The 72,089-nt window shown below is 34.9% G+C and overlaps 3 protein-coding genes across 3 annotated transcripts; all 3 read right to left on the reverse strand.

Annotated features, from left to right (window-relative positions):
* Positions 1–39,945: 39,945 nt before the first annotated feature.
* On the reverse strand, positions 39,946–41,219 carry LOC132932947 (uncharacterized). Its single transcript, XM_060999290.1, has 2 exons — positions 40,114–41,219; positions 39,946–39,958 (listed from the first exon to the last, which is right to left on the reverse strand). The coding sequence occupies exons 1-2, from the start codon at positions 41,217–41,219 to the stop codon at positions 39,946–39,948; spliced, it is 1,119 nt and encodes a 372-aa protein (XP_060855273.1).
* A 315-nt stretch (positions 41,220–41,534) lies between these two features.
* LOC132932948 (uncharacterized) lies at positions 41,535–45,348 on the reverse strand. The gene is made up of 9 exons (XM_060999291.1): positions 45,238–45,348; positions 43,346–43,589; positions 43,121–43,249; positions 42,817–43,031; positions 42,541–42,741; positions 42,366–42,465; positions 42,026–42,294; positions 41,773–41,938; positions 41,535–41,647 (listed from the first exon to the last, which is right to left on the reverse strand). The coding sequence occupies exons 1-9, from the start codon at positions 45,271–45,273 to the stop codon at positions 41,535–41,537; spliced, it is 1,473 nt and encodes a 490-aa protein (XP_060855274.1). The 5' UTR covers positions 45,274–45,348.
* Positions 45,349–62,933: 17,585 nt separating this feature from the next.
* LOC132932949 (uncharacterized) lies at positions 62,934–68,068 on the reverse strand. Its single transcript, XM_060999292.1, has 13 exons — positions 67,870–68,068; positions 66,977–67,114; positions 66,728–66,784; positions 66,496–66,612; positions 66,249–66,362; positions 66,133–66,174; positions 65,980–66,069; positions 65,823–65,917; positions 65,652–65,769; positions 65,544–65,588; positions 63,920–64,167; positions 63,698–63,860; positions 62,934–63,080 (listed from the first exon to the last, which is right to left on the reverse strand). Exons 1-13 carry the CDS (start codon positions 68,066–68,068, stop codon positions 62,944–62,946), a joined length of 1,563 nt encoding a protein of 520 aa, XP_060855275.1. The 3' UTR covers positions 62,934–62,943.
* Positions 68,069–72,089: the final 4,021 nt, after the last annotated feature.

Here is a 72,089-nt window from a genome sequence, read left to right on the forward strand (position 1 = left end):
AATATCACGGAGACGGTGATCTCATTGTGCATTGTCAGTACAGCGATCAGCATACGCGTGCTGTATAACTATAAATTACGTACAATCGTGTTTTAAAAAATTCCAAAAATCTTATAAAATCAACCCTTTGACCTGTCGTTTTGAAACTTACACACATCGTAAAAAACACCTCGAGCTGACATGCCTGTGATTTTGGTGAACCTACTACAAATATCACGGAGACGGTGATCTCATTGTGCATTGTCGGTACAGCGATCAGCATACGCGTGCTGTATAACTATAAATTACGTACAATCGTGTTTTAAAAAATTCCAAAAATCTTATAAAATCAACCCTTTGACCTGTCGTTTTGAAACTTACACACATCGTAAAAAACACCTCGAGCTGACATGCCTGTGATTTTGGTGAACCTACTACAAAATCACGGAGACGGTGATCTCATTGTGCATTGTCGGTACAGCGATCAGCATACGCGTGCTGTATAACTATAAATTACGTACAATCGTGTTTTCAAAAATTTCCAAAAATCGTATAAAATCAACCCTTTGACTGATCATTTTAAAACTTACACACATCGTAGAAAGTAATACGGTCTACCATACCCGTGAATTTAGTTAGCCTTCTACAAATATCAAGGAGACGGTGACCACATTGTGCATTGTCGGTCTACCCCGGGACTCACCCGGCAAACCTAATACTTGCTTAAAAAAAATATATAAAATCAACCCTTTGACCGATCGTTTTGAAACGTACACACATCGTAGAAAGTAATACGGTCTACCATACCCGTGAATTTAGTTAGCCTACTACAAATATCAAGGAGACGGTGACCACATTGTGCATTGTCGGTCTACCCCGGGACTCACCCAGGAAACCCAATACTTGCTTAAAAAAAATATATAAAATCAACCCTTTGACCTGTCGTTTTGAAACTTACATACATCGTAGAAAGTACCTCGAGCTACTATGCCTGTGATTTTGGTGAACCTACTACAAATATCGCGGAGACGGTGATCTCATTGTGCATTCTCGGTCTACCCCGGGACTCACCCAGCAAACCCAATTTCTGCTTAAAAAAAATATATAAAATCAACCCTTTGACCTGTCGTTTTGAAACTTACACACATCGTAGAAAGTACCTTGATCTACCATGCCTGTGATTTTGGTGAACCTACTACAAATATCACGGAGACGGTGATCTCATTGTGCATTGTCGGTACAGCGATCAGCATACGCGTGCTGTATAACTATAAATTACGTACAATCGTGTTTTAAAAAATTCCAAAAATCTTATAAAATCAACCCTTTGACCTGTCGTTTTGAAACTTACACACATCGTAGAAAGTAATACGGTCTACCATACCCGTAAATTTAGTTAGCCTACTACAAATATCAAGGAGACGGTGACCACATTGTGCATTGTCGGTCTACCCCGGGACTCACCCGGCAAACCCAATACTTGCTTAAAAAAAATATATAAAATCAACCCTTTGACCTGTCGTTTTGAAACTCACATACATCGTAGAAAGTACCTTGATCTACCATGCCTGTGATTTTGGTGAACCTACTACAAATATCACGGAGACGGTGATCTCATTGTGCATTGTCGGTACAGCGATCAGCATACGCGTGCTGTATAACTATAAATTACGTACAATCGTGTTTTAAAAAATTCCAAAAATCTTATAAAATCAACCCTTTGACCTGTCGTTTTGAAACTTACACACATCGTAAAAAACACCTCGAGCTGACATGCCTGTGATTTTGGTGAACCTACTACAAATATCACGGAGACGGTGATCTCATTGTGCATTGTCGGTACAGCGATCAGCATACGCGTGCTGTATAACTATAAATTACGTACAATCGTGTTTTCAAAAATTTCCAAAAATCGTATAAAATCAACCCTTTGACTGATCATTTTAAAACTTACACACATCGTAGAAAGTAATACGGTCTACCATACCCGTGAATTTAGTTAGCCTACTACAAATATCAAGGAGACGGTGACCACATTGTGCATTGTCGGTCTACCCCGGGACTCACCCGGCAAACCTAATACTTGCTTAAAAAAAATATATAAAATCAACCCTTTGACCGATCGTTTTGAAACGTACACACATCGTAGAAAGTAATACGGTCTACCATACCCGTGAATTTAGTTAGCCTACTACAAATATCAAGGAGACGGTGACCACATTGTGCATTGTCGGTCTACCCCGGGACTCACCCAGGAAACCCAATACTTGCTTAAAAAAAATATATAAAATCAACCCTTTGACCTGTCGTTTTGAAACTTACATACATCGTAGAAAGTACCTCGAGCTACTATGCCTGTGATTTTGGTGAACCTACTACAAATATCGCGGAGACGGTGATCTCATTGTGCATTGGTGGTTCAATTCACCCGGCCACAGCTAATCGCCCTTTAGAAAATCGTATAAAATCAACCCTTTGACTTGTCGTTTTGAAACTTACACACATTGTAGAGAGTACCTCGAGCTACCATGCCTGTGATTTTGGTGAACCTACTACAAAATATATTACGGAGACGGTGACCACATTGTGCATTCTCGGTCTACCCCGGGACTCGCCCAGCAAACCCAATACTTGCTTAAAAAAAATATATAAAATCAACCCTTTGACCTGTCGTTTTGAAACTTACACACATCGTAGAAAGTACCTTGATCTACCATGCCTGTGATTTTGGTGAACCTACTACAAAATATATTACGGAGACGGTGACCACATTGTGCATTCTCGGTCTACCCCGGGACTCACCAAGCAAACCCAATACTTGCTTAAAAAAAATATATAAAATCAACCCTTTGACCTGTCGTTTTGAAACTTACACACATCGTAGAAAGTACCTTGATCTACCATGCCTGTGATTTTGGTGAACCTACTACAAAATATATTACGGAGACGGTGACCACATTGTGCATTCTCGGTCTACCCCGGGACTCACCCAGCAAACCCATTACTTGCTTAAAAAAAATATATAAAATCAACCCTTAGACCTGTCGTTTTGAAACTTACACACATCGTAGAAAGTACCTTGATCTACCATGCCTGTGATTTTGGTGAACCTACTACAAATATCACGGAGACGGTGATCTCATTGTAAATTGTCGGTACAGTGATCACCATACGCGTGTTGTATAACTATAAATTACGTACAATCGTGTTTTAAAAAATTCCAAAAATCTTATAAAATCAACCCTTTGACCTGTCGTTTTGAAACTTACACACATCGTAAAAAACACCTCGAGCTGACATGCCTGTGATTTTGGTGAACCTACTACAAATATCACGGAGACGGTGATCTCATTGTGCATTGTCAGTACAGCGATCAGCATACGCGTGCTGTATAACTATAAATTACGTACAATCGTGTTTTAAAAAATTCCAAAAATCTTATAAAATCAACCCTTTGACCTGTCGTTTTGAAACTTACACACATCGTAAAAAACACCTCGAGCTGACATGCCTGTGATTTTGGTGAACCTACTACAAATATCACGGAGACGGTGATCTCATTGTGCATTGTCGGTACAGCGATCAGCATACGCGTGCTGTATAACTATAAATTACGTACAATCGTGTTTTCAAAAATTTCCAAAAATCGTATAAAATCAACCCTTTGACTGATCATTTTAAAACTTACACACATCGTAGAAAGTAATACGGTCTACCATGCCCGTGAATTTAGTTAGCCTACTACAAATATCAAGGAGACGGTGACCACATTGTGCATTGTCGGTCTACCCCGGGACTCACCCGGCAAACCTAATACTTGCTTAAAAAAAATATATAAAATCAACCCTTTGACCGATCGTTTTAAAACTTACACACATCGTAGAAAGTAATACGGTCTACCATACCCGTGAATTTAGTTAGCCTACTACAAATATCAAGGAGACGGTGACCACATTGTGCATTGTCGGTCTACCCCGGGACTCACCCAGCAAACCCAATACTTGCTTAAAAAAAATATATAAAATCAACCCTTAGACCGATCGTTTTGAAACGTACACACATCGTAGAAAGTACCTCGAGCTACCAAGCCTGTGAGTTTGGTTAGCCAACTACAAATATCTCGGAGACAGCGATCTCATTGTGCATTGGTGGTTCAATTCACCCGGCCACAGCTATTCGCCCTTTAGAAAATCGTATAAAATCAACCCTTTGACTGATCATTTTAAAACTTACACACATCGTAGAAAGTAATACGGTCTACCATACCCGTGAATTTAGTTAGCCTACTACAAATATCAAGGAGACGGTGACCACATTGTGCATTGTCGGTCTACCCCGGGACTCACCCAGCAAACCCAATACTTGCTTAAAAAAAATATATAAAATCAACCCTTTGACCTGTCGTTTTGAAACTTACACACATCGTAGAAAGTACCTTGATCTACCATGCCTGTGATTTTGGTGAACCTACAACAAATATCACGGAGACGGTGATCTCATTGTGCATTGTCGGTACAGCGATCAGCATACGCGTGCTGTATAACTATAAATTACGTACAATCGTGTTTTAAAAAATTCCAAAAATCTTATAAAATCAACCCTTTGACCTTTCGTTTTGAAACTTACACACATCGTAAAAAACACCTCGAGCTGACATGCCTGTGATTTTGGTGAACCTACTACAAATATCACGGAGACGGTGATCTCATTGTGCATTGTCGGTACAGCGATCAGCATACGCGTGCTGTATAACTATAAATTACGTACAATCGTGTTTTCAAAAATTTCCAAAAATCGTATAAAATCAACCCTTTGACTGATCATTTTAAAACTTACACACATCGTAGAAAGTAATACGGTCTACCATGCCCGTGAATTTAGTTAGCCTACTACAAATATCAAGGAGACGGTGACCACATTGTGCATTGTCGGTCTACCCCGGGACTCACCCGGCAAACCTAATACTTGCTTAAAAAAAATATATAAAATCAACCCTTTGACCGATCGTTTTGAAACGTACACACATCGTAGAAAGTACCTCGAGCTACCATGCCTGTGAGTTTGGTTAGCCAACTACAAATATCTCGGAGACAGCGATCTCATTGTGCATTGGTGGTTCAATTCACCCGGCCACAGCTATTCGCCCTTTAGAAAATCGTATAAAATCAACCCTTTGACTTGTCGTTTTGAAACTTACACACATTGTAGAGAGTACCTCGAGCTACCATGCCTGTGATTTTGGTGAACCTACTACAAAATATATTACGGAGACGGTGACCACATTGTGCATTCTCGGTCTACCCCGGGACTCACCCAGCAAACCCAATACTTGCTTAAAAAAAATATATAAAATCAACCCTTTGACCTGTCGTTTTGAAACTTACACACATCGTAAAAAACACCTCGATCTGACATGCCTGTGATTTTGGTGAACCTACTACAAATATCACGGAGACGGTGATCTCATTGTGCATTGTCAGTACAGCGATCAGCATACGCGTGCTGTATAACTATAAATTACGTACAATCGTGTTTTCAAAAATTTCCAAAAATCGTATAAAATCAACCCTTTGACTGATCATTTTAAAACTTACACACATCGTAGAAAGTAATACGGTCTACCATACCCGTGAATTTAGTTAGCCTACTACAAATATCAAGGAGACGGTGACCACATTGTGGATTGTCGGTCTACCCCGGGACTCACCCAGCAAACCTAATACTTGCTTAAAAAAAATATATAATATCAACCCTTTGACCTGTCGTTTTGAAACTTACACACATTGTAGAGAGTACCTCGAGCTACCATGCCTGTGATTTTGGTGAACCTACTACAAAATATATTACGGAGACGGTGACCACATTGTGCATTCTCGGTCTACCCCGGGACTCACCCAGCAAACCCAATACTTGCTTAAAAAAAATATATAAAATCAACCCTTTGACCTGTCGTTTTGAAACTTACACACATCGTAGAAAGTACCTTGATCTACCATGCCTGTGATTTTGGTGAACCTACTACAAAATATATTACGGAGACGGTGACCACATTGTGCATTCCCGGTCTACCCCGGGACTCACCCAGCAAACCAAATACTTGCTTAAAAAAAATATATAAAATCAACCCTTTGACCTGTCGTTTTGAAACTTACACACATCGTAGAAAGTACCTTGATCTACCATGCCTGTGATTTTGGTGAACCTACTACAAAATATATTACGGAGACGGTGACCACATTGTGCATTCTCGGTCTACCCCGGGACTCACCCAGCAAACCCAATACTTGCTTAAAAAAAATATATAAAATCAACCCTTTGACCTGTCGTTTTGAAACTTACACACATCGTAGAAAGTACCTTGATCTACCATGCCTGTGATTTTGGTGAACCTACTACAAATATCACGGAGACGGTGATCTCATTGTAAATTGTCGGTACAGCGATCACCATACGCGTGTTGTATAACTATAAATTACGTACAATCGTGTTTTAAAAAATTCCAAAAATCTTATAAAATCAACCCTTTGACCTGTCGTTTTGAAACTTACACACATCGTAAAAAACACCTCGAGCTGACATGCCTGTGATTTTGGTGAACCTACTACAAATATCACGGAGACGGTGATCTCATTGTGCATTGTCAGTACAGCGATCAGCATACGCGTGCTGTATAACTATAAATTACGTACAATCGTGTTTTAAAAAATTCCAAAAATCTTATAAAATCAACCCTTTGACCTGTCGTTTTGAAACTTACACACATCGTAAAAAACACCTCGAGCTGACATGCCTGTGATTTTGGTGAACCTACTACAAATATCACGGAGACGGTGATCTCATTGTGCATTGTCAGTACAGCGATCAGCATACGCGTGCTGTATAACTATAAATTACGTACAATCGTGTTTTCAAAAATTTCCAAAAATCGTATAAAATCAACCCTTTGACTGATCATTTTAAAACTTACACACATCGTAGAAAGTAATACGGTCTACCATACCCGTGAATTTAGTTAGCCTACTACAAATATCAAGGAGACGGTGACCACATTGTGGATTGTCGGTCTACCCCGGGACTCACCCGGCAAACCTAATACTTGCTTAAAAAAAATATATAATATCAACCCTTTGACCTGTCGTTTTGAAACTTACACACATTGTAGAGAGTACCTCGAGCTACCATGCCTGTGATTTTGGTGAACCTACTACAAAATATATTACGGAGACGGTGACCACATTGTGCATTCTCGGTCTACCCCGGGACTCACCCAGCAAACCCAATACTTGCTTAAAAAAAATATATAAAATCAACCCTTTGACCTGTCGTTTTGAAACTTACACACATCGTAGAAAGTACCTTGATCTACCATGCCTGTGATTTTGGTGAACCTACTACAAAATATATTACGGAGACGGTGACCACATTGTGCATTCCCGGTCTACCCCGGGACTCACCCAGCAAACCAAATACTTGCTTAAAAAAAATATATAAAATCAACCCTTTGACCTGTCGTTTTGAAACTTACACACATCGTAGAAAGTACCTTGATCTACCATGCCTGTGATTTTGGTGAACCTACTACAAAATATATTACGGAGACGGTGACCACATTGTGCATTCTCGGTCTACCCCGGGACTCACCCAGCAAACCCAATACTTGCTTAAAAAAAATATATAAAATCAACCCTTTGACCTGTCGTTTTGAAACTTACACACATCGTAGAAAGTACCTTGATCTACCATGCCTGTGATTTTGGTGAACCTACTACAAATATCACGGAGACGGTGATCTCATTGTAAATTGTCGGTACAGCGATCACCATACGCGTGTTGTATAACTATAAATTACGTACAATCGTGTTTTAAAAAATTCCAAAAATCTTATAAAATCAACCCTTTGACCTGTCGTTTTGAAACTTACACACATCGTAAAAAACACCTCGAGCTGACATGCCTGTGATTTTGGTGAACCTACTACAAATATCACGGAGACGGTGATCTCATTGTAAATTGTCGGTACAGCGATCACCATACGCGTGTTGTATAACTATAAATTACGTACAATCGTGTTTTAAAAAATTCCAAAAATCTTATAAAATCAACCCTTTGACCTGTCGTTTTGAAACTTACACACATCGTAAAAAACACCTCGAGCTGACATGCCTGTGATTTTGGTGAACCTACTACAAATATCACGGAGACGGTGATCTCATTGTGCATTGTCAGTACAGCGATCAGCATACGCGTGCTGTATAACTATAAATTACGTACAATCGTGTTTTCAAAAATTTCCAAAAATCGTATAAAATCAACCCTTTGAGTGATCATTTTAAAACTTACACACATCGTAGAAAGTAATACGGTCTACCATACCCGTGAATTTAGTTAGCCTACTACAAATATCAAGGAGACGGTGACCACATTGTGCATTGTCGGTCTACCCCGGGACTCACCCAGCAAACCCAATACTTGCTTAAAAAAAATATATAAAATCAACCCTTTGACCTGTCGTTTTGAAACTTACATACATCGTAGAAAGTACCTCGAGCTACCATGCCTGTGATTTTGGTGAACCTACTACAAATATCGCGGAGTCGGTGATCTCATTGTGCATTGTCGGTACAGCGATCAGCATACGCGTGCTGTATAACTTTAAATGACGTACAATCGTGTTTTAAAAAATTCCAAAAATCGTATAAAATCAACCCTTTGACTGATCATTTTAAAACTTACACACATCGTAGAAAGTAATACGGTCTACCATACCCGTGAATTTAGTTAGCCTACTACAAATATCAAGGAGACGGTGACCACATTGTGCATTGTCGGTCTACCCCGGGACTCACCCGGCAAACCTAATACTTGCTTAAAAAAAATATATAATATCAACCCTTTGACCTGTCGTTTTGAAACTTACACACATTGTAGAGAGTACCTCGAGCTACCATGCCTGTGATTTTGGTGAACCTACTACAAAATATATTACGGAGACGGTGACCACATTGTGCATTCTCGGTCTACCCCGGGACTCACCCAGCAAACCCAATACTTGCTTAAAAAAAATATATAAAATCAACCCTTTGACCTGTCGTTTTGAAACTTACACACATCGTAGAAAGTACCTTGATCTACCATGCCTGTGATTTTGGTGAACCTACTACAAAATATATTACGGAGACGGTGACCACATTGTGCGTTCTCGGTCTACCCCGGGACTCACCAAGCAAACCCAATACTTGCTTAAAAAAAATATATAAAATCAACCCTTTGACCTGTCGTTTTGAAACTTACACACATCGTAGAAAGTACCTTGATCTACCATGCCTGTGATTTTGGTGAACCTACTACAAAATATATTACGGAGACGGTGACCACATTGTGCATTCTCGGTCTACCCCGGGACTCACCCAGCAAACCCAATACTTGCTTAAAAAAAATATATAAAATCAACCCTTTGACCTGTCGTTTTGAAACTTACACACATCGTAGAAAGTACCTTGATCTACCATGCCTGTGATTTTGGTGAACCTACTACAAATATCACGGAGACGGTGATCTCATTGTAAATTGTCGGTACAGCGATCACCATACGCGTGTTGTATAACTATAAATTACGTACAATCGTGTTTTAAAAAATTCCAAAAATCTTATAAAATCAACCCTTTGACCTGTCGTTTTGAAACTTACACACATCGTAAAAAACACCTCGAGCTGACATGCCTGTGATTTTGGTGAACCTACTACAAATATCACGGAGACGGTGATCTCATTGTGCATTGTCAGTACAGCGATCAGCATACGCGTGCTGTATAACTATAAATTACGTACAATCGTGTTTTCAAAAATTTCCAAAAATCGTATAAAATCAACCCTTTGAGTGATCATTTTAAAACTTACACACATCGTAGAAAGTAATACGGTCTACCATACCCGTGAATTTAGTTAGCCTACTACAAATATCAAGGAGACGGTGACCACATTGTGCATTGTCGGTCTACCCCGGGACTCACCCAGCAAACCCAATACTTGCTTAAAAAAAATATATAAAATCAACCCTTTGACCTGTCGTTTTGAAACTTACATACATCGTAGAAAGTACCTCGAGCTACCATGCCTGTGATTTTGGTGAACCTACTACAAATATCGCGGAGTCGGTGATCTCATTAAGCATTGTCGGTACAGCGATCAGCATACGCGTGCTGTATAACTTTAAATGACGTACAATCGTGTTTTAAAAAATTCCAAAAATCGTATAAAATCAACCCTTTGACTGATCATTTTAAAACTTACACACATCGTAGAAAGTAATACGGTCTACCATACCCGTGAATTTAGTTAGCCTACTACAAATATCAAGGAGACGGTGACCACATTGTGCATTGTCGGTCTACCCCGGGACTCACCCGGCAAACCTAATACTTGCTTAAAAAAAATATATAATATCAACCCTTTGACCTGTCGTTTTGAAACTTACACACATTGTAGAGAGTACCTCGAGCTACCATGCCTGTGATTTTGGTGAACCTACTACAAAATATATTACGGAGACGGTGACCACATTGTGCATTCTCGGTCTACCCCGGGACTCACCCAGCAAACCCAATACTTGCTTAAAAAAAATATATAAAATCAACCCTTTGACCTGTCGTTTTGAAACTTACACACATCGTAGAAAGTACCTTGATCTACCATGCCTGTGATTTTGGTGAACCTACTACAAAATATATTACGGAGACGGTGACCACATTGTGCATTCTCGGTCTACCCCGGGACTCACCCAGCAAACCAAATACTTGCTTAAAAAAATATATAAAATCAACCCTTTGACCTGTCGTTTTGAAACTTACACACATCGTAGAAAGTACCTTGATCTACCATGCCTGTGATTTTGGTGAACCTACTACAAAATATATTACGGAGACGGTGACCACATTGTGCATTCTCGGTCTACCCCGGGACTCACCCAGCAAACCCAATACTTGCTTAAAAAAAATATATAAAATCAACCCTTTGACCTGTCGTTTTGAAACTTACACACATCGTAGAAAGTACCTTGATCTACCATGCCTGTGATTTTGGTGAACCTACTACAAATATCACGGAGACGGTGATCTCATTGTGCATTGTCAGTACAGCGATCAGCATACGCGTGCTGTATAACTATAAATTACGTACAATCGTGATTTCAAAAATTTCCAAAAATCGTATAAAATCAACCCTTTGACTGATCATTTTAAAACTTACACACATCGTAGAAAGTAATACGGTCTACCATACCCGTGAATTTAGTTAGCCTACTACAAATATCAAGGAGACGGTGACCACATTGTGCATTGTCGGTCTACCCCGGGACTCACCCAGCAAACCCAATACTTGCTTAAAAAAAATATATAAAATCAACCCTTTGACCTGTCATTTTGAAACTTACATACATCGTACAAAGTACCTCGAGCTACCATGCCTGTGATTTTGGTGAACCTACTACAAATATCGCGGAGTTGGTGATCTCATTGTGCATTGTCGGTACAGCGATCAGCATACGCGTGCTGTATAACTTTAAATGACGTACAATCGTGTTTTAAAAAATTCCAAAAATCGTATAAAATCAACCCTTTGACTGATCATTTTAAAACTTACACACATCGTAGAAAGTCATACGGTCTACCATACCCGTGAATTTAGTTAGCCTACTACAAATATCAAGGAGACGGTGACCACATTGTGCATTGTCGGTCTACCCCGGGACTCACCCGGCAAACCTAATACTTGCTTAAAAAAAATATATAATATCAACCCTTTGACCTGTCGTTTTGAAACTTACACACATTGTAGAGAGTACCTCGAGCTACCATGCCTGTGATTTTGGTGAACCTACTACAAAATATATTACGGAGACGGTGACCACATTGTGCATTCTCGGTCTACCCCGGGACTCACCCAGCAAACCCAATACTTGCTTAAAAAAAATATATAAAATCAACCCTTTGACCGATCGTTTTGAAACGTACACACATCGTAGAAAGTACCTCGAGCTACCAAGCCTGTGAGTTTGGTTAGCCAACTACAAATATCTTGGAGACAGCGATCTCATTGTGCATTGGTGGTTCAAATCACCCGGCCACAGCTAATCGCCCTTTAGAAAATCGTATAAAATCAACCCTTTGACCGATCGTTTTGAAACTTACACACATCATGGAAAGTACCTCGAGCTACCATGCCTGTGAGTTTGGTTAATCAACTACAAATTTCTCGGAGACGGCGATCTCATTGTGCATTGTCGGTACAGCGATCAGCATACGCGTAATGTATTACTATAAATGACGTACAATCGTGTTTTAAAAAATTCCAAAAATCTTATAAAATCAACCCTTTGACTTGTCGTTTTGAAACTTACACACATCGTAGAAAAAACCTCGAGCTACCATGCCTGTGAGTTTGGTTAGCCAACTACAAATATCTCGGAGACGGCGATCTCATTGTGCATTGGTGGTTCAATTCACCCGGCCACAGCTATTCGCCCTTTAGAAAATCGTATAAAATCAACCCTTTGACTGATCATTTTAAAACTTACACACATCGTAGAAAGTAATACGGTGTACCATACCCGTGAATTTAGTTAGCCTACTACAAATATCAAGGAGACGGTGACCACATTGTGCATTGTCGGTCTACTCCGGGACTCACCCAGCAAACCCAATACTTGCTTAAAAAAAATATATAAAATCAACCCTTTGACCTGTCGTTTTGAAACTTACACACATCGTAGAAAGTACCTTGATCTACCATGCCTGTGATTTTGGTGAACCTACTACAAATATCACGGAGACGGTGATCTCATTGTGCATTGTCAGTACAGCGATCAGCATACGCGTGCTGTATAACTATAAATTACGTACAATCGTGATTTCAAAAATTTCCAAAAATCGTATAAAATCAACCCTTTGACTGATCATTTTAAAACTTACACACATCGTAGAAAGTAATACGGTCTACCATACCCGTGAATTTAGTTAGCCTACTACAAATATCAAGGAGACGGTGACCACATTGTGCATTGTCGGTCTACCCCGGGACTCACCCAGCAAACCCAATACTTGCTTAAAAAAAATATATAAAATCAACCCTTTGACCTGTCGTTTTGAAACTTACATACATCGTACAAAGTACCTCGAGCTACCATGCCTGTGATTTTGGTGAACCTACTACAAATATCGCGGAGTTGGTGATCTCATTGTGCATTGTCGGTACAGCGATCAGCATACGCGTGCTGTATAACTTTAAATGACGTACAATCGTGTTTTAAAAAATTCCAAAAATCGTATAAAATCAACCCTTTGACTGATCATTTTAAAACTTACACACATCGTAGAAAGTCATACGGTCTACCATACCCGTGAATTTAGTTAGCCTACTACAAATATCAAGGAGACGGTGACCACATTGTGCATTGTCGGTCTACCCCGGGACTCACCCGGCAAACCTAATACTTGCTTAAAAAAAATATATAATATCAACCCTTTGACCTGTCGTTTTGAAACTTACACACATTGTAGAGAGTACCTCGAGCTACCATGCCTGTGATTTTGGTGAACCTACTACAAAATATATTACGGAGACGGTGACCACATTGTGCATTCTCGGTCTACCCCGGGACTCACCCAGCAAACCCAATACTTGCTTAAAAAAAATATATAAAATCAACCCTTTGACCGATCGTTTTGAAACGTACACACATCGTAGAAAGTACCTCGAGCTACCAAGCCTGTGAGTTTGGTTAGCCAACTACAAATATCTTGGAGACAGCGATCTCATTGTGCATTGGTGGTTCAAATCACCCGGCCACAGCTAATCGCCCTTTAGAAAATCGTATAAAATCAACCCTTTGACCGATCGTTTTGAAACTTACACACATCATGGAAAGTACCTCGAGCTACCATGCCTGTGAGTTTGGTTAATCAACTACAAATTTCTCGGAGACGGCGATCTCATTGTGCATTGTCGGTACAGCGATCAGCATACGCGTAATGTATTACTATAAATGACGTACAATCGTGTTTTAAAAAATTCCAAAAATCTTATAAAATCAACCCTTTGACTTGTCGTTTTGAAACTTACACACATCGTAGAAAAAACCTCGAGCTACCATGCCTGTGAGTTTGGTTAGCCAACTACAAATATCTCGGAGACGGCGATCTCATTGTGCATTGGTGGTTCAATTCACCCGGCCACAGCTATTCGCCCTTTAGAAAATCGTATAAAATCAACCCTTTGACTGATCATTTTAAAACTTACACACATCGTAGAAAGTAATACGGTGTACCATACCCGTGAATTTAGTTAGCCTACTACAAATATCAAGGAGACGGTGACCACATTGTGCATTGTCGGTCTACTCCGGGACTCACCCAGCAAACCCAATACTTGCTTAAAAAAAATATATAAAATCAACCCTTTGACCTGTCGTTTTGAAACTTACACACATCGTAGAAAGTACCTTGATCTACCATGCCTGTGATTTTGGTGAACCTACTACAAATATCACGGAGACGGTGATCTCATTGTGCATTGTCGGTACAGCAATCAGCATACGCGTGCTGTATAACTATAAATTACGTACAATCGTGTTTTAAAAAATTCCAAAAATCTTATAAAATCAACCCTTTGACTGATCATTTTAAAACTTACACACATCGTAGAAAGTAATACGGTCTACCATACCCGTGAATTTAGTTAGCCTACTACAAATATCAAGGAGATGGTGACCACATTGTGCATTGTCGGTCTACCCCGGGACTCACCCAGCAAACCCAATACTTGCTTAAAAAAAATATATAAAATCAACCCTTTGACCTGTCGTTTTGAAACTTACATACATCGTAGAAAGTACCTCGAGCTACCATGCCTGTTATTTTGGTGAACCTACTACAAATATCGCGGAGTCGGTGATCTCATTGTGCATTGTCGGTACAGCGATCAGCATACGCGTAATGTATTACTATAAATGACGTACAATCGTGTTTTAAAAAATTCCAAAAATCTTATAAAATCAACCCTTTGACTTGTCGTTTTGAAACTTACACACATCGTAGAAAAAACCTCGAGTTACCATGCCTGTGAGTTTGGTTAGCCAACTACAAATATCTCGGAGACGGCGATCTCATTGTGCATTGGTGGTTCAATTCACCCGGCCACAGCTATTCGCCCTTTAGAAAATCGTATAAAATCAACCCTTTGACTGATCATTTTAAAACTTACACACATCGTAGAAAGTAATACGGTCTACCATACCCGTGAATTTAGTTAGCCTACTACAAATATCAAGGAGACGGTGACCACATTGTGCATTGTCGGTCTACCCCGGGACTCACCCAGCAAACCCAATACTTGCTTAAAAAAAATATATAAAATCAACCCTTTGACCTGTCGTTTTGAAACTTACACACATCGTAGAAAGTACCTTGATCTACCATGCCTGTGATTTTGGTGAACCTACTACAAATATCACGGAGACGGTGATCTCATTGTGCATTGTCGGTACAGCGATCAGCATACGCGTGCTGTATAACTATAAATTACGTACAATCGTGTTTTAAAAAATTCCAAAAATCTTATAAAATCAACCCTTTGACTGATCATTTTAAAACTTACACACATCGTAGAAAGTAATACGGTCTACCATACCCGTGAATTTAGTTAGCCTACTACAAATATCAAGGAGATGGTGACCACATTGTGCATTGTCGGTCTACCCCGGGACTCACCCAGCAAACCCAATACTTGCTTAAAAAAAATATATAAAATCAACCCTTTGACCTGTCGTTTTGAAACTTACACACATCGTAGAAAGTACCTCGAGCTACCATGCCTGTTATTTTGGTGAACCTACTACAAATATCGCGGAGTCGGTGATCTCATTGTGCATTGTCGGTACAGCGATCAGCATACGCGTAATGTATTACTATAAATGACGTACAATCGTGTTTTAAAAAATTCCAAAAATCTTATAAAATCAACCCTTTGACTTGTCGTTTTGAAACTTACACACATCGTAGAAAAAACCTCGAGCTACCATGCCTGTGAGTTTGGTTAGCCAACTACAAATATCTCGGAGACGGCGATCTCATTGTGCATTGGTGGTTCAATTCACCCGGCCACAGCTATTCGCCCTTTAGAAAATCGTATAAAATCAACCCTTTGACTGATCATTTTAAAACTTACACACATCGTAGAAAGTAATACGGTCTACCATACCCGTGAATTTAGTTAGCCTACTACAAATATCAAGGAGACGGTGACCACATTGTGCATTGTCGGTCTACCCCGGGACTCACCCAGCAAACCCAATACTTGCTTAAAAAAAATATATAAAATCAACCCTTTGACCTGTCGTTTTGAAACTTACACACATCGTAGAAAGTACCTTGATCTACCATGCCTGTGATTTTGGTGAACCTACTACAAATATCACGGAGACGGTGATCTCATTGTGCATTGTCGGTACAGCGATCAGCATACGCGTGCTGTATAACTATAAATTACGTACAATCGTGTTTTAAAAAATTCCAAAAATCTTATAAAATCAACCCTTTGACTGATCATTTTAAAACTTACACACATCGTAGAAAGTAATACGGTCTACCATACCCGTGAATTTAGTTAGCCTACTACAAATATCAAGGAGATGGTGACCACATTGTGCATTGTCGGTCTACCCCGGGACTCACCCAGCAAACCCAATACTTGCTTAAAAAAAATATATAAAATCAACCCTTTGACCTGTCGTTTTGAAACTTACATACATCGTAGAAAGTACCTCGAGCTACCATGCCTGTGATTTTGGTGAACCTACTATAAAATATATTACGGAGACGGTGACCACATTGTGCATTCTCGGTCTACCCCGGGACTCACCCAGCAAACCAAATACTTGCTTAAAAAAATATATAAAATCAACCCTTTGACCTGTCGTTTTGAAACTTACACACATCGTAGAAAGTACCTTGATCTACCATGCCTGTGATTTTGGTGAACCTACTACAAATATCACGGAGACGGTGATCTCATTGTAAATTGGTGGTTCAATTCACCTGGCCAGAGCTAATCGCCCTTTAGAAAATCGTATAAAATGAACCCTTTGATTGATCGTTTTAAAACTTACACACATCGTTGAAAGTAATACGGTATACCATACCCGTGAATTTAGTTAGCCTACTACAAATATCAAGCAGACGGTGACCACATTGTGCATTGTCGGTCTATCCCGGGACTCACCCGGCAAACCCAATACTTGCTTAAAAAAAATATATAAAATCAACCCTTTGACCGATCGTTTTGAAACGTACACACATCGTAGAAAGTACCTCGAGCTACCAAGCCTGTGAGTTTGGTTAGCCAACTACAAATATCTTGGAGACAGCGATCTCATTGTGCATTGGTGGTTCAAATCACCCGGCCACAGCTAATCGCCCTTTAGAAAATCGTATAAAATCAACCCTTTGACCGATCGTTTTGAAACTTACACACATCATGGAAAGTACCTCGAGCTACCATGCCTGTGAGTTTAGTTAATCAACTACAAATTTCTCGGAGACGGCGATCTCATTGTGCATTGGTGGTCTAATGATGTATTCACCCGGCAACAGCTAAACGCCCTTTAGAAAATCGTATAAAATCAACCCTTTGACTGATCGTTTTGAAACTTACACACAACGTAGAAAATACCTCGAGCTACCATGCCTGTAATTTTGGTGAATCTACTTCAAATATCTCGGAGACGGCGATCTCATTGTGCATTGGTGGTTCAATTCACCCGGCCACAGCTATTCGCCCTTTAGAAAATCGTATAAAATCAACCCTTTGACTGATCATTTTAAAACTTACACACATCGTAGAAAGTAATACGGTCTACCATACCCGTGAATTTAGTTAGCCTACTACAAATATCAAGGAGACGGTGACCACATTGTGCATTGTCGGTCTACCCCGGGACTCACCCAGCAAACCCAATACTTGCTTAAAAAAAATATATAAAATCAACCCTTTGACCTGTCGTTTTGAAACTTACACACATCGTAGAAAGTACCTTGATCTACCATGCCTGTGATTTTGGTGAACCTACTACAAATATCACGGAGACGGTGATCTCATTGTGCATTGTCGGTACAGCGATCAGCATACGCGTGCTGTATAACTATAAATTACGTACAATCGTGTTTTAAAAAATTCCAAAAATCTTATAAAATCAATCCTTTGACCTGTCGTTTTGAAACTTACACACATCGTAAAAAACACCTCGAGCTGACATGCCTGTGATTTTGGTGAACCTACTACAAATATCACGGAGACGGTGATCTCATTGTGCATTGTCGGTACAGCGATCAGCATACGCGTGCTGTATAACTATAAATTACGTACAATCATGTTTTCAAAAATTTCCAAAAATCGTATAAAATCAACCCTTTGACTGATCATTTTAAAACTTACACACATCGTAGAAAGTAATACGGTCTACCATGCCCGTGAATTTAGTTAGCCTACTACAAATATCAAGGAGACGGTGACCACATTGTGCATTGTCGGTCTACCCCGGGACTCACCCGGCAAACCTAATACTTGCTTAAAAAAAATATATAAAATCAACCCTTTGACCGATCGTTTTGAAACGTACACACATCGTAGAAAGTACCTCGAGCTACCATGCCTGTGAGTTTGGTTAGCCAACTACAAATATCTCGGAGACAGCGATCTCATTGTGCATTGGTGGTTCAATTCACCCGGATACAGCTATTCGCCCTTTAGAAAATCGTATAAAATCAACCCTTTGACTTGTCGTTTTTAAACTTACATACATCGTAGAAAGTACCTCGAGCTACCATGCCTGTGATTTTGGTGAACCTACTATAAATATCGCGGAGACGGCGATCCCATTGTAAATTGGTGGTTCATTTCACCTGGCCAGAGCTAATCGCCCTTTAGAAAATCGTATAAAATGAACCCTTTGATTGATCGTTTTAAAACTTACACACATCGTTGAAAGTAATACGGTATACCATACCCGTGAATTTAGTTAGCCTACTACAAATATCAAGCAGACAGTGACCACATTGTGCATTGTCGGTCTATCCCGGGACTCACCCGGCAAACCCAATACTTGCTTAAAAAAAATATATAAAATCAACCCTTTGACCGATCGTTTTGAAACGTACACACATCGTAGAAAGTACCTCGAGCTACCAAGCCTGTGAGTTTGGTTAGCCAACTACAAATATCTCGGAGACAGCGATCTCATTGTGCATTGGTGGTTCAATTCACCCGGCCACAGCTAATCGCCCTTTAGAAAATCGTATAAAATCAACCCTTTGACCGATCGTTTTGAAACTTACACACATCGTGGAAAGTACCTCGAGCTACCATGCCTGTGAGTTTGGTTAATCAACTACAAATTTCTCGGAGACGGCGATCTCATTGTGCATTGGTGGTCTAATGATGTATTCACCCGGCAACAGCTAAACGCCCTTTAGAAAATCGTATAAAATCAACCCTTTGACTGATCGTTTTGAAACTTACACACAACGTAGAAAATACCTCGAGCTACCATGCCTGTAATTTTGGTGAATCTACTTCAAATATCACGGAGACGGGGATCTCATTGTGCATTGTCGGTACAGCGATCAGCATACGCGTGATGTATTACTATAAATGACGTACAATCGTGTTTTAAAAAATTCCAAAAATCTTATAAAATCAACCCTTTGACTTGTCGTTTTGAAACTTACACACATCGTAGAAAAAACCTCGAGCTACCATGCCTGTGAGTTTGGTTAGCCAACTACAAATATCTCGGAGACGGCGATCTCATTGTGCATTGGTGGTTCAATTCACCCGGCCACAGCTATTCGCCCTTTAGAAAATCGTATAAAATCAACCCTTTGACTTGTCGTTTTGAAACTTACACACATTGTAAAGAGTACCTGGAGCTACCATGCCTGTGATTTTGGTGAACCTACTACAAAATTTATTACGGAGACGGTGACCACATTGTGCATTCTCGGTCTACCCCGGGACTCGCCCAGCAAACCCAATACTTGCTTAAAAAAAATATATAAAATCAACCCTTTGACCTGTCGTTTTGAAACTTACACACATCGTAGAAAGTACCTTGATCTAACATGCCTGTGATTTTGGTGAACCTACTACAAAATATATTACGGAGACGGTGACCACATTGTGCATTCTCGGTCTACCCCGGGACTCACCCAGCAAACCAAATACTTGCTTAAAAAAAATATATAAAATCAACCCTTTGACCTGTCGTTTTGAAACTTACACACATCGTAGAAAGTACCTTGATCTACCATGCCTGTGATTTTGGTGAACCTACTACAAAATATATTACGGAGACGGTGACCACATTGTGCATTCTCGGTCTACCCCGGGACTCACCCAGCAAACCCAATACTTGCTTAAAAAAAATATATAAAATCAACCCTTTGACCTGTCGTTTTGAAACTTACATACATCGTAGAAAGTACCTCGAGCTACCATGCCTGTGATTTTGGTGAACCTACTACAAATATCGCGGAGTCGGTGATCTCATTGTGCATTGTCGGTACAGCGATCAGCATACGCGTGCTGTATAACTTTAAATGACGTACAATCGTGTTTTAAAAAATTCCAAAAATCTTATAAAATCAACCCTTTGACCTGTCGTTTTGAAACTTACACACATCGTAAAAAACACCTCGAGCTGACATGCCTGTGATTTTGGTGAACCTACTACAAATATCACGGAGACGGTGATCTCATTGTGCATTGTCAGTACAGCGATCAGCATACGCGTGCTGTATAACTATAAATTACGTACAATCGTGTTTTCAAAAATTTCCAAAAATCGTATAAAATCAACCCTTTGACTGATCATTTTAAAACTTACACACATCGTAGAAAGTAATACGGTCTACCATACCCGTGAATTTAGTTAGCCTACTACAAATATCAAGGAGACGGTGACCACATTGTGCATTGTCGGTCTACCCCGGGACTCACCCAGCAAACCCAATACTTGCTTAAAAAAAATATATAAAATCAACCCTTTGACCTGTCATTTTGAAACTTACATACATCGTAGAAAGTACCTCGAGCTACCATGCCTGTGATTTTGGTGAACCTACTACAAATATCGCGGAGTCGGTGATCTCATTGTGCATTGTCAGTACAGCGATCAGCATACGCGTGCTGTATAACTTTAAATGACGTACAATCGTGTTTTAAAAAATTCCAAAAATCGTATAAAATCAACCCTTTGACTGATCATTTTAAAACTTACACACATCGTAGAAAGTAATACGGTCTACCATACCCGTGAATTTAGTTAGCCTACTACAAATATCAAGGAGACGGTGACCACATTGTGCATTGTCGGTCTACCCCGGGACTCACCCGGCAAACCCAATACTTGCTTAAAAAAAATATATAAAATCAACCCTTTGACCTGTCGTTTTGAAACTTACATACATCGTAGAAAGTACCTCGAGCTACCATGCCTGTGATTTTGGTGAACCTACTATAAATATCGCGGAGACGGCGATCTCATTGTAAATTGGTGGTTCAATTCACCTGGCCAGAGCTAATCGCCCTTTAGAAAATCGTATAAAATGAACCCTTTGATTGATCGTTTTAAAACTTACACACATCGTTGAAAGTAATACGGTATACCATACCCGTGAATTTAGTTAGCCTACTACAAATATCAAGCAGACGGTGACCACATTGTGCATTGTCGGTCTATCCCGGGACTCACCCGGCAAACCCAATACTTGCTTAAAAAAAATATATAAAATCAACCCTTTGACCGATCGTTTTGAAACGTACACACATCGTAGAAAGTACCTCGAGCTACCAAGCCTGTGAGTTTGGTTAGCCAACTACAAATATCTCGGAGACAGCGATCTCATTGTGCATTGGTGGTTCAATTCACCCGGCCACAGCTAATCGCCCTTTAGAAAATCGTATAAAATCAACCCTTTGACCGATCGTTTTGAAACTTACACACATCGTGGAAAGTACCTCGAGCTACCATGCCTGTGAGTTTGGTTAATCAACTACAAATTTCTCGGAGACGGCGATCTCATTGTGCATTGGTGGTCTAATGATGTATTCACCCGGCAACAGCTAAACGCCCTTTAGAAAATCGTATAAAATCAACCCTTTGACTGATCGTTTTGAAACTTACACACAACGTAGAAAATACCTTGAGCTACCATGCCTGTAATTTTGGTGAATCTACTTCAAATATCACGGAGACGGGGATCTCATTGTGCATTGTCGGTACAGCGATCAGCATACGCGTGATGTATTACTATAAATGACGTACAATCGTGTTTTAAAAAATTCCAAAAATCTTATAAAAGCAACCCTTTGACTTGTCGTTTTGAAACTTACACACATCGTAGAAAAAACCTCGAGCTACCATGCCTGTGAGTTTGGTTAGCCAACTACAAATATCTCGGAGACGGCGATCTCATTGTGCATTGGTGGTTCAATTCACCCGGCCACAGCTATTCGCCCTTTAGAAAATCGTATAAAATCAACCCTTTGACTGATCATTTTAAAACTTACTCACATCGTAGAAAGTAATACGGTCTACCATACCCGTGAATTTAGTTAGCCTACTACAAATATCAAGGAGACGGTGACCACATTGTGCATTGTCGGTCTACCCCGGGACTCACCCAGCAAACCCAATACTTGCTTAAAAAAAATATATAAAATCAACCCTTTGACCTGTCGTTTTGAAACTTACACACATCGTAGAAAGTACCTTGATCTACCATGCCTGTGATTTTGGTGAACCTACTACAAATATCACGGAGACGGTGATCTCATTGTGCATTGTCGGTACAGCGATCAGCATACGCGTGCTGTATAACTATAAATTACGTACAATCGTGTTTTAAAAAATTCCAAAAATCTTATAAAATCAACCCTTTGACCTGTCGTTTTGAAACTTACACACATCGTAAAAAACACCTCGAGCTGACATGCCTGTGATTTTGGTGAACCTACTACAAATATCACGGAGACGGTGATCTCATTGTGCATTGTCGGTACAGCGATCAGCATACGCGTGCTGTATAACTATAAATTACGTACAATCATGTTTTCAAAAATTTCCAAAAATCGTATGAAATCAACCCTTTGACTGATCATTTTAAAACTTACACACATCGTAGAAAGTAATACGGTCTACCATGCCCGTGAATTTAGTTAGCCTACTACAAATATCAAGGAGACGGTGACCACATTGTGCATTGTCGGTCTACCCCGGGACTCACCCGGCAAACCTAATACTTGCTTAAAAAAAATATATAAAATCAACCCTTTGACCGATCGTTTTGAAACGTACACACATCGTAGAAAGTACCTCGAGCTACCATGCCTGTGAGTTTGGTTAGCCAACTACAAATATCTCGGAGACAGCGATCTCATTGTGCATTGGTGGTTCAATTCACCCGGCCACAGCTATTCGCCCTTTAGAAAATCGTATAAAATCAACCCTTTGACTTGTCGTTTTGAAACTTACACACATTGTAGAGAGTACCTGGAGCTACCATGCCTGTGATTTTGGTGAACCTACTACAAAATTTATTACGGAGACGGTGACCACATTGTGCATTCTCGGTCTACCCCGGGACTCGCCCAGCAAACCCAATACTTGCTTAAAAAAAATATATAAAATCAACCCTTTGACCTGTCGTTTTGAAACTTACACACATCGTAGAAAGTACCTTGATCTAACATGCCTGTGATTTTGGTGAACCTACTACAAAATATATTACGGAGACGGTGACCACATTGTGCATTCTCGGTCTACCCCGGGACTCACCCAGCAAACCAAATACTTGCTTAAAAAAAATATATAAAATCAACCCTTTGACCTGTCGTTTTGAAACTTACACACATCGTAGAAAGTACCTTGATCTACCATGCCTGTGATTTTGGTGAACCTACTACAAAATATATTACGGAGACGGTGACCACATTGTGCATTCTCGGTCTACCCCGGGACTCACCCAGCAAACCCAATACTTGCTTAAAAAAAATATATAAAATCAACCCTTTGACCTGTCGTTTTGAAACTTACATACATCGTAGAAAGTACCTCGAGCTACCATGCCTGTGATTTTGGTGAACCTACTACAAATATCGCGGAGTCGGTGATCTCATTGTGCATTGTCGGTACAGCGATCAGCATACGCGTGCTGTATAACTTTAAATGACGTACAATCGTGTTTTAAAAAATTCCAAAAATCTTATAAAATCAACCCTTTGACCTGTCGTTTTGAAACTTACACACATCGTAAAAAACACCTCGAGCTGACATGCCTGTGATTTTGGTGAACCTACTACAAATATCACGGAGACGGTGATCTCATTGTGCATTGTCAGTACAGCGATCAGCATACGCGTGCTGTATAACTATAAATTACGTACAATCGTGTTTTCAAAAATTTCCAAAAATCGTATAAAATCAACCCTTTGACTGATCATTTTAAAACTTACACACATCGTAGAAAGTAATACGGTCTACCATACCCGTGAATTTAGTTAGCCTACTACAAATATCAAGGAGACGGTGACCACATTGTGCATTGTCGGTCTACCCCGGGACTCACCCAGCAAACCCAATACTTGCTTAAAAAAAATATATAAAATCAACCCTTTGACCTGTCGTTTTGAAACTTACATACATCGTAGAAAGTACCTCGAGCTACCATGCCTGTGATTTTGGTGAACCTACTACAAATATCGCGGAGTCGGTGATCTCATTGTGCATTGTCGGTACAGCGATCAGCATACGCGTGCTGTATAACTTTAAATGACGTACAATCGTGTTTTAAAAAATTCCAAAAATCGTATAAAATCAACCCTTTGACTGATCATTTTAAAACTTACACACATCGTAGAAAGTAATACGGTCTACCATACCCGTGAATTTAGTTAGCCTACTACAAATATCAAGGAGACGGTGACCACATTGTGCATTGTCGGTCTACCCCGGGACTCACCCGGCAAACCCAATACTTGCTTAAAAAAAATATATAAAATCAACCCTTTGACCTGTCGTTTTGAAACTTACATACATCGTAGAAAGTACCTCGAGCTACCATGCCTGTGATTTTGGTGAACCTACTATAAATATCGCGGAGACGGCGATCCCATTGTAAATTGGTGGTTCAATTCACCTGGCCAGAGCTAATCGCCCTTTAGAAAATCGTATAAAATGAACCCTTTGATTGATCGTTTTAAAACTTACACACATCGTTGAAAGTAATACGGTATACCATACCCGTGAATTTAGTTAGCCTACTACAAATATCAAGCAGACGGTGACCACATTGTGCATTGTCGGTCTATCCCGGGACTCACCCGGCAAACCCAATACTTGCTTAAAAAAAATATATAAAATCAACCCTTTGACCGATCGTTTTGAAACGTACACACATCGTAGAAAGTACCTCGAGCTACCAAGCCTGTGAGTTTGGTTAGCCAACTACAAATATCTCGGAGACAGCGATCTCATTGTGCATTGGTGGTTCAATTCACCCGGCCACAGCTAATCGCCCTTTAGAAAATCGTATAAAATCAACCCTTTGACCGATCATTTTAAAACTTACACACATCGTAGAAAGTAATACGGTCTACCATACCCGTGAATTTAGTTAGCCTACTACAAATATCAAGGAGACGGTGACCACATTGTGCATTGTCGGTCTACCCCGGGACTCACCCGGCAAACCTAATACTTGCTTAAAAAAAATATATAAAATCAACCCTTTGACCTGTCGTTTTGAAACGTACACACATCGTAGAAAGTACCTCGAGCTACCATGCCTGTGAGTTTGGTTAGCCAACTACAAATATCTCGGAGATAGCGATCTCATTGTGCATTGGTGGTTCAATTCACCCGGCCACAGCTATTCGCCCTTTAGAAAATCGTATAAAATCAACCCTTTGACTTGTCGTTTTGAAACTTACACACATTGTAGAGAGTACCTCGAGCTACCATGCCTGTGATTTTGGTGAACCTACTACAAAATATATTACGGAGACGGTGACCACATTGTGCATTCTCGGTCTACCCCGGGACTCGCCCAGCAAACCCAATACTTGCTTAAAAAAAATATATAAAATCAACCCTTTGACCTGTCGTTTTGAAACTTACACACATCGTAGAAAGTACCTTGATCTACCATGCCTGTGATTTTGGTGAACCTACTACAAAATATATTACGGAGACGGTGACCACATTGTGCATTCTCGGTCTACCCCGGGACTCACCAAGCAAACCCAATACTTGCTTAAAAAAAATATATAAAATCAACCCTTTGACCTGTCGTTTTGAAACTTACACACATCGTAGAAAGTACCTTGATCTACCATGCCTGTGATTTTGGTGAACCTACTACAAAATATATTACGGAGACGGTGACCACATTGTGCATTCTCGGTCTACCCCGGGACTCACCCAGCAAACCCAATACTTGCTTAAAAAAAATATATAAAATCAACCCTTTGACCTGTCGTTTTGAAACTTACACACATCGTAGAAAGTACCTTGATCTACCATGCCTGTGATTTTGGTGAACCTACTAAAAATATCACGGAGACGGTGATCTCATTGTAAATTGTCGGTACAGCGATCACCATACGCGTGTTGTATAACTATAAATTACGTACAATCGTGTTTTAAAAAATTCCAAAAATCTTATAAAATCAACCCTTTGACCTGTCGTTTTGAAACTTACACACATCGTAGAAAGTACCTTGATCTACCATGCCTGTGATTTTGGTGAACCTACTAAAAATATCACGGAGACGGTGATCTCATTGTAAATTGTCGGTACAGCGATCACCATACGCGTGTTGTATAACTATAAATTACGTACAATCGTGTTTTCAAAAATTTCCAAAAATCGTATAAAATCAACCCTTTGACTGATCATTTTAAAACTTACACACATCGTAGAAAGTAATACGGTCTACCATACCCGTGAATTTAGTTAGCCTACTACAAATATCAAGGAGACGGTGACCACATTGTGCATTGTCGGTCTACCCCGGGACTCACCCGGCAAACCTAATACTTGCTTAAAAAAAATATATAATATCAACCCTTTGACCTGTCGTTTTGAAACTTACACACATTGTAGAGAGTACCTCGAGCTACCATGCCTGTGATTTTGGTGAACCTACTACAAAATATATTACGGAGACGGTGACCACATTGTGCATTCTCGGTCTACCCCGGGACTCACCCAGCAAACCCAATACTTGCTTAAAAAAAATATATAAAATCAACCCTTTGACCTGTCGTTTTGAAACTTACACACATCGTAGAAAGTACCTTGATCTACCATGCCTGTGATTTTGGTGAACCTACTACAAAATATATTACGGAGACGGTGACCACATTGTGCATTCTCGGTCTACCCCGGGACTCACCCAGCAAACCAAATACTTGCTTAAAAAAAATATATAAAATCAACCCTTTGACCTGTCGTTTTGAAACTTACACACATCGTAGAAAGTACCTTGATCTACCATGCCTGTGATTTTGGTGAACCTACTAAAAATATCACGGAGACGGTGATCTCATTGTAAATTGTCGGTACAGCGATCACCATACGCGTGTTGTATAACTATAAATTACGTACAATCGTGTTTTAAAAAATTCCAAAAATCTTATAAAATCAACCCTTTGACCTGTCGTTTTGAAACTTACACACATCGTAAAAAACACCTCGAGCTGACATGCCTGTGATTTTGGTGAACCTACTACAAATATCACGGAGACGGTGATCTCATTGTGCATTGTCAGTACAGCGATCAGCATACGCGTGCTGTATAACTATAAATTACGTACAATCGTGTTTTCAAAAATTTCCAAAAATCGTATAAAATCAACCCTTTGACTGATCATTTTAAAACTTACACACATCGTAGAAAGTAATACGGTCTACCATACCCGTGAATTTAGTTAGCCTACTACAAATATCAAGGAGACGGTGACCACATTGTGCATTGTCGGTCTACCCCGGGACTCACCCAGCAAACCCAATACTTGCTTAAAAAAAATATATAAAATCAACCCTTTGACCTGTCGTTTTGAAACTTACATACATCGTAGAAAGTACCTCGAGCTACCATGCCTGTGATTTTGGTGAACCTACTACAAATATCGCGGAGTCGGTGATCTCATTGTGCATTGTCGGTACAGCGATCAGCATACGCGTGCTGTATAACTTTAAATGACGTACAATCGTGTTTTAAAAAATTCCAAAAATCGTATAAAATCAACCCTTTGACTGATCATTTTAAAACTTACACACATCGTAGAAAGTAATACGGTCTACCATACCCGTGAATTTAGTTAGCCTACTACAAATATCAAGGAGACGGTGACCACATTGTGCATTGTCGGTCTACCCCGGGACTCACCCGGCAAACCTAATACTTGCTTAAAAAAAATATATAATATCAACCCTTTGACCTGTCGTTTTGAAACTTACACACATTGTAGAGAGTACCTCGAGCTACCATGCCTGTGATTTTGGTGAACCTACTACAAAATATATTACGGAGACGGTGACCACATTGTGCATTCTCGGTCTACCCCGGGACTCACCAAGCAAACCCAATACTTGCTTAAAAAAAATATATAAAATCAACCCTTTGACCTGTCGTTTTGAAACTTACACACATCGTAGAAAGTACCTTGATCTACCATGCCTGTGATTTTGGTGAACCTACTACAAAATATATTACGGAGACGGTGACCACATTGTGCATTCTCGGTCTACCCCGGGGCTCACCCAGCAAACCCAATACTTGCTTAAAAAAAAATATATAAAATCAACACTTTGACCTGTCGTTTTGAAACTTACACACATCGTAGAAAGTACCTTGATCTACCATGCCTGTGATTTTGGTGAACCTACTAAAAATATCACGGAGACGGTGATCTCATTGTAAATTGTCGGTACAGCGATCACCATACGCGTGTTGTATAACTATAAATTACGTACAATCGTGTTTTAAAAAATTCCAAAAATCTTATAAAATCAACCCTTTGACCTGTCGTTTTGAAACTTACACACATCGTAAAAAACACCTCGAGCTGACATGCCTGTGATTTTGGTGAACCTACTACAAAATATATTACGGAGACGGTGACCACATTGTGCATTCTCGGTCTACCCCGGGACTCACCCAGCAAACCCAATACTTGCTTAAAAAAAATATATAAAATCAACCCTTTGACCTGTCGTTTTGAAACTTACACACATCGTAGAAAGTACCTTGATCTACCATGCCTGTGATTTTGGTGAACCTACTACAAAATATATTACGGAGACGGTGACCACATTGTGCATTCTCGGTCTACCCCGGGACTCACCCAGCAAACCCAATACTTGCTTAAAAAAAATATATAAAATCAACCCTTTGACCTGTCGTTTTGAAACTTACACACATCGTAGAAAGTACCTTGATCTACCATGCCTGTGATTTTGGTGAACCTACTACAAATATCACGGAGACGGTGATCTCATTGTAAATTGTCGGTACAGCGATCACCATACGCGTGTTGTATAACTATAAATTACGTACAATCGTGTTTTAAAAAATTCCAAAAATCTTATAAAATCAACTCTTTGACCTGTCGTTTTGAAACTTACACACATCGTAGAAAGTAATACAGTCTACCATACCCGTGAATTTAGTTAGCCTACTACAAATATCAAGGAGACGGTGACCACATTGTGCATTGTCGGTCTACCCCGGGACTCACCCGGCAAACCTAATACTTGCTTAAAAAAAATATATAATATCAACCCTTTGACCTGTCGTTTTGAAACTTACACACATTGTAGAGAGTACCTCGAGCTACCATGCCTGTGATTTTGGTGAACCTACTACAAAATATATTACGGAGACGGTGACCACATTGTGCATTGTCGGTCTACCCCGGGACTCACCCAGCAAACCCTATACTTGCTTAAAAAAAATATATAAAATCAACCCTTTGACCTGTCGTTTTGAAACTTACATACATCGTAGAAAGTACCTCGAGCTACCATGCCTGTGATTTTGGTGAACCTACTACAAATATCGCGGGGACGGTGATCTCATTGTGCATTGTCGGTACAGCGATCAGCATACGCGTGCTGTATAACTTTAAATGACGTACAATCGTGTTTTAAAAAATTCCAAAAATCTTATAAAATCACCCCTTTGACCTGTCGTTTTGAAACTTACACATATCATAGAAAGTACCTCGAGCTACAATGCCTGTGATTTTGGTGAACCTACTACAAATATCACGGAGACGGTGATCTCATTGTGCATTGTCGGTACAGCGATCAGCATACGCGTGCTGTATAACTATAAATTACGTACAATCGTGTTTTAAAAAATTCCAAAAATCTTATAAAATCAACCCTTTGACCTGTCGTTTTGAAACTTACACACATCGTAAAAAACACCTCGAGCTGACATGCCTGTGATTTTGGTGAACCTACTACAAATATCACGGGGACGGTGATCTCATTGTGCATTGTCGGTACAGCGATCAGCATACGCGTGCTGTATAACTATAAATTACGTACAATCATGTTTTCAAAAATTTCCAAAAATCGTATAAAATCAACCCTTTGACTGATCATTTTAAAACTTACACACATCGTAGAAAGTAATACGGTCTACCATGCCCGTGAATTTAGTTAGCCTACTACAAATATCAAGGAGACGGTGACCACATTGTGCATTGTCGGTCTACCCCGGGACTCACCCGGCAAACCTAATACTTGCTTAAAAAAAATATATAAAATCAACCCTTTGACCGATCGTTTTGAAACGTACACACATCGTAGAAAGTACCTCGAGCTACCATGCCTGTGAGTTTGGTTAGCCAACTACAAATATCTCGGAGACAGCGATCTCATTGTGCATTGGTGGTTCAATTCACCCGGCCACAGCTATTCGCCCTTTAGAAAATCGTATAAAATCAACCCTTTGACTTGTCGTTTTGAAACTTACACACATTGTAGAGAGTACCTCGAGCTACCATGCCTGTGATTTTGGTGAACCTACTACAAAATATATTACGGAGACGGTGACCACATTGTGCATTCTCGGTCTACCCCGGGACTCACCAAGCAAACCCAATACTTGCTTAAAAAAAATATATAAAATCAACCCTTTGACCTGTCGTTTTGAAACTTACACACATCGTAGAAAGTACCTTGATCTACCATGCCTGTGATTTTGGTGAACCTACTACAAAATATATTACGGAGACGGTGACCACATTGTGCATTCTCGGTCTACCCCGGGGCTCACCCAGCAAACCCAATACTTGCTTAAAAAAAATATATAAAATCAACACTTTGACCTGTCGTTTTGAAACTTACACACATCGTAGAAAGTACCTTGATCTACCATGCCTGTGATTTTGGTGAACCTACTAAAAATATCACGGAGACGGTGATCTCATTGTAAATTGTCGGTACAGCGATCACCATACGCGTGTTGTATAACTATAAATTACGTACAATCGTGTTTTAAAAAATTCCAAAAATCTTATAAAATCAACCCTTTGACCTGTCGTTTTGAAACTTACACACATCGTAAAAAACACCTCGAGCTGACATGCCTGTGATTTTGGTGAACCTACTACAAATATCACGGAGACGGTGATCTCATTGTGCATTGTCAGTACAGCGATCAGCATACGCGTGCTGTATAACTATAAATTACGTACAATCGTGTTTTCAAAAATTTCCAAAAATCGTATAAAATCAACCCTTTGACTGATCATTTTAAAACTTACACACATCGTAGAAAGTAATACGGTCTACCATACCCGTGAATTTAGTTAGCCTACTACAAATATCAAGGAGACGGTGACCACATTGTGCATTGTCGGTCTACCCCGGGACTCACCCAGCAAACCCAATACTTGCTTAAAAAAAATATATAAAATCAACCCTTTGACCTGTCGTTTTGAAACTTACATACATCGTAGAAAGTACCTCGAGCTACCATGCCTGTGATTTTGGTGAACCTACTACAAATATCGCGGAGTCGGTGATCTCATTGTGCATTGTCGGTACAGCGATCAGCATACGCGTGCTGTATAACTTTAAATGACGTACAATCGTGTTTTAAAAAATTCCAAAAATCGTATAAAACCAACCCTTTGACTGATCATTTTAAAACTTACACACATCGTAGAAAGTAATACGGTCTACCATACCCGTGAATTTAGTTAGCCTACTACAAATATCAAGGAGACGGTGACCACATTGTGCATTGTCGGTCTACCCCGGGACTCACCCGGCAAACCTAATACTTGCTTAAAAAAAATATATAATATCAACCCTTTGACCTGTCGTTTTGAAACTTACACACATTGTAGAGAGTACCTCGAGCTACCATGCCTGTGATTTTGGTGAACCTACTACAAAATATATTACGGAGACGGTGACCACATTGTGCATTCTCGGTCTACCCCGGGACTCACCCAGCAAACCCAATACTTGCTTAAAAAAAATATATAAAATCAACCCTTTGACCTGTCGTTTTGAAACTTACACACATCGTAGAAAGTACCTTGATCTACCATGCCTGTGATTTTGGTGAACCTACTACAAAATATGTTACGGAGACGGTGACCACATTGTGCATTCTCGGTCTACCCCGGGACTCACCCAGCAAACCAAATACTTGCTTAAAAAAAATATATAAAATCAACCCTTTGACCTGTCGTTTTGAAACTTACACACATCGTAGAAAGTACCTTGATCTACCATGCCTGTGATTGTGGTGAACCTACTACAAAATATATTACGGAGACGGTGACCACATTGTGCATTCTCGGTCTACCCCGGGACTCACCCAGCAAACCCAATACTTGCTTAAAAAAAATATATAAAATCAACCCTTTGACCTGTCGTTTTGAAACTTACACACATCGTAGAAAGTACCTTGATCTACCATGCCTGTGATTTTGGTGAACCTACTACAAAATATATTACGGAGACGGTGACCACATTGTGCATTCTCGGTCTACCCCGGGACTCACCCAGCAAACCCAATACTTGCTTAAAAAAAATATATAAAATCAACCCTTTGACCTGTCGTTTTGAAACTTACACACATCGTAGAAAGTACCTTGATCTACCATGCCTGTGATTTTGGTGAACCTACTACAAATATCACGGAGACGGTGATCTCATTGTAAATTGTCGGTACAGCGATCACCATACGCGTGTTGTATAACTATAAACTACGTACAATCGTGTTTTAAAAAATTCCAAAAATCTTATAAAATCAACCCTTTGACCTGTCGTTTTGAAACTTACACACATCGTAGAAAGTAATACAGTCTACCATACCCGTGAATTTAGTTAGCCTACTACAAATATCAAGGAGACGGTGACCACATTGTGCATTGTCGGTCTACCCCGGGACTCACCCGGCAAACCTAATACTTGCTTAAAAAAAATATATAATATCAACCCTTTGACCTGTCGTTTTGAAACTTACACACATTGTAGAGAGTACCTCGAGCTACCATGCCTGTGATTTTGGTGAACCTACTACAAAATATATTACGGAGACGGTGACCACATTGTGCATTCTCGGTCTACCCCGGGACTCACCCAGCAAACCCAATACTTGCTTAAAAAAAATATATAAAATCAACCCTTTGACTGATCATTATAAAACTTACACACATCGTAGAAAGTAATACGGTCTACCATACCCGTGAATTTAGTTAGCCTACTACAAATATCAAGGAGACGGTGACCACATTGTGCATTGTCGGTCTACCCCGGGACTCACCCAGCAAACCCTATACTTGCTTAAAAAAAATATATAAAATCAACCCTTTGACCTGTCGTTTTGAAACTTACATACATCGTAGAAAGTACCTCGAGCTACCATGCCTGTGATTTTGGTGAACCTACTACAAATATCGCGGGGACGGTGATCTCATTGTGCATTGTCGGTACAGCGATCAGCATACGCGTGCTGTATAACTTTAAATGACGTACAATCGTGTTTTAAAAAATTCCAAAAATCTTATAAAATCACCCCTTTGACCTGTCGTTTTGAAACTTACACATATCATAGAAAGTACCTCGAGCTACAATGCCTGTGATTTTGGTGAACCTACTACAAATATCACGGAGACGGTGATCTCATTGTGCATTGTCGGTACAGCGATCAGCATACGCGTGCTGTATAACTATAAATTACGTACAATCGTGTTTTCAAAAATTTCCAAAAATCGTATAAAATCAACCCTTTGACTGATCATTTTAAAACTTACACACATCGTAGAAAGTAATACGGTCTACCATACCCGTGAATTTAGTTAGCCAACTACAAATATCTCGGAGACAGCGATCTCATTGTGCATTGGTGGTTCAATTCACCCGGCCACAGCTAATCGCCCTTTAGAAAATCGTATAAAATCAACCCTTTGACTTGTCGTTTTGAAACTTACGCACATTGTAGAGAGTACCTCGAGCTACCATGCCTGTGATTTTGGTGAACCTACTACAAAATATATTACGGAGACGGTGACCACATTGTGCATTCTCGGTCTACCCCGGGACTCACCCAGCAAACCCAATACTTGCTTAAAAAAAATATATAAAATCAACCCTTTGACTGATCATTATAAAACTTACACACATCGTAGAAAGTAATACGGTCTACCATACCCGTGAATTTAGTTAGCCTACTACAAATATCAAGGAGACGGTGACCACATTGTGCATTGTCGGTCTACCCCGGGACTCACCCGGCAAACCCAATACTTGCTTAAAAAAAATATATAAAATCAACCCTTTGACCTGTCGTTTTGAAACTTACATACATCGTAGAAAGTACCTCGAGCTACCATGCCTGTGATTTTGGTGAACCTACTATAAATATCGCGGAGACGGCGATCCCATTGTAAATTGGTGGTTCAATTCACCTGGCCAGAGCTAATCGCCCTTTAGAAAATCGTATAAAATGAACCCTTTGATTGATCGTTTTAAAACTTACACACATCGTTGAAAGTAATACGGTATACCATACCCGTGAATTTAGTTAGCCTACTACAAATATCAAGCAGACGGTGACCACATTGTGCATTGTCGGTCTATCCCGGGACTCACCCGGCAAACCCAATACTTGCTTAAAAAAAATATATAAAATCAACCCTTTGACCGATCGTTTTGAAACGTACACACATCGTAGAAAGTACCTCGAGCTACCAAGCCTGTGAGTTTGGTTAGCCAACTACAAATATCTCGGAGACAGCGATCTCATTGTGCATTGGTGGTTCAATTCACCCGGCCACAGCTAATCGCCCTTTAGAAAATCGTATAAAATCAACCCTTTGACCGATCGTTTTGAAACTTACACACATCGTGGAAAGTACCTCGAGCTACCATGCCTGTGAGTTTGGTTAATCAATTACAAATTTCTCGGAGACGGCGATCTCATTGTGCATTGGTGGTCTAATGATGTATTCACCCGGCAACAGCTAAACGCCCTTTAGAAAATCGTATAAAATCAACCCTTTGACTGATCGTTTTGAAACTTACACACAACGTAGAAAGTACCTCGAGCTACCATGCCTGTAATTTTGGTGAATCTACTTCAAATATCACGGAGACGGCGATCTCATTGTGCATTGTCGGTACAGCGATCAGCATACGCGTGATGTATTACTATAAATGACGTACAATCGTGTTTTAAAAAATTCCAAAAATCTTATAAAATCAACCCTTTGACTTTTCGTTTTGAAACTTACACACATCGTAGAAAAAACCTCGAGCTACCATGCCTGTGAGTTTGGTTAGCCAACTACAAATATCTCGGAGACGGCGATCTCATTGTGCATTGGTGGTTCAATTCACCCAGCTAGAGCTAATCGCCCTTTAGAAAATCGTATAAAATCAACCCTTTGACCTGTCAATTTGAAACTTACACACATCGTAGAAACTACTTCGAGCTACCATGCCTGTGATTTTGGTGAACCTACTACAAATATCACGGAGACGGTGATCTCATTGTGCATTGTCGGTACAGCGATCAGCATACGCGTGCTGTATAACTTTAAATTACGTACAATCGTGTTTTAAGAAATTCCAAAAATCTTATAAAATCAACCCTTTGACTGATCGTTTTAAAACTTACACACATCGTAGAAAGTAATACGGTCTACCATATCCGTGAATTTGGTTAGCCTACTACAAATATCAAGGAGACGGTGACCACATTGTGCATTGTCGGTCTACCCCGGGACTCACCCAGCAAACCCAATACTTGCTTAAAAAAAATATATAAAATCAACCCTTTGACCGATCGTTTTGAAACTTACACACATCGTAAAAAGTACCTCGACCTCCCATGCTTCTGATTTTGGTGAACCTACTACAAATATCTCGGAGACGGCGATCTCATTGTGCATTGGTGGTCTAATGATGTATTCACCCGGCAACAGCTAAACGCCCTTTAGAAAATCGTATAAAATCAACCCTTTGACTGATCGTTTTGAAACGTACACACATCGTAGAAAGTACCTTGAGCTACCATGCCTGTGAGTTTGGTTAGCCAACTACAATTATCTCGGAGACGGCGATCTCATTGTGCATTGGTGGTTCAATTCACCCGGCCACAGCTAAACACCGTTTAGAAAATCGTATAAAATCAACCCTTTGACCGATCGTTTTAAAACTTAGACACATCGTAAAAAGTACCTCGACCTACCATGCTTCTGATTTTGGTGAACCTACTACAAATATCACGGAGACGGTGACCTCATTGAGCATTGTCGGTCTACCCCGGGACTCACCTGGCAAACCCAATACTTGCTTAAAAAAAATATATAAAATCAACCCTTTGACCGATCGTTTTAAAACTTACACACATCGTAGAAAATAATACGGTATACCATACCCTTGAATTTAGTTAACCTACTACAAATATGAAGCAGACGGTGACCACATTGTGCATTGTCGGTCTACCCCGGGACTCACCCGGCAAACCCAATACTTGCTTAAAAAAAATATATAATATCAACCCTTTGACCGATCGTTTTGAAACGTACACAAATCGTAGAAAGTACCTCGAGCTATCATGCCTGTGAGTTTGGTTAGCCAACTACAAATATCTCGGAGACGGCGATTTCATTGTGCATTGTCGGTACAGCGATCAGCATACGCGTGCTGTATAACTTTAAATTACGTACAATCGTGTTTTAAAAAATTCCAAAAATCTTATAAAATCACCCCTTTTACCTGTCGGTTTGAAACTTACACATATCGTAGAAAGTACCTCGAGCTACAATGCCTGTGATTTTGGTGAACCTACTACAATTATCACGGAGACGGCGATCTCATTGTGCATTGTCGGTACAGCGATCAGCATACGCGTGCTGTATAACTTTAAATTACGTACAATCGTGTTTTAAAAAATTCCAAAAATCTTATAAAATCAACCCTTTGACTTGTCGTTTTGAAACTTACACACATCGTAGAAAAAACCTCGAGCTACCATGCCTGTGAGTTTGGTTAGCCAACTACAAATATCTCGGAGACGGCGATCTCATTGTGCATTGGTGGTTCAATTCACCCGGCTAGAGCTAATCGCCCTTTAGAAAATCGTATAAAATCAACCCTTTGATTGATCGTTTTAAAACTTACACACATCGTTGAAAGTAATACGGTATACCATACCGGTGAATTTAGTTACCCTACTACAAATATCAAGCAGACCGTGACCACATTGTGCATTGTCGGTCTACCCCGGGACTCACCTGGCAAACCCAATACATGCTTAAAAAAAATATATAAAATCAACCCTTTGACCGATCGTTTTGAAACGTACACACATCGTAGAAATTACCTCGAGCTACAGCTAATCGCCCTTTAGAAAATCGTATAAAATCAACCCTTTGACTTGTCGTTTTGAAACTTACACATATCGTAGAAAGTACCTCGAGCTACCATGCCTGTAATTTTGGTGAACCTACTACAAATATCTCGGAGACGGCGATCTCATTGTGCATTGGTGGTTCAATTCACCCGGCCACAGCTAAACGCCCTTTAGAAAATCGTATAAAATCAACCCTTTGACCGATCGTTTTAAAACTTAGACACATCGTAAAAAGTACCTCGAGCTACCATGCTTCTGATTTTGGTGAACCTACTACAAATATCACGGAGACGGTGACCTCATTGTGCATTGTCGGTCTACCCCGGGACTCACCCGGCAAACCCAATACTTGCTTAAAAAAAATATATAAAATCAACTCTTTGACTGATCGTTTTGAAACGTACACACATCGTAGAAAGTACCTTGAGCTACCATGCCTGTGAGTTTGGTTAGCCAACTACAAATATCTCGGAGACGGCGATCTCATTGTGCATTGGTGGTTCAATTCACCCAGCTAGAGCTAATCGCCCTTTAGAAAATCGTATAAAATCAACCCTTTGACCTGTCAATTTGAAACTTACACACATCGTAGAAACTACTTCGAGCTACCATGCCTGTGATTTTGGTGAACCTACTACAAATATCACGGAGACGGTGATCTCATTGTGCATTGTCGGTACAGCGATCAGCATACGCGTGCTGTATCCCACTATCCAATATTTTGTTCTAGCAATGTCAATAGGATGTCATTTTGGAACATGTAACATCACAGATTGCGTTCCATATAAGTACGTTTAACATCCCTGTGATCTTATTTCTACCGCAATGATGTCTTTCATAAAACATCTTTTGAACGTCACTTTTCAACATCCATAGAACAGTTTAAAACAGCTATCCCTGTGATTGTAATTTTACCGCAGTGATGTATTTCATGAAACATCTATGAAACATCACTTTTTAACATCCGTATAACAGTTTAATACAACCGTAATATGCATAAAAACATATTCCTCTATGAACCATTAATGGATGTTACAAAGTAACAATATTTGTAACATCCACATTTAACAGTTCAAAATGTACAACTATAATATGCATAAAATGTTCCAATTTAAATAGGGACACATAGGATCATAAAATTTTAAATAAATTAACATCAATTTTGAAAAGTAATCATATTTTATTACATACAAGTTCACAAAATATATTAAATGTATTTAGCATTGTATCATAATTAAATAACCGCATGGCATAATGATGAATTGAATGCCAAGTCGCTTGATAATCTAGTAAAAAAACACTTGAATTTAATATTTTCTAAACTGATACAGAACATTTCAGACATCTGAGTAGTGTTAATTATATGAACACCAATTTTAAATGAAGATAGTGGAACAGTAGTTGATTCAGAATAGTTAAGGAACTGTTTGACAAGCAATTTAACAGGTTTTTTTATAGGGTTGAACAATATGATGGACAGATACAATTGAACCATCATTTAACATAATATTCTTATCTTTTTCTTTAAGAATATTTATTAAGATATTAGAAAATGGTAAAACCAATTTTTCATAAAGTATGTCGGTACTTTTAATAAGTTGAGAAAAAATGTTATGTCTTATTTCATTGTATAAAGCAGGGCTCTGAGAAAATAATTGAGGAGGAAGTTCGCCATATAATATGTTTTGTTTTTCTATTATTCTTTTAAAGATTTCCTGTAGAGGGTATTTGATGGATTTTATTGATTTCTTTATGTCACCTAAGTAATTTTCATATTGAAAACAGCTAAAATTATCAAATGGACCATGTATGAGTACAAACATTGGTAAGTGAATTAAACTATGTACATTATACGTTATTAAATGAGAGCCATACAGAACTGAATAATTCCTGACAAATTCTTTAAGAAATTGGAATGCTAAATCATTATATGTACAACAAGTATCAGCACACGTTAAAATTTTAATTGCATATACTAATAACAAAAAATGAAAATAAAATTGTTTTTTTAAGTTGCTTTTTAAGACTATCTGACCAAAATATAACAAAAATGTCCTTAGTTCTGTCGCTTTATAATATTCAATATCGTCCAATGGTCTTGGTAGGCGACAAAGCTCAGCTGGTACATACTGTTTTAAATTATTTAATTCAAAGTTTATCTTTTCTTTTTTCACCTTTTCTAATCGCACTTGTTTATTGCCTTTAACCCACATTTCTATTAACCGTTTAACGACACCCAGACATACATTGTGCATGTAATCTAATACAACAATTTCTACTATATTAATTGGTAGGCGTATCAATGGACTGTCACCTTTGTGATAATCATCATCAGTCTTATTTCTAAAAGTCTCATTGGTCCTCAATGGTGTATCTAAACCAGGGTATGTCATACGGTGCTCAAGGTATGTCCCTTCTTCAGTGCAAGATGTACATCCAAAATAAGCATTATGACTTTTGACATTAAGTAAAAAGGCCTTTGCCGGAGCATCACAGGATATATTAGATATTTCCAAGGTAAATAATGTATCATTTACGGTTAAACCATTATCTATAATCTCTAGTAAATCAATAATAAATGGATTAAGGAATTCTTCAATCGAATGGGGTTTCTGAAACCCATGAAAAATGCCTATAGGAATCACATGATTTCGTAATTCTTTAAAATTAATAACTGAAATCAATATGGGCCACAGTTGGCTCTTGGAACTTTTGGCTATGGGAAGTCCATCAATATTTATGCCTATTTTTAAAATGTGAGGTGTGATATATACTTGTGCATTATGCTTGCTTAAAAAAGGTAGTAGCATATTTTTAATACCTAAATGTACATACGAGCCACCAGAAACCGCAACAATTTCATGATTTTTAGGTGTTTTCATCAATGTCCTCACATCTTTCGGGACTTCTAGGCCTTCACTTCGTAATATTTGAAGTAAACTATTACAACAATTATGTGATACTTTATATTTTACAATAAATGATCGTAATTTATCACTTAAACTTAAATTCTGTGTTGTATTATTTTCTATTGATAAAGGTGTGTTATTAGTTACTTGGAATTTATTATGGTTATCAACATAAGGGATGCAATAATTTGAAGCAATTGGTTGATCTAATGTTTTAGAACATTCAGCAACAGGAGTTATAATATCAACTGATGTTTGTAACCATGGTGTAACATTTTTAACACAACCTGTTACATTAAAACTACTTACAGTTGGTACTATCTTCATATTAATAGAATTTACTCTTTGGCTACACTTTTCAAATTTTTGTTGTTCAGCTTTTAATAATTGTTTGAAATATTTTGATGATACAGCTGATATATCTTTCCTTTTTTTTGTATAACAATTCTAAAACCAAACAAATAAATAAAACATTATTAGATAAATAAGTAACAGGAATAGTTTAAAACAAATACTCAAGTCAAAATAATACATAAAATGAATAAATGTAATAAGAATTTAAGTCATATTTATATACATAGTATATACCTATATATGTACAGAAAAAGGTTGAATATGAATTATTGTATGCAAAGATATTCATTATTTATTATTTGATCTACCCAATCGAGTATTTCCGTGTCTTAACCAATTTGCTACTACTGTTTCATATTCAGAATCTGTCAATACATTGTTTGAATTTGCTTTAATTATCCCTGTTAACAATAATATCCACATAAATCAAAAGCTAGATTATGCATGATCATGATTCATGACAGAAAATAATAATTATAATATATGAGTGTTGAATTATCTAAGTATATGATGCAAACTCAGTTACTTTTAACTAGCTTAATAATTTCGGAACTGCCTAAAGCAACAGATATATTCTTCCCACGACCAGTCAAAGTGGCTATAACAGCGAATTCATCAATAAATATCTTTTGTAATACTCTTGTTATATTATTTTTTGTTCCACACCCACCAATACTTCTAATAAATGATTCCTAAAATGATAATATAATTTTAGATACCAAAAACATGAGTTTAATCTGATAAATGTATCAAGAATAGTTCATCAGCAAAGCAAATACCAGTTTTGAAACAAAATCAAGATCATGAACAATTTTATCTTCAATAGATAAAAATTCTTCTTTTGTCTTCATTGGAAATAGTGATAAAAAATCAGAATCAATGTATTGATTAGTTTTTGAAGAGTACCCTATATTATTATTTTTAGAATTGGATTCTAATACTTCAACTTTCGACAACAAACGATTCAACATAAAAGTATTAGCTACTAGTTCCTTTTGAATCTTTATCAGTGTTTCAGAAAGTGATTGATCTGTACTTATATTGTTATCTAGCCAATAAAAACAAGAAAAATAATTGTCAAATAAAAAATAAAAAAATAAATTATAATATTATTTTTACCAAAAACACGATCACTCTGTAATGAATTATATGAATTTGTAGCAATATAGGGTTTATAATGTGTTGTAGAGAAATTTGTGGTTGGTAGTGGATACATTAGCTGTTAAAAATAAGATAATAGGTAGTAATATTGTGTTTATGCAATAGAAATTAAAATAACAAGTATTTTAAGTACCTGATCTATGTTCCTGTTTGAGGAAAATTGATTATCAATTGAACCAGAAGTAGACGGGGTAGGATTTTGAACAGCCGGTAAAATGGATATTTGTTGATCATATATAGCTGGTACTGGAACATTGTTTACTTGCAACTCTGTGTAGTTTCTGCGCTCAAATTGTGTTTCAGAACAATTTGGGGTTTGTGATGTAGAAATCAACTGTTAAAAATAAAACAAATGGTAATATATTAATGAGCAATAGAAGTTAAAATAACAAGTATGTATTTTAAGTACTAGAGCTATGTTTTTGTTTGATGAAAACTCATCATCATCAATTGAGCCGGGAGCAGATGTGGTAGGATTTTGATCAGCTGGCAGAACTGATATTTGTTGTTTATAATATGTATCTGGTACTTTGTTTCCTTGCAACTCAGTATACTGTCTAGGTTCATAATATTCGCTTTCGATATGTTTTCTACTGTTTACAGGCATTATAGAGAAAGAACTTTCTGTAGAAGACCAAAATAGGCATTAAAAATATTTGGTACTTATAAAAGTAATAACTAAGAATCATTGCTATCAAATAAAAACAAAATACCTTCAACTTGACTTTCATCTGAAGATGAGCTTAGCAGACGTATCTTTTTTTTCTTGGGAGCTTCTTGTTCACTTTCTGTAACTGAGAACTCAATTTCCACTTGTTTGAGCCATGCCACTTTAAAATTCACTAAAAAAGAAGTAATTAAATATTAGAAATGAGTGATTAATATATAGTAATATATATAGTAATATATAGTAATATATGGTAATAAACATTTATTACCATATATTTTACCATCCAAAATTTTTACTTTGAATGATTTCCATGTATCATCTGGATCATCAGCCTTCATTAGTTCAACACTTGTCACTTTGAAGGGTGGCCATTGGCAATAATTAACTAATGAAATATTAGATCCATTCAAATCTTCAAGATTAAAATCTAGTTTAAGCCAATTAATAGGTACAACACTAAAGTCTTTACTTTCTTTGAATATAACAACTACCCATCGTTTTGAAGTTCGACCCTAATAGTACACAACCAAAAAATTAATTTTATATTTTTATATTATGTTACATTAATATTTGTATGAAGATAACTCTCTACAGTGTTGTAAAAATACTCAAAAAGTATTTAATTACCTAGCAAATATTGAAATACTGTTAAGAAAAAAGATATAAAATACTATACAAATATTTTAAAGTTTGAATATGTATTTAAGTATTTTACTAAGAAAACTTTCTGACTTTTTCTCATATAGGTAATTGCTGGTATTCTTGTCGCGGATATGGGGTATTTTATATAGTGTAAATGTAAACAATAATGCAGTTTATATATCTGTATATTTTTTTAATGATGTTTTACTACTTATTAGATAGGTACTTACCTAGAATATTATTTTTTTTAGTATTAAGAAATCTGAAATACATCCTAATTTCTAAATGTATGTATTCATTCATATATCAATTATAATATTCAATTAATATGATATAGTACTGGGTTCATTGGATAAACATTTTGGTGAGAGGAAATATTGTTAATATATTGGCGGACAGTCGTTATTATGCTTTGACGGACACACTTTTTTATATTAACTGAAATGTTTATGAATTAGTAACTACAGGTAACCATGATTTATTATAGTAATGTTTTTACATTTGGTTTTTGGGAAAGACAAAAGTGTACTATCATACCTACTATCTACCTATACTTATCATTAACTATATTCAATACCTTCCACAGTTTCAGAAATGGTAAAAAATGTATAATAGTTTCAGTATAGGAACTTAATATATTTAATATTTAAAAAATAATATGTTTAAAAGTGTGCTTAATTGTTATTGGTAGTCATAGATAATAATTAGGTACCTAATAACTAATAAGTATTCAACTCAATGTTTGTTCCAACCATTCGGGGGCCAATGTAATAATTTTTTTAATTTTTTTTTATTTTCTACCCATTCTCAATATTGAGTATTCATTTGATTAATCACACCCTGAACATGAAACTTATTAAGTATTAACTAGATGAAATGAAAATCACATAAAAAAAAATGTAATATTATTTACAAATTGTTTAAAATAGTATTATAGTTAATAATCAACTACATGATATTAGAAGGTAAACGTAGTATATATTACCAATATACACTACACACTTGTATCCAAAGATTAATAGGCGGTCAAGATAGTCGTATTTTTTCATTTTCTATTTCTTTATCAAATATCTTGTTGATGAGAGATTAATTAATACATTCAACAATGATGAGAAAAAAAATAAAAAACAGATAAATTGGTCCATTGGTAAGACTCCAGAATTCATAGTGGGCAGTTGGTCCTTTAATTAGATACAATAGAGCATATTATTATGATGTATGTTTAAAAAAAAATGCAGTAGACAGCACTCGACAAGACTACTATATTATCATTTACACTATATAGGTAAATACCTAACTAATAAGTAGTAACATTGATTATAAATACTACTACTAATACTAATACTAGTACCTATACAATATAATGGATGCTAGTACCATTATGTTTGTAAAAAATACTTAAAACTTATAATTTTAAGAATGAAGACCACAATTACCTATATTTCACTCAACAGGATATATGCTGTAGGTATAGATAGGTGCTTATTATATTATAATATTATTACCTTGTAAACTTACCTTAAGCAATTGCTTCTTTAAACTGTTTGAAGACATTGCAAATTTGTTGACCCCGTCGTACAAATCACAAACCACAATTAATTCACAAGTCAAAAAGAGAAAAATGAAAATGTGAAATACACAATACTATAATAACAATATAATGATAACTATGAAACTCCGCGTCTCAACGATCAGCACAGCTCACCTAATGCTCACCACAGCTCACGTTATATAATTTCTAATAATAAAATAGGATTAGCAGAAGTACGTAGAATCACATCACCACCACCCCATGGCCCCATTAAATACGATTATTAAACTACTTATTATATAATAGGTGTATTAAATATAATGAGGATTTTTATCAACATCCCTAAAATGACTTAATATCATTGCAATATTAGGTTCCGAAAAAGTTAAGTTTGAACGTTGTAGATATGTTATAAAATTATAATTAGGTGACAACTAAAACAAGCCATCCTTAAAATGTCCTATTAACATAGCAATGTGATGTTCAGTATGCAACCCAAAACATACATCGAAGAGATGTTAGGCAACTTCGAATGTTTAGTGGGATAACTTTAAATTACGTACAATCGTGTTTTAAGAAATTCCAAAAATCTTATAAAATCAACCCTTTGACTGATCGTTTTAAAACTTACACACATCGTAGAAAGTAATACGGTCTACCATATCCGTGAATTTGGTTAGCCTACTACAAATATCAAGGAGACGGTGACCACATTGTGCATTGTCGGTCTACCCCGGGACTCACCCAGCAAACCCAATACTTGCTTAAAAAAAATATATAAAATCAACCCTTTGACCGATCGTTTTGAAACTTACACACATCGTGGAAAGTACCTCGAGCTACCATGCCTGTGAGTTTGGTTAATCAACTACAAATATCTCGGAGACGGCGATCTCATTGTGCATTGGTGGTTCAATTCACCCGGCCACAGCTAATCGCCCTTTAGAAAATCGTATAAAATCAACCCTTTGACTTGTCGTTTTGAAACTTACACACAACGTAGAAAGTACCTCGAGCTACCATGCCTGTAATTTTGGTGAATCTACTTCAAATATCACGGAGACGGTGATCTCATTGTGCATTGTTGGTACAGCGATCAGCATATACGCGTGCTGTATAACTATAAATTACGTACAATCGTGTTTTCAAAAATTTCCAAAAATCGTATAAAATCAACCCTTTGACTGATCATTTTAAAACTTACACACATCGTAGAAAGTAATACGGTCTACCATACCCGTGAATTTAGTTAGCCTACTACAAATATCAAGGAGACGGTGACCACATTGTGCATTGTCGGTCTACCCCGGGACTCACCCGGCAAACCCAATACTTGCTTAAAAAAAATATATAAAATCAACCCTTTGACCGATCGTTTTGAAACGTACACACATCGTAGAAAGTACCTCGAGCTACCAAGCCTGTGAGTTTGGTTAGCCAACTACAAATATCTCGGAGACAGCGATCTCATTGTGCATTGGTGGTTCAATTCACCCGGCCACAGCTAATCGCCCTTTAGAAAATCGTATAAAATCAACCCTTTGACTTGTCGTTTTGAAACTTACACACAACGTAGAAAGTACCTCGAGCTACCATGCCTGTAATTTTGGTGAATCTACTTCAAATATCACGGAGACGGCGATCTCATTGTGCATTGGTGGTCTAATGATGTATTCACCCGGCAACAGCTAAACGCCCTTTAGAAAATCGTATAAAATCAACCCTTTGACTGATCGTTTTGAAACGTACACACATCGTAGAAAGTACCTTGAGCTACCATGCCTGTGAGTTTGGTTAGCCAACTACAATTATCTCGGAGACGGCGATCTCATTGTGCATTGGTGGTTCAATTCACCCGGCCACAGCTAAAAGCCCTTTAGAAAATCGTATAAAATCAACCCTTTGACCGATCGTTTTAAAACTTACACACATCGTAGAAAATAATACGGTATACCATACCCTTGAATTTAGTTAACCTACTACAAATATGAAGCAGACGGTGACCACATTGTGCATTGTCGGTCTACCCCGGGACTCACCCGGCAAACCCAATACTTGCTTAAAAAAAATATATAATATCAACCCTTTGACCGATCGTTTTGAAACGTACACAAATCGTAGAAAGTACCTCGAGCTATCATGCCTGTGAGTTTGGTTAGCCAACTACAAATATCTCGGAGACGGCGATTTCATTGTGCATTGTCGGTACAGCGATCAGCATACGCGTGCTGTATAACTTTAAATTACGTACAATCGTGTTTTAAAAAATTCCAAAAATCTTATAAAATCAACCCTTTGACCGATCGTTTTGAAACGTACACACATCGTAGAAAGTACCTTGAGCTACCATGCCTGTGAGTTTGGTTAGCCAACTACAAATATCTCGGAGACGGCGATCTCATTGTGCATTGGTGGTCTAATGATGTATTCACCCGGCAACAGCTAAACGCCCTTTAGAAAATCGTATAAAATCAACCCTTTGACTGATCGTTTTGAAACGTACACACATCGTAGAAAGTACCTTGAGCTACCATGCCTGTGAGTTTGGTTAGCCAACTACAAATATCTCGGAGACGGCGATCTCATTGTGCATTGGTGAGTAGGATAAAAAAGAGAGTTCTGGAACCCCAGCCTGCTGGCTCAGCCCTATACCTGATGGCTCAACCCGCGAAACCCGTTGCTCAACCCATATACATCTATACACCTCTGCTCAACCCATGGGTTGAGCAGATCTATCACATACGTACACGACATTCCCCCCGCTACCCCGCTCTTCAGATACCCCCACCATCAATCACGCACTTGTACGATAATCCCCCCGCCACTCTTCCCTATCAATTAGCCGCGGGAAATAATTTAAAAATTTTTTTGCCGAACCGGGATTCGAACTCGAACAGGTCGCTTCCCATACGACAACCACACCACTGCGCAACTTACTCGCTTATGATTAAAATGTAAATTCTATCTCATTTAACTGGTGTTTACGACAATCGTTCACATACGTACGAGATGTATAATTTCCCCCACCACCACCACCACAACCACTATACCTTACAAAAGGCCGCCGCGAACGCGCGCGAGCCCGCCACCGCGTTATCATACCTATGTTATCAGTTATCACATCTATAAATACTTACATACGCACTTACGTACAAACACACATACATACATATATACACGTTATACATCTCAAACAAACACACATTCAAATATATTATAATATAGTCTACATATAATATACATAGGTACTTACATATATATAAACAATTATACACACATCATTATCACAGTGACTTGAACATATAATATTCCACTGATATTTCTAACAATAAACATTCTATAATTTCCCCCCACCACCACCACCACCAACACCACCAACGCTACACCTTACAAAGGGCCGCCGCGAACGCGCACGAGCCCGCCACCGCGTTATTATATCTATGTTATCAGTTATCACATCTATAAATACCTACTTACATACGCACTTATGTACAAACACACATACACATACATACATACATATATATATATATATATATTCATACATACATACATACATATATACATACATACATACACACACGTTATACCTCTCAAACAAACACACATTCAAATATATTATAATATAGTCTACATATAATATACATAGGTATTTACATATATCTAAACAATCATACACACATCATTATCACAAACCCCTGAACATATTATTATACAATTTATACACTTATTACTTACATATCAATAAAACGCATCATATAAATATGATATAACCATACACATACAAACTATAATATACTATTAAACATTATACAGTACTCTTCAGTTTTCATTCTGAACTTATATATACATACATACAAACACACATACACATACATGCATACATACACACTTACATACATACATACATACATACATACATACATACATACATACATACATACATACATACATACATACATACATACATACCCACATACACATACATACATACATACATACATATATACGAACATACGTTATGCTCATAATATAATATAAGGTACCTACAACATCACACATACCTATATACAAATATTATACCATAATATTATATACTTATTACTTACATATCAATAAAACGCATAGGTATATTTATTCATATAAATATGATATAACCATACACATACAAACTATAATATGGTATTACACACTATACAGTACTCATCAGTTTTCATTCTGAACTTATATAATAATATTTACAACACACACAAGCTCAACATATATATTATATACCTTATCATACATAGGTACACGCATGCATGCATAGATACATACATTCATATCACATCACATCACATACACACACACACACACACGATTCCAGTATTCCATATAGTATACAAACAAGCCACCCAGTCCTTCGTTATACATGAGAATAAATCTCAAACACACACAGACATAAACTTGTAAAAATATTTATTTTCAAAATATACACGTCGGAATATAGGTACATTCGCTTGCATTCACACATTCCTCTCCCCGACAACATACGGAAATATTAATTATAATATATATATATATGTATATATGGTCAATCGTTTAATCGTTTACAGATGATGATGAGTTTCATTCACACATTTCTCTAGCACAACACACTTACACTCATATACCCATAGGATAGTTCATACATATTTAGATACTTACATAGTCGCATATTATATGCATACATACACACATTCATCAGGTATCACAAACACCCAAACATATTATAATATATATGTATATGCAGTATTCATTTATATTTAGTTTATGTACATATATTCACACATACAACATCACAAACACACACACAACCAAACATATTATACAGCTTAGGTACATATCAATATATTAAGACACAAAAGTCATACTTACAAAAAACATAGTCGCAATTACGTAGATGCATTTAAACATTCCAATCCATCCACCCTAGAAAGTATTTTCACCCCCGCCATCCCTCGTCAATTACGACTACAAAATTGTAATTCCTATTAAAATACATAGATCTAACTATTTTATACAGCTCAAAGGATTACTCGACAACATACACAAAATTATATATTTATGACACACAATATTATGAATTTGTGTAACTAGTAGGTATACTGACTAAGGAGAATAGACGATATCGACTCTGAGGGTCTTGGACGTCGTCTTTGAGTATATAGTTTGGTCACTAAATGCAAAAATTATAGTATCCTATTTCGACTTCACCGTTTATATACCTGCTACATTTATTTTAATGTTTGAAATAATACAACATTTAATCTAATATATTTGAATTAAACACAAATATGCTTATACTTACTTTTCATTTTAATATTTTAATTTTTGTGTAAAATAAAAACAACCGTGATATTTAAAAACAAGTTGTAACAATTATAAATATAATAATATAACATATTTATATGTTTCATAACACTTATGTATATAATACGAACTCTACCTTATGTACGATTAACTGCTGATCGATACATTAATATTAAAACACACACACATAATTGCAAGGGCTATGACCAACACACACCATGGATTAGTAAAGCAGTTCACTATACACCTCATATCTCAATACACACTACGACTATGTATGACTACGATACAGTCACATATTATAATAGAATATAGCTTAGGAATATTATATTTGCGAGTATTATTATTATTTGTCAGTGCTTAGTAGACAATAAACCATAATTATAACTGAAATGGAATCCTAGTAATTTAAATATATTATTTAAGATTCTGATATTTACATATCTGCCCCTAACCTATTTATATCTATAGGATCCTACGATTCTCCCTGAATATATTATATTTAACTGCTCGTCCCCCCGATCATGATACAAAGTTTTTTTATTTATTGGTAATAATGCTACATAAGGTTACACCACAGCCGTCTCAATCAACATTCGCCAAACACCCCGCACCAGCACCTACGCAATGTGAGACGTAGATTATTCTAATATTTATAGGAAATTAAATAGTTTATATGAAACAAAAAGACACGATATATAAAAAGTATTTTCAATTATTAAAATAATATTAAGGTTTACAATAAATATTTACAAGGTTCTTACTTATCCATTAAATGGATTATAAAATTGTATCATTATCTGAGTAACATATATTTCTCGGTATTTCGTCATCTTCTAGGTAATAATATATAAAAACGTATATGATGCCTCATCCATATTATATATCCAACGGTATATTAATTTTCATATCTCCTTTATACTTTCGAACCAACGGATACATTATGTATCAAACAACGTCTTGATCAATTGTTATGTAATACATCTGAGAAAAACAACATTCATCAAGACTAGTCATGCATCTACATGTTTGTTTGCTAATAAAACCTTAACTATTGTTAATCAACAATATTGATATATTTTAAGAACGAATGAGAAAAACATACATGTAAAAGCCATTATCACTTGTGTAATATTTATTTTTTACATTATGTATCACACCTACCATATTATTATTACACAATATATACCCCTCTTGATCACTAATCCTTAATCATTACCTATCACTTATTCAGTATTCTTGATCCCTTGATCCTCTGATCTCGTGTTCTATATTTTTCATACCTGTGCATGAGAAAACACATACACGAACGCGCATACAACAACTTACATATTATCAATAACCTGACCGACATATATATATATATATATATTAATTCATGCATGTACACGGGAAAAACACACAACATTACCAGTCACAGTCACCACCAACGAAACACTCTCAAAAACATATTTTTTCACGCTTACATATGAGAAAACGCATGTGTGCTTGCACATCAACAACTTACATATCACTCAAGTGGCCGATGCGTATATTTTATCAGCACATACGTACAACAGTCATATCACTTGTATAATATTTTTATTTTACCGTCATACACACACAGGCATATAACACCACCGCCATATATTATTGTATAAGTTATAATATCGGAAAATTAAGAACTATTAACAATATCTCTCATTTCAGCAGATACTTTATGCGGTTTATTACCTAAATTTAGAAATATACAATAATTAACGGCACATCTGTAGTACCTATCTTACCAACATCTTTATCAATTTAACAATTAAAAATTTTCATATTATTAGTCATTTTCCATACAGGCTCATGCTACAATGTGCATACATGTGGGAACATACATACATTCCTGTTATTGTATGTTTATATACACAATACTATCAGGCTAACCTATCCTGAATAATATTACAGATACTTATATTTTTAATCAATCATACATACATTGAAATATTGTATGAGATTACATTAGACTAAAATCATAGCTTATATATACATACATGGATTATAGGTATATACGAGAAAAAATAAATCTCTTTAACTGTTATTATTGTTATTATTATTCGTCATGTGTAGTGAGAATTATAATATATATATATATATATACAGGGGCGGAGTGGGAACCAAATCCAGGCCGGGAGTTTAAAATTTATCCAGGCCACCCATCAAAATTTTTTTTCTCGCTACGCTCGAATTTCGTTTTTCCATTCACCTATTTCATAACTATTATATAAGTAGATTTAATTCTAGTGCAATTTATAACTTGAAAAAAAAATTTATTTTTTTCAATGAGTTAAGTTAATTTTTTTTTTTTTGTTAACTTTTAAATTTAACTGAAGCCTGAAGGCAATTTAATTGAATTAACTTAACTAGCCAGACTTAATTATTTTCATTAAATTGCCCACCTTTTATTAATATACTACTAATACCTGAATGTCTGAAAAATAACATGTGTAGGCATAGTTTAATAGTTGAAACCAACGAAATATTAATAATTAATAATTATATATTGTGTTTTCATGGTTTAGGTATTGTAGGTATAAGGTAATAAGTAATAAATAAATACATAAATTATAAACAATATTATAAAAATTAAAAATGGTTTATACATTTATAATAATAATTTAAATAATAGTTTAGATTTCTCACCAACTGCATCTATGATAATATTATTATCAATTTCCATGAGAATTTTATTTTCAATGGCCATTAGCATAAAAGACTCAAGATGTTGATTGGTCATTGAATTTCTCAGCCTGTTTTTTAAATATTTCAATGTTGAGAATGACCTTTCACAAGCAACTTGCGTAACAGGGAGGGTTAGTTTCCTGTAGGTTAGACTAAAAAAAAAAAAAACAAAAAAAATACAAAAATTAAATTAAAGGTCATGATCCATTATGACTCTTTACTTCATCCTACACTCTGTGAAGGATGAAGTAATCTTTAATCGTATTAAAGGTCAAGATCCATTATGACTCATTACTTCATCGTTCACAGAGTGTAGATGAAGTAATCTTTAATTTAATTTTTGTATTTTTTTTGTTTTTTTTTTTTTAGTCTAACCTACAGGAAACTAACCTAACCTAGTGGAGGGGTGGAGGGGGAAATATAGTCGTGCACGTATGCGAGTGATTGTGATTTCTGAATTCGAACCGTACGAATGTTAATTATGAATTGGATGATCTTTAATGTATCTTGAGTTAAACAGTTAACGTATGAAATCATCATATTATGTATAACGGTTTATGATGATAATGATAATAATTATAATATGTGTTTTTAATAAAATTACGATATTTGTATATGGATTTAGTATGAAAATAGTTTATATTTGAGGTATAAATATGCTGATGTTTATGAGAACTACAGAAATATAATATTTCTCATGTGGATGCATCTAATATGATTTTTTAATACGAATATGAAGTTTGTATATATTTTCATTGAAAATATGATATTATTATACAAATATGTGTCCCTATCAATTATTTAGAGTAAAGTCAAATACAATAAAAACTATATTTATATCAGCATTGTAGACTGTTGAAATTATACATTTTTGCGAGATTTTTAATATATACGTATCGTCTTATTCAGATAGTTTTATCAAGATCTGAATAGTGTCTATATGTGTTGGAGTATAAATATGTTTATATTTATGATCAGTATGTATATGTACGATCGAATATAAAAATATAATATTATATTATTATTATTTTATACCTATATAAAACCAAACTATGACTAATTATTTAATATCTACTAGAGATGGCAAGATATATCCTAACTTGTGATGGTAATATACGTGTGTTTTACATTATTTGTGAAGTAAATAGATGAACGGGTATGGTTTCAGCATAAATACCCTCATGTATTTAGCGATAATTGGAGACAAATATATGATTTCTATGTTACATTGATGGAAAATCATAAAAATATAGTGGTCTTGATCGACGTGTTATAGATTTGTGTATTTCAAGACAGGTATAATGATGAAAATCAGTGAAGATTGTAATGAGAGTATAGGTATATTATATTATATAGCTGACGAGTGAGGCTCTATGAATACAGTTTTTATGATGTTTAAATAAAAATAATAACTTTTAGCAAAAGTATCTATGAAAATACCGGTTTTTAAAGGTAATGTATTAGTTATATATACCTATTTTTACAGTGAGATTATGATAATTGAACACATTTTTATTGAATTTATGAAATGTTTACATGTTTTAACATAATATAATGAATGAGTCATAAAACTTGAAATATATCTAATGCGATATGATTGATGGAATGATTTGCAGACTATAGTTATATGTAATTATTGAGATTTTCGATATTTTAGACATGTCCTTGACATAGAAATTATATTTGTATAAGATTTTATCGACATTAATATACCTAATATAATAATTTGGGAGAAATTAAGGTATTTTTATCAATTTTCACTAGAAAAAAATATATATATATATATTTCCAAGCTTGTGAAGGTAATATACAAGCGATTCCATGATTATTTTACAAAGTAAGCATATAGAATACCTAATACATGAAAAGTATCAGTGATAAGCATCCATGTAGTATAGATATAACTGTATAAATAATAATTAACTCCTATTATTTTGCTGGGCCATCTGTGTAAGATATGCGTTAAAAATAATTGAAATATATATGGTTTACTATATGATATCATAAGTGAAAGATTATCACAGCTTGACGTAGGTACATTTTATTTTGTTTTTGCTAATATGTGATGAAAATAACTATAATATAATATTATCTTTCTCATTATCGAATACCATGGAATTTAAATATGATTTTGTAGGTATTATATTACATTTAATTGTAGTATTAGTATGCACAGCGACGTTGTGATATATTTCATGTATCTACTGTAAATATATAATAATTAATATATATGTTTAAGAATTCAGGTATTAAATAAAATAGGTATATATCGAAAGTATTTTATATAAATTATTATTTGAAATAATCAATCGCGTCTATATGTATGCACGAATGCTGTTTAAGTAAATATGTATGCAAATGTATGTACGTGTGTATGTGTGTGCATGTATGTATGTATTAACTATTATATTATAGTGCAACGATATGTTTCGGATGTTGAGACTTGTAATAATGACTCGTTATAGTGATGGTCATGCATTTAGATACATTTAATAACTAAACTGTATATATGCCTTTGATGGTAATAAACTAGACATGGGTATGATATTTTTTATAATATTACATATTATTTAATGAAATTATGATATTTTTGCCCATTTTTTACTAAAATATTGTGATGTTTCCATAATATGCTTTATTGAAATTTTGATATTTTTACTTATTTTAGCAAGATTTCTGTATTTACACACAGACAGCAATGTTTTTTTTTTTTTTTTTTTTTTTATCAAAATCAGTACATTTTAATGTGTATTCACATTGTTGAGTATATTTTTAGGTTTCTGCATAAATTCTACCTACGTATTTAACGAAAAAATGAGTAAATTATAATATATGATCAGGTACTATATTGCATTTAATTGTTGTATATTGGATATCGTTACATCAGTATCCACGGCGACGTTGTGATATATTTCATGTACCTATCTAATGTAAATATATAATAATTAATATATGTTAAAGAATCCAGGTATTGAATAAATTATATACCGAAAATATTTTATGTGAATTATTATTTGAAATAATCGAGTCTATGTATGTATGTATGTATGTATGAATACTGTTTAAATATATAAGAATATCAAATATGTAAGGATATAGGTATACAAGTGTGTGCATACTATGTAAGTAATATATGTGTATGCCTATATTATGTAGATGACTTATTGATGTGTACCTATATATATATATGAATGTTTATATGTATATATAGTTATGTTAACTATAAAATATGTTTAGGCGTTTGTAATATCGAATATGTATATATGATTTAATGTGGGTTTTCATAATATCATACTAGGTATCGCGTATCCATGTAGGTAACTATAGAACTAAGTGATGGGTTGATAATAGTTTTTAGTATTATTTTTTTTTTTACTTATTGTTATATATATATATATATATATATTATAATTCTCACTACACATGACGAATAATAATAACAATAATAACAGTTAAAGAGATTTATTTTTTCTCGTATATACCTATAATCCATGTATGTATATATAAGCTATGATTTTAGTCTAATGTAATCTCATACAATATTTCAATGTATGTATGATTGATTAAAAATATAAGTATCTGTAATATTATTCAGGATAGGTTAGCCTGATAGTATTGTGTATATAAACATACAATAACAGGAATGTATGTATGTTCCCACATGTATGCACATTGTAGCATGAGCCTGTATGGAAAATGACTAATAATATGAAAATTTTTAATTGTTAAATTGATAAAGATGTTGGTAAGATAGGTACTACAGATGTGCCGTTAATTATTGTATATTTCTAAATTTAGGTAATAAACCGCATAAAGTATCTGCTGAAATGAGAGATATTGTTAATAGTTCTTAATTTTCCGATATTATAACTTATACAATAATATATGGCGGTAGTGTTATATGCCTGTGTGTGTATGACGGTAAAATAAAAATATTATACAAGTGATATGACTGTTGTACGTATGTGCTGATAAAATATACGCATCGGCCACTTGAGTGATATGTAAGTTGTTGATGTGCAAGCACACATGCGTTTTCTCATATGTAAGCGTGAAAAAATATGTTTTTGAGAGTGTTTCGTTGGTGGTGACTGTGACTGGTAATGTTGTGTGTTTTTCCCGTGTACATGCATGAATTAATATATATATATATATATATGTCGGTCAGGTTATTGATAATATGTAAGTTGTTGTATGCGCGTTCGTGTATGTGTTTTCTCATGCACAGGTATGAAAAATATAGAACACGAGATCAGAGGATCAAGGGATCAAGAATACTGAATAAGTGATAGGTAATGATTAAGGATTAGTGATCAAGAGGGGTATATATTGTGTAATAATAATATGGTAGGTGTGATACATAATGTAAAAAATAAATATTACACAAGTGATAATGGCTTTTACATGTATGTTTTTCTCATTCGTTCTTAAAATATATCAATATTGTTGATTAACAATAGTTAAGGTTTTATTAGCAAACAAACATGTAGATGCATGACTAGTCTTGATGAATGTTGTTTTTCTCAGATGTATTACATAACAATTGATCAAGACGTTGTTTGATACATAATGTATCCGTTGGTTCGAAAGTATAAAGGAGATATGAAAATTAATATACCGTTGGATATATAATATGGATGAGGCATCATATACGTTTTTATATATTATTACCTAGAAGATGACGAAATACCGAGAAATATATGTTACTCAGATAATGATACAATTTTATAATCCATTTAATGGATAAGTAAGAACCTTGTAAATATTTATTGTAAACCTTAATATTATTTTAATAATTGAAAATACTTTTTATATATCGTGTCTTTTTGTTTCATATAAACTATTTAATTTCCTATAAATATTAGAATAATCTACGTCTCACATTGCGTAGGTGCTGGTGCGGGGTGTTTGGCGAATGTTGATTGAGACGGCTGTGGTGTAACCTTATGTAGCATTATTACCAATAAATAAAAAAACTTTGTATCATGATCGGGGGGACGAGCAGTTAAATATAATATATTCAGGGAGAATCGTAGGATCCTATAGATATAAATAGGTTAGGGGCAGATATGTAAATATCAGAATCTTAAATAATATATTTAAATTACTAGGATTCCATTTCAGTTATAATTATGGTTTATTGTCTACTAAGCACTGACAAATAATAATAATACTCGCAAATATAATATTCCTAAGCTATATTCTATTATAATATGTGACTGTATCGTAGTCATACATAGTCGTAGTGTGTATTGAGATATGAGGTGTATAGTGAACTGCTTTACTAATCCATGGTGTGTGTTGGTCATAGCCCTTGCAATTATGTGTGTGTGTTTTAATATTAATGTATCGATCAGCAGTTAATCGTACATAAGGTAGAGTTCGTATTATATACATAAGTGTTATGAAACATATAAATATGTTATATTATTATATTTATAATTGTTACAACTTGTTTTTAAATATCACGGTTGTTTTTATTTTACACAAAAATTAAAATATTAAAATGAAAAGTAAGTATAAGCATATTTGTGTTTAATTCAAATATATTAGATTAAATGTTGTATTATTTCAAACATTAAAATAAATGTAGCAGGTATATAAACGGTGAAGTCGAAATAGGATACTATAATTTTTGCATTTAGTGACCAAACTATATACTCAAAGACGACGTCCAAGACCCTCAGAGTCGATATCGTCTATTCTCCTTAGTCAGTATACCTACTAGTTACACAAATTCATAATATTGTGTGTCATAAATATATAATTTTGTGTATGTTGTCGAGTAATCCTTTGAGCTGTATAAAATAGTTAGATCTATGTATTTTAATAGGAATTACAATTTTGTAGTCGTAATTGACGAGGGATGGCGGGGGTGAAAATACTTTCTAGGGTGGATGGATTGGAATGTTTAAATGCATCTACGTAATTGCGACTATGTTTTTTGTAAGTATGACTTTTGTGTCTTAATATATTGATATGTACCTAAGCTGTATAATATGTTTGGTTGTGTGTGTGTTTGTGATGTTGTATGTGTGAATATATGTACATAAACTAAATATAAATGAATACTGCATATACATATATATTATAATATGTTTGGGTGTTTGTGATACCTGATGAATGTGTGTATGTATGCATATAATATGCGACTATGTAAGTATCTAAATATGTATGAACTATCCTATGGGTATATGAGTGTAAGTGTGTTGTGCTAGAGAAATGTGTGAATGAAACTCATCATCATCTGTAAACGATTAAACGATTGACCATATATACATATATATATATATTATAATTAATATTTCCGTATGTTGTCGGGGAGAGGAATGTGTGAATGCAAGCGAATGTACCTATATTCCGACGTGTATATTTTGAAAATAAATATTTTTACAAGTTTATGTCTGTGTGTGTTTGAGATTTATTCTCATGTATAACGAAGGACTGGGTGGCTTGTTTGTATACTATATGGAATACTGGAATCGTGTGTGTGTGTGTGTGTATGTGATGTGATGTGATATGAATGTATGTATCTATGCATGCATGCGTGTACCTATGTATGATAAGGTATATAATATATATGTTGAGCTTGTGTGTGTTGTAAATATTATTATATAAGTTCAGAATGAAAACTGATGAGTACTGTATAGTGTGTAATACCATATTATAGTTTGTATGTGTATGGTTATATCATATTTATATGAATAAATATACCTATGCGTTTTATTGATATGTAAGTAATAAGTATATAATATTATGGTATAATATTTGTATATAGGTATGTGTGATGTTGTAGGTACCTTATATTATATTATGAGCATAACGTATGTTCGTATATATGTATGTATGTATGTATGTATGTGTATGTGGGTATGTATGTATGTATGTATGTATGTATGTATGTATGTATGTATGTATGTATGTATGTATGTATGTATGTATGTATGTAAGTGTGTATGTATGCATGTATGTGTATGTGTGTTTGTATGTATGTATATATAAGTTCAGAATGAAAACTGAAGAGTACTGTATAATGTTTAATAGTATATTATAGTTTGTATGTGTATGGTTATATCATATTTATATGATGCGTTTTATTGATATGTAAGTAATAAGTGTATAAATTGTATAATAATATGTTCAGGGGTTTGTGATAATGATGTGTGTATGATTGTTTAGATATATGTAAATACCTATGTATATTATATGTAGACTATATTATAATATATTTGAATGTGTGTTTGTTTGAGAGGTATAACGTGTGTGTATGTATGTATGTATATATGTATGTATGTATGTATGAATATATATATATATATATATGTATGTATGTATGTGTATGTGTGTTTGTACATAAGTGCGTATGTAAGTAGGTATTTATAGATGTGATAACTGATAACATAGATATAATAACGCGGTGGCGGGCTCGTGCGCGTTCGCGGCGGCCCTTTGTAAGGTGTAGCGTTGGTGGTGTTGGTGGTGGTGGTGGTGGGGGGAAATTATAGAATGTTTATTGTTAGAAATATCAGTGGAATATTATATGTTCAAGTCACTGTGATAATGATGTGTGTATAATTGTTTATATATATGTAAGTACCTATGTATATTATATGTAGACTATATTATAATATATTTGAATGTGTGTTTGTTTGAGATGTATAACGTGTATATATGTATGTATGTGTGTTTGTACGTAAGTGCGTATGTAAGTATTTATAGATGTGATAACTGATAACATAGGTATGATAACGCGGTGGCGGGCTCGCGCGCGTTCGCGGCGGCCTTTTGTAAGGTATAGTGGTTGTGGTGGTGGTGGTGGGGGAAATTATACATCTCGTACGTATGTGAACGATTGTCGTAAACACCAGTTAAATGAGATAGAATTTACATTTTAATCATAAGCGAGTAAGTTGCGCAGTGGTGTGGTTGTCGTATGGGAAGCGACCTGTTCGAGTTCGAATCCCGGTTCGGCAAAAAAATTTTTAAATTATTTCCCGCGGCTAATTGATAGGGAAGAGTGGCGGGGGGATTATCGTACAAGTGCGTGATTGATGGTGGGGGTATCTGAAGAGCGGGGTAGCGGGGGGAATGTCGTGTACGTATGTGATAGATCTGCTCAACCCATGGGTTGAGCAGAGGTGTATAGATGTATATGGGTTGAGCAACGGGTTTCGCGGGTTGAGCCATCAGGTATAGGGCTGAGCCAGCAGGCTGGGGTTCCAGAACTCTCTTTTTTATCCTACTTTGGTGGTTCAATTCACCCGGCCACAGCTAAACGCCCTTTAGAAAATCGTATAAAATCAACCCTTTGACCAATCGTTTTAAAACTTAGACACATCGTAAAAAGTACCTCGAGCTACCATGCTTCTGATTTTGGTGAACCTACTACAAATATCACGGAGACGGTGACCTCATTGTGCATTGTCGGTCTACCCCGGGACTCACCTGGCAAACCCAATACTTGCTTAAAAAAAATATATAAAATCAACCCTTTGACCGATCGTTTTGAAACGTACACACATCGTAGAAAGTACCTTGAGCTACCATGCCTGTGAGTTTGGTTAGCCAACTACAAATATCTCGGAGACGGCGATCTCATTGTGCATTGGTGGTCTAATGATGTATTCACCCTTCAACAGCTAAACGCCCTTTAGAAAATCGTATAAAATCAACCCTTTGACCTGTCAATTTGAAACTTACACACATCGTAGAAACTACTTCGAGCTACCATGCATGTGATTTTGGTGAACCGACTACAAATATCACGGAGACGGTGATCTCATTGTGCATTGTCGGTACAGCGATCAGCATACGCGTGCTGTATAACTTTAAATTACGTACAATCGTGTTTTAAGAAATTCCAAAAATCTTATAAAATCACCCCTTTGACCTGTCGTTTTGAAACTTACACACATCGTAGAAAGTACCTCGAGCTACAATGCCTGTGATTTTGGTGAACCTACCCACATAGCATGTCAACATTGAATCAAAGTTGATCAAAGATTCATTTCTTAATATTAAACATTATTTAATATTGATTTTAGATGGAATTAGAAGCATATTAGTCTTTACTGAACGCTGTATAAAGGTGAAATGAAATCGAATCGAATATTAAAGAAGTGTTAAATATTTAACACTGATTTAGCATTCAAAATATAATGCTTATTAAATCTTTAATGAAACAATACCTTACATTCTTAATTATTGCATAAACCTTAATCAACACAAATCAAATCTTTATATAATCTTAAACAAATACTTATCTATATGTACATTTACTAGGATGAGGTGAATATAATATAGGATGTATTATTAGTACACTCTAGAAATTGGAATTTGCATTTTTTCTTGTACTACCAGTAAACTTCACAAACATCTTATAATACATGAAATGATTCACATAAGATCTAACAAATTCCCTGCAGTTGTAGTAACATCAAATTTGAAATATTCCCGGATTGATACATAAATTGTTAAAAATAAGGAACTATAGAGTGTAAAAATAACAAATAAACGAACACATTGGTATCTTATATAGTTTTATAATATGTATTAGTGTATACTGCTATGCATGTACCTTGCATCTACTTATGCATGTTTAAGAACTTTAAAATAAAAAAAAATATTTATGTGTACATTTCAAAAACTATAAAAAATTAATCATTTGCAGTTTCAGTATTGGATATTTTTTTTTTGATGTTGAACGGAGGCTGAATAAGAGCATTTTTAATATATTTTTCAGCATCATCATTGGCATTATCATAGTTGAATTTGTTCAACAATTTTATAGAACCTAGAAATATAAAACAATTAAACAAGATATGACTTGACATTTTTTTGAATAATAATATATAAAAAGAATAAATGTTGATTCATTTCTAATTAGGTATTTACATTTATTTTATTAAGGTCTTCAATACTTAAGTATGTATTAAAAGAGCATTGGCCTACTACAATAAAGATACTAGGAAAATTTATATTTGGCGACTTAAATAAGTTTACAAAATAATAAAACTAATCAAGTATATTAACTTTAAAAAAAATAACTTCCAATAGGATTATACAACATATTTTTCTTATACTCAATTATAATTATGTATAAGGGAAGATAAATAGTTTGAAAAATGTATACCAAAAAAGCAACGGTCAATAATTATTTATTATAATAAATTAAGTCTGAAAATATAATATAAAATTATAGATTTGTGAAAGTTTATTATTATTATTTAATTTAATGAATGTACCAAATGAAAATTATTATCTTATTACATGAGGCTAAAAAAAAAAATTGAATATTGAACTGATTAATATGCATGCAAGGTCATTATACAAAATATTAAATAATTTTATGGTATAAAGGTAAAAAAATCATATCAATACAAATTATTATACTATAAGAAGAGCTCTTACCAAATATTAGTTTTGAAATAACTAGGTTAGAAAAACATTTTTTTTTGTTTCCTCGACCATTGAATGAATATAATTTTAAAAGTTCATCAGAGAACAAAAGCTGCATAACTCTTTTTATATATATTTGTACCGTTTTGCCACCAAGACCAATTAGTTTATTTGTCTACAACAAAAATATATTATAAAAATGACTATAAAAACATTTGTATGAAAAATACTCACCAATGATTTGTGATATTTTTTATCCGACACCAATTGTTCCTCGATATCATTAAGAGTACTTATATCTTCAATTGGGAAAAGACAATATAGGTTACTGTAATCAATATCATCATCATAATTTATATTTGAATTTTCTGTACTTCTTTTTGAACTTTTTTCAATTAACAAATCCAATTGTTCATCCAAATTTCTGATGCTGTGTTTTAAAATGATTAAGTTATGTAAAACCATATCTTTAAACTGATCGTCTGTAATAATCACAAAATTAATTAAATAAATTAAGGATTGAATATAATTTAATAGTATACTATTTTTCTATATTTAAGGGGACTTAGATGATTTGAAAATTTTAGTATTTACTTATTACTATATTCATCTATCAATATAATTAATAATTTGTAAAAATGATAGTAGTATAATGAATACTACATCCAATATTACACATTATTATAGCTTATATTTTTGTAAAATCATATTTAAGGATAATTAAACCTTTGTACAACCATTTTAATAACTCCAAAACTACTAATTAAAATTTTGATTTAGATACATCAACGTTTTCAAGAAAATTACCAGCTAAATAATTTGCAGTAAAAAGGGCGGTTCTCATTTGAAAAATAGATGTTTGTATTGTCACAGCTAGGACATTTCTTAAATATAGTACAAAAAACATTGGGAATTTGAAAATACAGTCTTATAAGGTAAAGTTAAAAATTCTAAAAATCAAAATTTGAATAAATGTTATATAAAGGGGAAAAATGGGCGTGAGCATGTTTAAAAAATTACCCTGTGTAAAGATAAATAATAATGTATGACAATAATCACTTGATACAGATATCGGTAAAAGCCTCATGGCTTTTATACATATAACCAGCTAACATGAATGGTTATTGTACTTGATTAAATAAATATTAAGGTATGAATTATATTTTTTTTTAAATATAATATATAAATACAATTTATTTTGTTGTAAATGATGCTAGTATAACAGTTTTTTCATAAATGGATATGGATATGTATTGGTATTTTTATTTTTAAACTTATTACTTTTTTATCTTTAAAATGATTATTAAGACTTTCTGAAAGCTAAATTTATCAAATTAGTCCAGTATTTTACAGAGTCTATAGAGAAAGTGTGAAGTATCTATTTGGCAAACTGGACGATTACTTAAAAAAAATTGTTACATAGAAGTGTAAATAAATGAAAACGCCATGGTCCTAAAATTAAATTACTAGGTACCCAGTAGTGTTAACACCTATACAGTGTTATGTTAAATACTGATTCTACTGTATGTAAGGTTAAAACAAATTATTAGTTAAATTATATTTATACTGATATACATTATTTTAACTAATATTAATGTTAAATTGTGTGTAATGTGTAATGTGTAATAAAAAACGGAAGTAAGACTTGCGGTAGGTTGTGACATTGAATTGCAGTTGGAATAACCAAAAAGTACCATGTTTATATATGTAAAATTATTAAATGATGTATAGCATAGCTTAAACATTTAAAATACTTTCAAATGATTTTTGTTAGTTTTGCATGCATAAGTCAAAAAAAATAGTATAAAACAAAACTCTGAATAATACAATATCAAAACATTAATTAAACCATAATTACCTTTTTTAAAAATTGTCGAAGATTTTGTATTTGATATTTTTTTTACTGTTAACAGAATTAGTAAATATTAAAATTAAAATAAATTATTTATAAATAGTATTAACTAACCAGATACTTTGGGAGTGTCCTTAAGATTCAGAGTAATAGAATTTGAATGATTATGTTCATCATTATCAGTGTATAAACTTATTTTTCCTGAACTTTTTACTGCTAACAAAATATATAACTTATAAAATAGTTATTGGTTATTTTTAACACAATTTACTAACTAGATAATACTTTTGAAGAGTCATTATTTAAATCAGGAGAATTAGAATTTGAGTGACAATGTTCATAAATATCAGTAGATAAACTTCCTTTTTCTGAACTTTTTACTGTCAACAAAATATATAACTGTTAAAATAGTTATTGATTATTTTTAACATGGTTTACTAACCAGATAACACTTTAGTAGAGCCCTCATCAGCAGAGTTAGAGTTTAAGTGACTATGTTTATCAATATCAGAAAATAAACATCTTTTTATTCCTTAAAAATTAAATTTTTATATTATATGATGAAATAGTAGAAATACATTAATTATATACATACTATTTGATGGAGACAATCTTTGATTGTATGGAAATTTTTTTTCTATTATGAAACAAAATAGGCATATAAACTATTACTATAAAAAAATGTCAAATTCATAACAAAACTCAAATTACCAGAAAATAATGATAACTTCTCATTTGAAAGTTTTAAAGGAGAATTTGTCCTTGTATTGCTCATTATTATAGTTTCTTTTTCTGAATGAATATTAGACAAAGGAATCTTTACTGCTGTAAGATATAATAAAATCAAATTAATTAGTTCTAAGTACTATTAGGTAATAGCTATTACAGATGTAAATATAAATAGGTATTTTACTAAGCAGCTATAGGTATAGGTATCTACTTAATATTAAGTTCTCACCTGCTGTATCAATAATGGAGTTCTTTAAGGGAGACCATCCATTGGGTCGACTTTCAATACTATTAAATGTTATGTTTTGTATTTGGTGGTTTTTTTTTTGAAGTTGAGGTTCTGCGTCTAACAAAGTATTAAATTGGTATTAATTATTGTTTATTGATTTACAATGATTTACACAAAAGTGGATACTCAATTCAACGTAATAACATTTAATAAAAACAAATAAATAATTTACCTGAATGATAACATGGAAGGGCATTTTTGTGCATATCTGTATCAGATTTTTCACTGTCTAAAAACAAAATAGGTATTTGATCAAATTTTGATGGAATTATAAATTAATATTAATAAATAAAAATGAAATACCTAAATAAGTAAAACATTATATTCTATAAGGTATCGGTATGCAAACAATTTAATTGTTATACCTAACATTTATATCTGAAAAACTATGTAATCTAAATATTATGTTATTAAAACATACCAGATTCCGAGCTTAAACGAGTTTTATACTGCCTTTTTTTAATTTTTCTCTTTTTTTTTAACTTATCATCTTCCATTGAAGAAAGGTCAGATTTACATTTTGCAACATTACATTTTTTTTGGGCCATTTGAAAATTGTCTAGAAATATTTTAAATTATATTAAATAAATACATACCTAATACATCACACAAGCAAATGACTTAAGTATAAGTGCCCTCCCCAATATATACCAAGATACTAAATATTATACAATATACCCACCTACCATTTATTTCGACTGTACTGCGCTTAGATCAAAATGCACTTGATAGGAATGGACCCGAAATTATTTAATTTAATTAGGTATAGGTACCCAATAATAATAACGAAAATAAACTTTAATTAGGTACATAATGAAAATAAGGTTATTTTATTCCTCTTAAGGTATGCCTAAGCCAGTTTCACCACTACATATTATGCACAAAAGTTGCTTAGTACTACAATATAACCGTCATAATAATACTGGAGGTATGACAGTCTCCCATCCCACACTGGCTATCTAATTTCTAATTTCTACCACACACATAATAGAGACTTTGGGGCAAACTGCAATGCTTCATACAGCCAAGTATCACTCTTTATTAGTTTTATCATGATTATATAGGTACCTATATTAAATAATAAATAATAAAACTGATGTACCTATTCTGTAATGGTTAACTTGTAAATTATTCTGGATTGTTATTGAGATTAGAGGGGCAAAGCTCACCACATCAGTTTTTCATTAATAAAATAAAGTTTGGTCAGTTGAAATTTACCGATAGGGATAATATTATACCTATATATTTGAAGTATCTACCTATTATACAAAATAGTTAAACAGCAAATAATAAATAGTTTGCCATAATGCTTACCGATATTACTAGCCAAACATCGTGCTTCGTAAAAAGAGAAATCTTGCTTATTTGGTCGTGTTTTTAGAACAATAGCTTTTTTTATGTCTTTAATATTTGATGTTTTCGGCCACGCACAATTTCCCTCTTTACGAAACCATGGCCCAGGAACAACTTCCACAGTATCGTCCAACGTGAAATGCACCACACACCAGACCATTTTATACAGGTATCGTCTGGCTTTATGTAGGTATACAACGGACACGCTCGAAAACGACGCGCAACGTAAACAATTTGCAAGCCAATTGACAACGAATGAACGATCAATGAGACGACTACGAGAGTTGGGTTATGTGAAATATGAATATCGAGAATCAGAAATAATAATACGGATTACGTAATAACTTATAATATTATGTAATATGTATGTTATTGCTATCTAACAAGTCACAATATCAGTAAATTAGTAATAACACTGAAATAACCGTCCATCAGCCATCTTTAGGGAAACTTGTATGCGGGTATCGGCCGCCGCCCGCCACCCGCCGCCCACCAGGTACCTATTTATATACATTGTGTACCCACTGTATATATTATATAGGTATATGATATTATGTTGAATCATAATAATACTCATGAAAAAGTATATTTCGTATTTTCGTTATGATAATACTAAGCTACTATACTATATTAGCCATTAGGTACGATATACGTATAATCTCTAAAAATTCGCCATGCTAAACAGATGTGAAAAAAAACGCTTATAAATAATACTTGGTTATTGCGACAAGTTTAAGACAAAAATAAACTGTAGTAGGTAGGTTTGAATGATGTTAACAGACTAGGCTGCTGAGATCCGACTCAGTTGATGGAAGTAGACACTAGACTGGCTGTCGGCTTGTCGTATTGAAATTGGGTATTTGGGTCCTACTTATTTGGTTGAGTCAACCGTTGCTTAGTACTTGTTCAATATCGGATTATTAGATTGTTGTTTATTAGATAAATTACATGGGTACAAAATATGTTATTGTTGACGTATTTTTCAATTTTGTCATGTTAATTAATGTATATGTATATTATTATATTATAGGATTGTACTAAGTGCAATGTGTTATGTTCTAAGATTGATATTTTTAATTAATTTAAAAGGAATTGATATACAATAAATCGTAGTATGGGTATAGAATTTCTATATTAACAATAACATAAAATAAATAATTGAATCAACTTACCTTTTCAGATATCGCCATGTTATTATTATACTCGATCAACGATATAATAAAGATACATTAGGTACATAGATTTAGGTAACAAACATGCATCTATTATAAATCATGATATGTATAGACATTTCTTAGTATATTATAATACTATATCAGTGGCGTCTTCCATGTTATTATCGTCTTTCGGATGAAATAAAACATTATAACGATAAATAATCGTAAACAAAATCCAAATACATTACATTGTTGAAATCACGGAAGCGTCAAGTTGTCGAGTTTATACCGAAACTCAATAACCGCAGGTCTCTAAATAAAATATGCTTTAAACAAAGCAGTTCACTTAAAATCAGACAAATTATTACAGTTAATACATTCATGTACCATAATTAATTGTCCTTGTCTGGGCAACTGTATATTATTATATTACATAATATAGTCTGCTTTATATTATAATACCTATATATTATACGTGTCGGAAGAGTGAAATATCAACAATTTTAAATTTAAATAATTTGGCTTATTATAATATTTTTAAATAATGATTAATGAATAATTTTAGATTATCTTTAAACTGCTTTATGTTACGGATATATTTTCTATTAATAGATTATTTTATGTATATGTTTTGACATAACAGTATATCCAAACATTATAATATGTTTTGTAAATATTTAGGTTTTAATACTATTTTTAACTATTACATATAATATATAGTAGATATTTAGAGCTTAATATTGATGAAGTACTTATAGATCGATATTTTATAAGTGTTAATATACTTACCGAATTTTAATATTGACATTTCAACTATGCAGTAGTCTTGAATAAAGATTGAACAATGAGTGTTAATTTTTAAACCATAAACCTTAGTTAAATTAATACTAAAATATGTATCTAATTTATGTATGGATAAAATAATGTTAGTCCAAGTTAAATTAAACGTTTACTTTTGAATATTAATAGTTTAATTCAAAACCAGTGTTTATGTAAGCTTAAACACTAATAATTGTTATGTGGGTACTACAAATATCACGGAGACGGTGATCTCATTGTGCATTGTCGGTACAGCGATCAGCATACGCGTGCTGTATAACTTTAAATTACGTAAAATATATATATAGAAGCAAACGTAAACGTAGAATGAAAAAAAAAAAGAAAGTTAGGAACATATTAGCATATATTAGCGTAAATAACATGGTGATGGAATAAGAAATATATTAATCTAATTTATTTAAAATATAATTAACATGGTAATGGAAAATAAAATATAGTAAACACCACTATTTTATCATATATATATATATTGCACGAAAAAAAAAAAAATTTATATTGTAATAGATTTTAAGAATTCATGTTATATTAAAATATTATTACACATATTATATTAACACTAAGATAAGATTATTGATGTAAACAAAAACACAAAAAAAAAAAGAATATATTGTTAATCACATAAGATACTAACCTAGATAATAAGCAAAATATATACTGTAATATTGTGAATCATAATCTGTATTCTGTCAATAATAATTAATATGGTGAAATGTACCATATAATTATAATGATGTATTTGATGTAAAACATAAAATGTAAACATGTAATAATTGAATGTAATGTAATAATTGATATATGTAAAATTTGTAATCATAGGAAAGTGCTTGAACTAATGGAGGAAGTTTGAGTTAATTTTTCTCATTTTAGACGATAAAAATCAACTTTTAAAGGGGGAGATGTAGTAAGCCAGTTACTACTTAACAACACCATTGTAATATAATAGTAATTATACTATACTATAGATTAGCTATACTGTAATTCGGCATAAATCGGATATTAGAAACGGAAATAGGATTTCCTACTGTTTAGTATGAGAAGACAGGCTCACTGAATAATATAATTACTCGGGGAGTCCTGTGTACGACAATATTCAAATATAAAAATATAAAATAATGGTTAATTTAATTACAACGCGGTACGCGACAAAGTTCAATATAGAAATATAAAAGAGTAGAATGATTATTCAATTGAATCATAGATTAGCATTTTTAGCAATACGTAGAAATATAAGGAAGTCATAAAATGCGTGGGCCGGAACGCTGGTCACACACATCACATCCGTGAGCCGAGATACAGTATCTATAGGCAGGGGGTACGGGGAACTTCATATATAAGGGAGCCCGAATCGGCCTGTTTTCAGACGTGTACTACCACCCATTAGTGCAAGCACCTTCACGCCACTCTGTACGAGCATATTTTGGACTTTATTATGATATTTAGAGCTTAATATTGATGAAGTACTTATAGATCGATATTTTATAAGTGTTAATATACTTACCGAATTTTAATATTGACATTTCAACTATGCAGTAGTCTTGAATAAAGATTGAACAATGAGTGTTAATTTTTAAACCATAAACCTTAGTTAAATTAATACTAAAATATGTATCTAATTTATGTATGGATAAAATAATGTTAGTCCAAGTTAAATTAAACGTTTACTTTTGAATATTAATAGTTTAATTCAAAACCAGTGTTTATGTAAGCTTAAACACTAATAATTGTTATGTGGGTACTACAAATATCACGGAGACGGTGATCTCATTGTGCATTGTCGGTACAGCGATCAGCATACGCGTGCTGTATAACTTTAAATTACGTACAATCGTGTTTTAAAAAATTCCAAAAATCTTATAAAATCAACCCTTTGACCTGTCGTTTTTAAACTTACACACATCGTAGAAAACACCTCGAGCTGACATGCCTGTGATTTTGGTTAACCTACTACAAATATCACGGAGACGGTGATCTCATTGTGCATTGTCGGTACAGCGATCAGCATACGCGTGCTGTATAACTATAAATTACGTACAATCGTGTTTTAAAAAATTTCCAAAAATCGTATAAAATCACCCCTTTGACTGAATGTTTTAAAACTTACACACATCGTAGAAAGTAATACAGTCTACCATACCCGTGAATTTAGTTAGCCTACTACAAATATCAAGGAGACGGTGACCACAT

The sequence above is a fragment of the Metopolophium dirhodum genome, chromosome 1 (genome assembly GCF_019925205.1).
Source record: "Metopolophium dirhodum isolate CAU chromosome 1, ASM1992520v1, whole genome shotgun sequence".
NCBI classification, from domain to species: domain Eukaryota; kingdom Metazoa; phylum Arthropoda; class Insecta; order Hemiptera; family Aphididae; genus Metopolophium; species Metopolophium dirhodum.

Coding starts and splice junctions, on each gene's coding strand:
- LOC132932947 (XM_060999290.1), bottom strand. CDS start 41,219: ATGAAGATAGTACCAACTGTAAGTAGTTTTAATGTAACAGGTTGTGTT.
- LOC132932948 (XM_060999291.1), bottom strand. CDS start 45,273: ATGTCTTCAAACAGTTTAAAGAAGCAATTGCTTAAG. Junction 43,032..43,120: donor AGATGAAAGTCAAGTTGAAG/GTATTTTGTTTT, acceptor GGTCTTCTACAG/AAAGTTCTTTCTCTATAATG. Junction 41,939..42,025: donor TTGATTTTGTTTCAAAACTG/GTATTTGCTTTG, acceptor TTATCATTTTAG/GAATCATTTATTAGAAGTAT.
- LOC132932949 (XM_060999292.1), bottom strand. CDS start 68,068: ATGGTCTGGTGTGTGGTGCATTTCACGTTGGACGATACTGTGGAAGTT. Junction 65,918..65,979: donor CTCTACTAAAGTGTTATCTG/GTTAGTAAACCA, acceptor TTTTGTTGACAG/TAAAAAGTTCAGAAAAAGGA. Junction 64,168..65,543: donor TTCGACAATTTTTAAAAAAG/GTAATTATGGTT, acceptor TGATTATTACAG/ACGATCAGTTTAAAGATATG.